Source organism: Sorex fumeus, unplaced genomic scaffold (assembly GCF_029834395.1).
Source record: "Sorex fumeus unplaced genomic scaffold, SorFum_2.1 ptg000183l, whole genome shotgun sequence".
In the NCBI taxonomy this organism is placed as follows: domain Eukaryota; kingdom Metazoa; phylum Chordata; class Mammalia; order Eulipotyphla; family Soricidae; genus Sorex; species Sorex fumeus.
Genome location: NW_026606240.1, coordinates 5,336,350 through 5,408,438, shown reverse-complemented (window position 1 = coordinate 5,408,438; position 72,089 = coordinate 5,336,350). Strand labels below are relative to the sequence as shown.

General features: G+C 41.3%; 1 protein-coding gene across 1 annotated transcript; it reads left to right on the top strand.

Annotated features, from left to right (window-relative positions):
• Positions 1–27,605: 27,605 nt before the first annotated feature.
• ZNF365 (zinc finger protein 365) lies at positions 27,606–56,068 on the top strand. Its single transcript, XM_056107946.1, has 5 exons — positions 27,606–27,693; positions 29,474–30,229; positions 43,184–43,364; positions 54,870–54,907; positions 55,652–56,068. The coding sequence occupies exons 2-5, from the start codon at positions 29,487–29,489 to the stop codon at positions 55,911–55,913; spliced, it is 1,224 nt and encodes a 407-aa protein (XP_055963921.1). The 5' UTR covers positions 27,606–27,693; positions 29,474–29,486; the 3' UTR covers positions 55,914–56,068.
• Positions 56,069–72,089: the final 16,021 nt, after the last annotated feature.

The following is a 72,089-nucleotide window of genomic DNA, read 5'->3' as shown; positions in this document are numbered from 1 at the left end:
AAAATAATTTGAAAACTATTAGAACTAATGAGTGTGTAATGATGCTGCATAGATCCTAAAATTATCGTTTGTATTTGTCATTCATAAAGAAATAGAAAATTATATATAATATATTTATAAGAGTAGGTAAATTTGTCACTGTCACTACCTTCCCATTGTTCATCAATTTGCTCTAGCGAGCCCAGTAACGTCTCCATTTTGAGACTTGTTGTTACTGTGTTTGGCATATTGAATATGTCATGGGTAGTTTGCCAGGCTTTGCCATGCAGGCAAGATACTCTCGGTTGTTTGCCGGGCTCCTAGGAGCAATTTAAAAAAAGATTTAGAATGCCTCAACATTAAAAATAGTCACTGAGAGAAAATATATATCTAAATAAATTAGAAATAATCTTTTGTTTTTTAAATTCTTATTAGTGAATCTCCGTGAGGTACAGTTACAGATGCACAAACTTTTGTGCTTGTGTTTCAGTCATACAATGCTCAAGTTCCCATCCCTCCACCAGTGCCCATTCTCCACCACCGATGATCCCAGTATCCCTCCCACCCCACCCCCCATCCTCCCCCACCCCACCCCGCCTCTGTGGCAGGGAATTATTTTTCGTTCTCTCTTTCCTTTGGATTCTTGTAGTTTGCAACGGAGGTATTGGGTGGCCATCTTGTTTGATCTATAGTCTTCTTTCAGCACTCATCTCCCCTCAGAGCAGGTCCTCCAACCACATTTTACTTGGTGCTCCCTTCTCTATCTGAGCTGCCTTTTCCCCTAGCATGTGAGGCCAGCTTCCAAGCCATAGAGCAAACCTCTTGGTACTTATCGGTACTATTCTTGGGTGTTAGTCTCCTATTCTGTAACATTATATTCCACAGATTATGGGAAGCTGACCTCCATGACCCTCCAACCCTGGCCAATGCATGTCCGGAACTGTAGCCATCTTGGCCCCTGTTATGCAAATCCGGAGCTACTTAAAGATATCTCCGGGAAACATCTGCTACTGCTTCTCCTTATGATTGAAGGTATTCAACAACGTAAGGCTCCTGTGACATCTTTAACCATACATGGACATGACCCTTTTGTGTAACTACCTCATACCTGGCATATGAAACGTATAGACTTTGTAACTTTCCTGCTTGCTTCCACCACCACAGCTGACAAAGGGATTCTAATCAGGAGCCCCACCCTACCCTGCCTTGTCTGCTTCCATCAACCACCCAGGGATCGAATTGCGCACAGGAGACCCACCCTACCCAGATAAATACCCCACTGGCAGACTTCCACTCTCGACACTACTTCCACTACCCAGCTGTCGCAACACTCCAGGATGCTTTCTGGACCCGTGCGGCCGCAAAGCGGCCACACGACACATCATAAGACACTAAATACCCATCTTCCGGAACTGTCGTACCATATTTGATAGGTTTCAAATATGGTAAAATCTACAAGGGTGATTAGAGGTCACCCCAAAAGCCTCTATCCCTCTCGGAAAGACTGGCAAGCTACTGAGAGTATTCCGCCCGCATGGAAGAGCCTGGCAAGCTATCCGTTGTGTATTCAATATGCCAAAATCAGTAACTACAACTGGTCTCATTCACCTGACCTTGAAGGCTTCACCGACATGGCAGCACTGAGAAGGATGAGAAAGGAGAGGCCGACAAAATCTCAAGGCCGAACTAGGCTGCCACAATGAAGGAAGACAAAAATGATTGTCTGTACTTTCAATGCACGTACGCTAGCATCAGATGCATCCATCGAGGACCTGATGGTACAAGCGCGAACGATCAAGTACGACATCATTGGTCTGACTGAGACAAGAAGGCACGGATCTCACCATGCTGTTTTCGAAACTGGAGAAGAATTGTTCCTCGGAACATGCAATAAAAGAGGTGTCGGAGGCCTCAGTGTCCATATCAACACAAACTTGGCCAAGAGCATTGATTCATTCAAATGCCTAACAACCCGAATCGGACGTTTACATTTGAATAGATGTGGCTCACTGCCTGCAGTTTCTATCTTCGTTGTCTACGCACCAACATCTCATTATGATGAAAGAGAAATCGAGAAGTTCTACATGGAGCTAGAGAAGTTCTATAAAGAAGACCACACCTTCTACAAGATCATTGTGGGTGATATTAATGCCAAGATAGGACCGAGAAGATCAGCTGAAGAACTCCACGACAGGACCCATGGCCTAGAATGAAACGAACAGGGTGAGAGACTGTCTGAGTTCATCATGTCGACCAAGACCATTCATGGTAACTCACAGTTCCAGAAGGCAGAATCTAAACGATGGACATGGGAGTCTCCCGGTGGACGATTCCACAACGAAATAGACCACATCATATTCAATCGACGGTTTTGTCTGACTGATGTCGCTGTTGTCCCAAAATTTCGAACGGGATCAGACCACCATCTCATTCGTGCAAAATTCTACTTCACAGAGCAGGGAGAAAGGGCTGCAAAGTTCAAAAAGAGAACTCCCAGAATGACCACCAACTGGGAACTCTTTGGTACTATTGCGGCAACATGGGAAGATGCCATTGTTGACAACATTGACGAGGAATACGATCCACTGGTTCAGCACCTCCATGAATGTGCGAGGAATGCCAAGAGAGAGATAGCCACAAAAAATCGCCTATCTTCGAAAACTCTTGAGCTAATTCGCCAGCGTGGTGTGGCACATGCCTCAGGCAACCGCAAGCTAACCTCCGAGCTCGCAAAGCAGTGCAGAGATGCGATCAAGGAAGACCTCAAAGAGAGAAGAGTAGAAGTACTGGTAGATGCAGCAGAAGCCGGGAAAAGTATTCCTAACGCCTGCCTGTCCTTCGCCAACTACAAGACCAAGATGACTGCCCTCCGACGTCCTGATGGATCCATCACATCCTCCAGAACGGCAAAGGAGAAGATTATCCATGACTTCTACTCAAATTTCTTCGAGAGCCATGTCCACTTGCCGACATACCAAATTCCACAGGATGGATATGTCGTTCCCAATGTTCTCCCTTCCGAAATCCGACACGCCATTTTGTTGGTAAAGAAATAAACAGCACCCAGCCCAGACAAGGTCAGACCTGAACACCTGAAGAACCTGCCATCAGTACTCATCAGTACACTGGCTCGGCTCTTCACTCGCTACCTGTCTGAATGCAATGTTCCGTCCCAATGGAATACCAGCAGGACCGTACTACTGTTCAAGAAGGGAGACATCCATGACATTGGCAACTATCGCCCGATCTGCCTATTGTCTGTCATCTATAAGTTGTTCACTCGAGTCGTCCTAAATAGGATTGGCAGAACATTAGATGAAGGACAACCATGCGAGCAAGCAGGCTTCCGCAAAGGATTCAGCACCATCGACCATATCCACACGATAACCAAGCTCATTGAGGTTTCTCGGGAGTTCAAGATGCCACTCTGTTTAACGTTCATTGATTTAAAGAAGGCCTTTGATTCTGTTGAGACGGAAGCGGTCATTGAAGCCAATCAGGGCATTCAAACTCAATACATCAGGATCCTCCATGAGCTGTATTACGGATTCACTACCAGGAATTCTACAAAGAAGTAATCATCGATGTCAAGAGAGGGGTTTGGCAGGGTGATACCGTTTCACCAAAACTCTTCAGTGCCACCCTCGAGAACATCAGACGATGACTGGAATAAGAAGGAATGGGAGTGAAGATAGATTGTTGGCAACTACACCACCTCTGCTTTGCTGATGACATTGTTCTAATATCACCAAACATTAGTCAAGCGGAACAAACGCTGGCCGACTTCGACCATGAGTGTGGAAAGGTCGGACTACAGCTGAATCTTACGAAGACAATGTTTATGAGAAACAGCCTCGTTCCTGATGCTCCATTCACTCTCAACGGAACGACCATCTCCCATCTCCGAATGCAACAGCTATGTGTACCTAGGTCGAGAAGTCAACATGACAAATGACCTGGCACCCGAGCTGCACAGGAGGAAGAGAGCGGCTTGGAACGCCTTCAAGAACGTTGAAGAAATAGCTAAGAGGACGAAGAACCTCTGACTTCGGGCACATCTCTTTGACTCCACTGTTCTTCCTGCATTAACATATGCCTCAGAGACCTGGGCCCTACGCAAACAAGATGAGAACACTATTCAGGTCTCCCAAAGAAGAATAGAAAGAGCTATGCTTGGAATATCACGTTTCACTCAAATGAGAGAAAGAATCCGGAGTTCTGACATCCGTCGACGATCAAGAATCAGGGACACTGTCTCATTTGCCAAGGTGTTGAAAATCATATGGCCTGGTCACGTAATGAGATTTAAAGATGACCGCTGGACTAGAGCTGTTACCGACTGGATTCCACGGGATGTCAAAAGACCACATGGCCGCCCACCTACCAGATGGTCAGACTTCTTTGTCAAGATCATGAACGATCGGTTTGAGGCCCTTCATGTTCCCGGAGCAAACAGATGCCATTGGGCTACACTAGCACGCGACAGGGACAAATGGAGACGTTACTGGCGCCCTCTCGAGCAAATCGACGACTAACGGGAAGTTAAGTGATTAAGTGATATGGACATGGCCTAGTGATGTAATTACCTTCTGTGATATATGCATAGTTTCCTGCATCGCAAGGTATATAATACCCCTACTGCCCTGAATAAAGCCTATCCTATCCTGTCCTGTCCTGTCTGCTGTCCTGTCTGCTCTGTCTTGTCCCTTTTTCTCTCTGTTTCTAAACCGCACTGTGTCTCTTGTGTCTTGTGTACATTCGGTCAGTCTGTCCTTGCACCTACGGACCCTAGGGCCACCTCCCCAGGCCAGAGGAGTGGTCTGGCGGTGCCCCCCGCAACAGATGAGTGTAATCTTTCCATGTCTGTCTCTCTTTCTGAGTCATTTCACTTAGCATGATACTTTCCATGTAGTATGTAAATGTACCACTTGTATGTAAATTTTATGACTTTGTCTTTTCTAACAGCTACATAGTACTCCATTGTGTAAGTGTACCAAAGTTTCTTTAACCATTCATCTGCTCTTGGTCACCCAGAATTTTTCCAAATTCTGGCTATTGTAAAATGTGCTGCAATGAACAAACAAGTGCAGATGTCACTTCGACTGTACTTTTTTGCCTCTCCGCAACATATTCCCAGGAGTGGTATTGCTGGGTCAAATGGGAGCCCAATTTCTAATTTTTTGAGAATCATCCACACTATTTTCCAAAAGGGCTGAACCAGTCAGCATTCCCGCCAGCAGTATAGGAGAGTCCCTTTCTCCCCACACCCATGCCAACACTGGTTGCTTTTATTCTTTTGGATGTGTGTCAGTCTCTGTGGTGTGAGATGATATCTCATTGTTGTTTTGATCTGCATCTCCCTGACGATTAGTGATAAGAGCATTTTCTCATGTGCCTTTTGGCCATTTGAATTTCTTTGAGAAAGTTTCTTTTCATTTCATCGCCCCATTTTTGAATGGGGTTGGATGTTTTCTTTTTGTAGCATTCAACCAGTGTCTTGTATATCCTTTATATTAGCCCTTTATTGGAGGGGTATTGGTTGAATATCCTTTCTCATTCTGTAGACTGTCTTTGTATTCTGGTCACTGTATCTTTTGTGGTGCAGAAGCTTCTTAGTTTTATTAAGCTAAGTCCCATATATAGTCCCATTTATTTATCTCTGTATCCACTTGGTTGGTCAGTGGCATGTCATCTTTGAAGATACCTTTAGCTTCAATATCATGGAGGGTTTTGCCGACCTTGTCTTCAATGTACCTTATGGATTCTGGTCTGATGTTGAGGTCTTTAATCCATTTGGATCTGACTTTTGTGCATGGTGATAGGTAGAGGTCTGAGCCCATTTTTTTGCATGGGACCATCCAGTTTTGCCAACACCATTTGTTAAAGAGGAGTTCCTTGCTCCACTTCACATTTCTTGCTCCCTTGTGAAAGATTAGATGATTATACATTTGGAGGTGTGTGTAGGGATATTGCACCCTATTCCATTGATTTGCAGCTCTGCCTTTGTTTCAGTACCATGCTGTTTTAATTGTTACTGATTTATAGTAGAGTTTGAGATTGGGGAGGGTGATGCCTCCCATTTTCTTTTTCCCAAGAATTGCTTTAGCTATTCATTGGCATTTGTTGTTCCATATAAATTTCAGGAGTGCTTGATCCATTTCTTTGAAGAACTTCTTGGGTATCCTTACAGGGATCGCATTGAATCTGTATAATGCTTTGGGGACTATTGCCATTTTAACAATATTGATTCTCCCTACCCATGATCAGGGGATATGTTTCCATTTCCTCGTGTCCTCTTTATTTCGTGGAGTAGCATTTTATAGTTTTCTTTGTAGAGGTTCTTCACCTCCTTAGTTAAGCTGATTCTGAGCTACTTGGTTGTCTGGGGCACAACTGTGAATGGCATTGCTTTTTTCATGTCACTTTCCTCTGTCTCATTATTTGTCTATAGGAAGGCCATGGACTTTTGGGTATTGATTTTATAGCCTGCAACTTTACTGTACAAGTCTATTGTTTTCAATAGAAACCAAGGACTTTCTTGGTAGAAGCTTTAGGATTCTATAGATACAGTATCGTATCATATAGTCTGATTCCACAGACCCTGAAAGAGCCACCAATATGGCAGCGTTGAGAAGGATGGGAAAGGAGAGGCTGATACAACCTCAGGGCCGAACTAGGCTGCCAAAACGAAGAAAGACAAAAATGACTGTCTGTACTTTCAATGCACATATGATGGCATCAGATGCATCCATCAAGGACACGATGGTACAAGCATAAAAGATCAAGTATGACATCATTGGTCTAAACAAGACAAGAAGGCATCAATCACATCATGCTGTTTTCAACACTGGAGAAGAACTGTTCCTCGGAACATGTGACAAAAGAGGCGTCAATGGTGTTGATGCCCTTGTCAACATGAACTTGGCCATAAACATTGATTCATTCAAATACCTAACAACCTGAATCACACGATTACACTTGAATAGATGTGGCTCACTGATGGCAGTTTCTATCTTCGTTGTCAGAGCACCAACATCCAATTATGATGAAGGAGAAATTGAGAAGTTCTACACGGAGCTGTAAAATTTCTATAAAGAAGACCACACCTTCTACAAGATCATTGTCGGTGATGTTAATGCCAAGATAGGACCGAGAAGATCAGCCGAAGAACTCCACATCAGAACCTAGGCCTAGAATGGAACGAACAGGGTGAGAGACTGTCTGAATTAATCATGTCAACCAAGACCATCCATGGTAACTCACAATTCCAGAAGGCTGAATCTCAATGTTGGACTTGGGAGTCTCCCGGTGGGCGGTTCCACAACAAAATTGACCTCATCATATTCAATCAACGGTTTTGCCTGGCCGATGTTGCTGTTGTCCCAAAGTTCCAAATGGGATCAGACCACCATCTCCTTCATGAAAATTCTACTTCACTAAGCGGGAAGAAAGGGCTGCAAAGTTTAAGCAGAGAACTCCCAGAATGACCACCAACTGGGAACTCTTTGGCACTATTGTGGCAACATGGGAAGGTGCCGTCTTTGACCACACTGACAAAGGATATGATCGACTGGTTCAGCACCTCCATGATTGTGCGAGGAACACCAAGAGAGAGATAGCCAAAAAAAAAAAATTACCTGTCTTCAAAACCTCTTGAGCTTATTTGCCAAAGTGGCTTGGCGCAAGCCTCAGGCAACCTCAAGCAAATGTCCGAGCTCAAAAGCTGTGCAGAGAAGTGATAAAGGAAGACCTCAAAGAGAGAAGAGCAGCAGTGCTGGCAGATGTGGCAGAATCCAGAAAAAGCATTCGCAATGCCTGCCTTCCTTTCCCAACTACAAGACCAAGAAGACTGCCCTCTGACATCCTGATGGAACTATCACATTCTCCAGAAGGGCAATGGAGAAAATTATCCATGACTTCTACTCGAATCTCTTTGATAGCCACGTCCACATGCCCATATACCAAATTCCACAGGATTGATATGTCATTCCCAATGTTCTCCCTTCTGAAATTCGACATGCCATTTTGTCAGTAAATAAGAGAACAGCACCAGGCCCAGACAATGTCAAACCTGAACACCTCAAGAACCTGCCATCAGTACTCATGAATACACTGGCTCGGCTCTTCACACACTACCTTTGTGAATGCAAGGTTCATTCCAATGGAAAAAACAGCAGGCTGTACTGCTGGACAAGAAGGGAGACATCCACGACATTGGCAACTATTGCCAAATCTGCTTATTGTCTGTCATTTACAAGTTGTTCACTTGAGTCATCCTGAATAGGATTTGCAGAACACTAGATAAAGGATAACCATGTGAGCAAGCCGGGTTCCAAAAAGGATTCAGCTCAATTTACCATATCCACCCAGCTCATTGAGGTTTCTTGGGAGTTCAAGATGCTGCTCTGTATAACATTCATTGATTTAAAGAAGGCCTTTGATTCTGTTGAGGTGGAAGCAGTGATCGAAGCCCTAGCCAAACAGGGCATTCAAACTCAGTATATCAAGATCCTTCATGAGCTGTATTACGCATTCACTACCAGGATCTGACATGGTGAGTCTTGATAAAGAAATCCGACCATCACTACAAGGAAGTGATCATCTATGTCAAGAGAGGGGTTTAGCAGGGTGATACCATTTCACCAAAACTCTTCAGTGCCAACCTCAAGAACATCATGTGACGACTGGAATGGGAAGGAATGGGAGCGAAGATAGATGATCGGCAACTACACCACCTCCGCTTTGCTGATGACATCGTTCAAATAACACCAAATATCAGCCAAGCGGCACAAATACTGGTGGACTTTGATCATGAGTGTGGAAAGGTCAAACTGCAGCTGAATCTCACAAAGACGATGTTTATCAGAAACAGTCTTGTTCCTGACATTCCATTCCCTCTCAACAGAACAAACATTTCCGAATGCAACAGTTATGTGTACCTAGGTCAAGAAGCCAACATGATGAATGACCTGGCACCTGAGTTACACAGGAGGAAGAGAGCGGCTTGGATCACTTTCAAGAGCATCGAAGAAATAGCCAAAAAGACTCCGGCTCCATGCACATCTCTTCGATTCTACTGTTTTTCCTGCATTAACTTACTCCTCAGAGACCTGGACCCTATGAAAATGGATGAGGACGCTATTCAGGTCTCCCAAAGAGGAATCGAAAGAGCTATGCTTGAAGCATCATGCTTCACTCAAATGAGAGAAAGAATTTGGAGTTCTAACCTCTGTCGATGATCAAGAATCTGGGACGCTGTCTCATTTGCCAAGGCATCGAAAATCAGATTTGGAGACGACCTCTGGACTAGAGCCATTACTCATTAGATTCCACGGGACTTCAAAAGATGGTGTGGCTGCCCACCTATGTGATGGTCAGACTTCTCATCAAGACCCTAAACAATTGGTTTGAGGCTATTCATATTCCTAGAACGAGCAGATGCCATTGGGTTACACTAGCACACGACAGGGATGAATGGAGATGTTGCTGATGCCCACTCGAGCAAGTCAATGAATAACAGGATGTCAAGTGATCAAGTGAACAAATAAAGAGCAGTAATCTATATAAAAAATTCTATATGCACATCTTACAAAGTACTCATATTTAGAAGGTACTAAGCACTGTCCTCCTGTTGTTCATCAGTTTGTTCGAGTGGGCCTAGTAATGTGTCCATTATGAGACTTGTTGTTACTATGTTTGGCATATCCAATACGTCATGGGTAGCTTGCCAGGCTTTGCCGTGCGGACAAGATACTCTCGGTAGCTTGCTGGGCTCTCCGAGAGGGGCGGAGGAATTTAACCTCGGCGACCAGGTCGGCCGCATGCAAGGCAAACACCCTACCCGCTGTGCTATCGCTCCAGCCCTTAGAAGGTACAATCTTTTACTAATCAGTAAGAATAAGACAAATAACTTAAAAAATTAACAAAAGACTTGTGCACTTCAGCAGCATATATTAATTTTTTTAAAGTTAAAAAGATGCTTTAATCTCATTTGTTACCAAAAATTTGTAAATTAAACCAGTGCGTTTAAATCAGACTCAGTAAATCACAAGGCTTGGAGAAGATCTGTGGTCTGGAATTCTTATATATTGAATAAGAAGGCACATTTGTTAGTTGAAATAACATTTTAAAAATACTACTTGTACAGTGCCTACCAAGACTAAGAAAATATGCATAATGCAGAGGTTAGCCTTATGCCTGCTAGTAGAAGTTGAGATGATGGTCATCCTAGGGGAGTAGACATAAATAATTAGTGGGAATGCACAATAATGTTTTAGAGGCATGGAATTGTTATTGATTGATCTGGATGCTTATCATATAGGTGTATCCCATTTTAAAAATTCACTAATAGGAGAAATTTTATATTATTATTGTTTTTTATTTTAATGAATCACCATGAGATAGTTACAGATTTACAAATTTTCATGATTTTCAACCAATGTTTGGTTACCCATCCCTCCACCAGTGCCCATTCTCCAACACCAATGTTCCTAGTGTTCCTCCCGCCACTCCTACTCCTTCCCACCCCCTACCTCTGTGGCAGGAACATTCCCTCTTTCTCTCTCCTTTTGGGTGTTATGGTTTGCACTATAAGCACAAAGCAGCCATCATGTTTGGTCCATAGTTTACTTTCAGCATGCATCTACATCCCAAGCGATCCCTACAACCATCATTTACTTAGGGGTTTCTTCTCCATCCCACCTGCCTTTTCCCCAGCACGTGAGATTAGCTTCCAAGCTGTGGGGTGATCCTCCTGACCCTTATCTCTACTATCCTTAGGTATTATTCTCCTATTATGATATTTTATACTCCACTCATTTTGCTTAGCATGATACTCTCCATGTTAATCCACTGATATGCAAATTTCATGGCTTTATCTTTTCTAACAGCTGCATAGTATTCCATTGTGTACATGTACCAAAGTTTCTTTAACCAGTCATCTATTCTTGGGCATTTGGATTTTTTCCAGATTCTAACTATTGTAAATAGAGTTGCAATAAAAATACAAGTGCAGATGTCATTTCCACTGTACTTTTTTGCATCTCCAGGATATATTCCCAGAAGTGGTATTGCTGGGTCAAATGGGAGCTCAATTTCTAATTTTTTAAGAAATGTCCATATTGTTTTCCCAAAAGGCTGGATCAGTTACCATTCCCATCAGCAGTGAAGGAGAGTCCCTTTTTCTCCACTTCCATGCCTAAATCAGTTGCCTTTGTTTTTTTGGATGTGTGCCAGTCTCTGTGGTGTGAGATAATATCTCATTGTTGTTTTGATCTGCATCTTCCTGATGACTAGTGATGAAGAGCATTTTCACATGTGCCTTTTGGCAATTTGTATTTCTTCTTTGAGAAAGTTTCTGTTTATTTCACCACCCCATTTTCTGATGGGATTGGATGTTTTCTTCTTGTAGCATTCAACAGTGCCTTGTATATCCTTGATATTAACCCCTTTTCGGAGGGGTATTGGGTGAGTATCCTTTATCATTCTGTAGACTCTCTTTGTATTTTGGTCACTGTTTCTCTTGAGGTGCAGAAGATTCTCAGTTTAAGATAGTCCCATTTGTTTATTGCTCTTTCCACTTGCTTGGTCAATGGTATTTCATCCTTGAAGATACCTTTAACTCCAATGTCATAGAGAGTTTGCTGATCTTTTCTTCAATATACCTTATGGATTCTCGTCCAATGTTGAGGCCTTTAATCCACTTTTATCTGACTTTTGTACATGGTATTAGGTAGAGATCTGAGCCCTTTTTTTTTTTTTTTTTTGGCATGTAGCTATCCAGTTTTGTCATCACTATTTGTTAAAGCGGCTTTCATTGCTCTACTTCTCATTTGTGGCTCTCTTAACAAAGATTATATGACCATATATTTGAAGGTGTATGTAAGGATATTCAACCCTGTTCCAATAGTCTCTGGATCTGCTTTTGTTCCAATACCATGCCATTTTAATTACAACCACTTTGTATTACAGTTTGAAATTAGGGAAGATGATGCCCCTCCATCTTGTTTTTGCCAAGAATTGGTTTAGCTATTTGTGGGGGCTTATTGTTCCATATGAATTGCAGGAGTGTTTGATTAATTTCTTTGAAGAAGAATATAAGGGTACCCTTATAGAGATTGAATTGAATCTGTATAATACTTTGGGGGAGTGTTGCCATTTTTACAATATTAATTCTCCCAATCCATGAGCAGGATGTGTTTCCATTTCCTCGTGTGCTCTTTTATTTCTTGAATTAGCATTTTGAAGTTTTCTTTTTGTGTAGGTCCTTTACCTCCTTAGTTAAGTTGAATCCGTTGTACTAGATTTTCTGAGGCATGGTTGTGAATGGGATTGCCTTTTTCATATCACTTTCTTCTCTCTGATTATTTGCGTATAGGAAATCCATGGATTTGGGGGTTTGAATTTTATATCCTGTGAGTTTGGTTTTGATTTTATAGCCTGTGAGTTTCTATGTGGCACATATCACCCTAATACTAACAATAAACAGATATACCACAAAAAAGAACATTAAAGGTCTATATCCCTGATGAACATAGATATGAAGATCCTCAACAAAATACTAGCAAATAGAATCCAACTACTTGTAAAAAAGATCATACACCATGACCTAGTGGGATTCATCCCAGGCAAGCAACGATGTTTCAACATTCACAAGTCAATCAATATAATCCATCATATCTATAAAAGAAAAGATAAAAAGATCATATCAATAGATTCAGAGAAAGCATTTGACAAGATTCAGCACCCGTTTATGATGAAAACTTTCAGCAAAATGGGAATTGAAGGAACTTTCTTCAATATAGTCAAAGCCATCTACCACAAACCTATGGCAAGCATCCTCAATGGGGAAAAACTAAGAGCCTTCCCTCTAAGATCAGGGACAAAACAAGAATGTCCACTCTCACCACTACTATTCAATATAGTACTGGAAGTACTTGCCATAGTAGTTAGGCAAAAAAAAAAAGGCATTAAGGACATCCAAACAGGAAAGGAAGAAATCAAGTTCTCACTATTTCCAGATGACATGATGCTATATTTAGAGAACCCTAAAGCCTCTACCAAGAAGCTCTAAAAACAAGATATTTTATATTATAAATTGAAATTATGATATACAAATTTTTATATAGTCATTTTAAATAGGAAGTTTAAAATTACCTTACAACTCATTTACAGAGATAAGCTAAAATGACACTAAAGAAAACTACTTATTTTTAGGTTATAATGATTTTATTTATAATAATTAGTAGCATATTATCTCCTTTTTTAAAATTAATCCTATTGATATACAAAGTACTGGTCGAACTCCACAAGAAGAAAACATCCAACCCCATCAAAAAAATGGGGTGATGAAATGAATAGAAACTTTCTCAAAGAAGAAATCCGAATGGCTAAAAGGCACGTGAGAAAATGCTCCACATCATTAATCATCAGAGATAGGCAGATCAAAACAACAATGAGATATCATTTCACACCACAGAGACTGGCCCACATCCACAAGAACAAAAGCAACCGGTGCTGACGTGGATGTGGCGAGAAAGGGACCCTCCTTCATTGCTGGTGGGAATGCCAACTGGTTTAGCCCTTTTGGAAAACAGTATGGATGATTCTCAAAAAATTAGAAATTGAGCTCCCATTTGACCCAGCAATACCACTCCTGGGAATATATCCCGGAGAGGCAAAAAAGTATAGTCGAAGTGACATCTGCACTTGTTTGTTCATTGCAGCACTCTTTACAATAGCTAGAATCTGGAAAAAAACTGAGTGCCTGAGAACAGATGACTGGTTAAAGAAACTTTGGTACATTTACACAATGGAGTACTATGTAGCTGTTAGAAAAGACAAGTCATGAAATTTACATACAAGTGGTATTACATGGAAAGTATCATGTTAAGCAAAACGACCCAGAAAGAAAGGGATAGACACAGAAAGATTGCATTCATCTGGGGAACATAAAGTAACAAAATAGGAGACTAACACCCAAGAATGACCAAGATTAGTACCAGAAATTTTACTCCATGGCTTGGAGGCCAGTCACACATGCCAGGGGAAAAGGCAGCTCAGATAGAGAAGGGAGCACCAAGTAAAGGGTGTTGGGAGGATCCTCCCAGGATGGGAGAAGCATGCTGAAAGTAGACTATAGACCAAACATGATTGCTACTCATTGCCTCTTTTGCAAACCACAACACCCAAAAGGAGAAAGAGAACAAAAGGGAATGCCCTGCCACAGAGGCAGGGGGGAATGGGGGGGGGATGGGGTTGTGGGATGGATACTGGGATCCGTGGTGGTGGGAAATGGGCACTGGTGGAGGGATGGGTATTTGATCATTTTATAATTGAAACCCAAGCACGAAAATCTGTAAGTCTACAACTGTACTTCATGGTGTCTCACTAATAAAAATTTTTAAAAAATAATAAAAAATTTAATCCTACGATCTTAACTATGAGTAGACTAGTTGTTAGGTACAGTGTTAATATAGGGATCTTGATAAATTGCAATGCTATATGCATTGACGTCATGACGCTAGCTAATGAAAAGGTACAAGTTAGTGAGATGGAGTGGCACTACGTTGATGCAAAGATGGGGGAAAGAGAGAGAGAAAGAGACAGAAAGAGAGAGAAGGAGACAGAAAGAGACAGAGATACAGAGAGAATTGTCAAAGCAGTCACTTGTTTACAAGAAACTCATAATCATTTGAGCAAACATGAAAATAGGGGTCAAAGAGATGTCCACCAGATAGGGTGTCAACCTAAGTTTGGGTACCATCACTCCTTATGGTCATCTGAACCCCATCAGAGGTCATTGCTGATATCAGAGTCAGGAGTAAACCCTGAGCATCACAAATTGTGCTCTCAAAACAAAAATGAAGGGAGGGAGGGAGGGACAGAGAGAAAGAGGGACAGGAGGAGAAGAGGCAGGAAGGCAGTAATAAGATGAAAACTGGTTATGTATGTGTGAAATACTACCTAAATTAAGTAAAAAGGTAGTTCCCTTAACATGCCTCTGAAACATGATATAAATAATAGTCCCTAAATAATGTTATATTTGGAATGCTTCCTAAACACCACACCAAGTTTGTCCAAGGCCTCCTTCTGTGAAAACACCAACGACTCCCCTTCACTCCTGAAGAAATAGCTCCTCTTCTTTATGGACTGAAATAACTTGGGTTTCCCTTGACTACAGGGAAGCTTCTAGTGAGCCAGTATCCAGAATCTTCAGGTGATTTGAACCTCTGCTTTCCACATTTACTGCTAAACTGAATTGTATGCCAATAGGTATAATGCGAACTGCCCCCACTAAAATCATGTTTAGATTATGTATACAACTGTTTTGAGTCTGAAGTGAAACCTGTTTTTGTAATAATGAAAATTAGCACTTTTGAGATATCAGTCTTATACTACATAAGAAAAATGTATTCTCTAAAATAACCTAGGAAATCATTCATACTGCTGGTGGGTGTGCCTAGGAAAATGGCATGGATAGTTCTTTCTTCCCAATAAGAATTATTTTCACAGATTCTATATTATTTCAAGTTCAGTTCTCTTCTACCTTGTTATAAGTGTTCTTTTCTCTCTGATTTTTTTCTCTCTGCTAAAAACAAATATAATTTTCACCTAAAATAGTAGAATAAAATTGCCTATGTATTCTAGCTCCTGGAAAATAGACTCTATTTTGACAGCACATTAGTTCCATGATTCATTTTCCACATAATTACATAATTCAAACTCATTATCTAACAATCCCCCTATTTTAACTGTATCTTTTTCTGTAAATTTTATTCCATAGCAACATGCTTTCTAACTCTCCCACAGCTATTTCTCTTAGGGAAGATGTCTCAATGGTTTCTCTTCATATTACTAATTACCAAGAAAGGAAAGGACTTGAAGCTCTGTGAATAAAAAGCATAGAGAATCTTCTAGTATAACAGTGATTCGTTGCACTTTCTTTCAATAGTTTCGGAGAGCCCTTGAGATCTCAGGCAACAAATGACAACAGGCTTTCAAGATACAATGGGATAGTGATCAAACATGTAGGTTCTAAGTAGGGGTTCAAAGCTTAGCAATATGAGTTAGTGCCTGAAAACAAACAGACAAAATTTATTTACTTACCTCCCCACAACTGAGTTTACTCACTTTACTACATAGTTAAATAAAAGGTGCCAGTAATTTCTTTGATCTCACCTTGTAAGGAAGTTTAAATGTTATATGCATGAAAATCACTAGAACCATCTTCACATATGCTAAGCATTCAAGACATATTGGCTCTTATCATCATAGAAGATGATACCTAATGACTTTTATCAAATCAACAATTGTCTATGAAATCATCACTATCATAATCATCTGCCATATCTCTCTAACAACACCATTCATGCTGGTAAATTGAATGACAAATGCAGTGACTGAAAAGTAGCTGAGATTCTAACACTGAAAAGTTCTTGGTCCACTCCAGTTCCCTCCTTCTACTAAAAAGACACTGAAGTTCAGAGACATCGCTCAACTTGAATAGGTCTTATTCAGCTAATTAAGGAGTGAGGATGATATCAAAACTTTGGTCTCTATTCTTAGTCCAGACATTGGGCTGGAGGGCTGGGGGAAGGGGTAGTGGAGGGAGGCGACGTCAAGGTGACTGGTTAACCTATACTCTCTTCCAGCTCATTCCAGCTCGTGTTTAACACCACCAAGGGAAGCAAGTAAGTCATACTCTTTCCAGTTGTGGTGGTGGGAAATCTTGCTCAAAAATTTCCATTTTGATGCTTTATTTGACTTACTCTTTGCAGATTCACTCTGGTTAACAGACTGCTATGAGACTGAAGGAACTCTCCAGGATGAAGATGGTTGATGGTTGCCATGCCAACAACATTCAATAAAAATAGAGATTTTTGACTAGATTATACTGGTGGAAACTTTAAAGTCAGATTAGAGTTCCAATTTTACAACTTAAATGATGCAAGTGATTAGTACTGGAACAGAGAAGGCATGTAGTAAAACTTGTTGAAAAACATAATGAGAATCTATGAAGGCAAGTAATTGTATTGGTGAGATGAAAATGTAGTAAAAGAGAGCAAGTCTGCTGCTAAATCTTAGAGTTAGTCTGGAACATATTTATTCATAACTTCCTTGGATTTTTATAATTATCTGACCTCCTATGAGTAAAATGATCTGTCTGATTCTGAAGGGCTGCCTCTGATATTCAGATCGTTTACTAGCTCTGAGAATGAAGAGGCACCACTTTATACACACATGCTTCATACAAGCATGGAAAAGGAATCTGAGTGGGGTTCCCCGCAAAGGCCTTTTATCTGGGGAGCTTTTTCACATGTGAGAGGGATTGTGTTCAATACTTATAAAGTCACCTTTTGCCAATGTAACCACAATACCAGGAATAAAACCCAGAAGCCCCACCCTACCCTACCCTGCCTACTTCCACCAATCTCCAGCAACCCAGGGACCCAGAAGCCCCACTCTACTGGTACCAGATAAATACCTCATCGGCAGACCTCCACTACCTCCACTACCCAGACTCTGCCACACTCCAGGCTGCTTTCTGGACAGCGTTGCTGCAAAGTGACACACCATAAGACACTTAATACTCATCTTCCAAGATTACCCCACCATATTTGATGGGGTTAAAATATGGTTTGAACCATGGGAACACCTACAAGGACGATTAGGAGCCCCTCTAGTAGCCTCTATCCCTCTCGGAGAACCTGGAAAGCTACGGAGAGTATCCCGCCCTTAAAGCTGAGCCTGGCAAGCTAACCGTGGCATATTCGATATGCCAAAACCAGTACATACAATGGTTCTCATTCCCCTGACCCTGAAAGAGCTACCAATACAGCAGCATTAAGAAGGATGAGGAAAGAGAGGCTGATAAAATCTCAAGGCCAAAGAAGGCTGCTAAAACAAAGAAGGACAAAAATGACTGTCTGTACTTTCAATGCACATACGCTGGCATTGGATACATCCATTAAGGACCTGATGGTGCAAGCACAAAAGACCAAGTACTACATCATTGGTCTGACTGAGATGAGAAGGCATCAACCAATCAGGCCATTTTCGAGACTGGAGAAGAACTCTTCCTTGGAACATGCAACAAAAGAGGCATTGGTGGTGTTAGTGTCCTTGTCAACACGAACTTGGCCATGAGCATTGATTCATTCGAATGTCTAACAACATGAATCAGATGATTACACTTGAATAGATGTGGCTCGCCGCCGGCAGTTTCTATCTTCATTGTCTATGTACAAACATCCAATTATAATGAAGAAGAAATTGAGACATTCTACATGGAGCTGGAGAAGTTCTATAAAGAAGACCACACCTTCTACAAGATCATTGTCGGTGATTTTAATGCCAAGATAGGACCAAGAAGATCAGCAGAAGAACTCCACAACAGGACCCATGGCCTAGAATGAAAAGAACAGGGTGAGAGACTGTCTGAGTTCATCATGTTGACCAAGACCATCCATGGTAACTCACAGTTCCAAAAGGCCGAATCTAAACGTTGGACATGGGAGTATCCTGGTGGACGGTTCCACAACGAAACTGACCACATCATAGTCAATCAATGGTTTTGCCTGACCTATGTCGCTGTTGTCCCAAAATTCCAAATGGGATCAGACGACCATCTGCTTCGTGCAAAATTCTACTTCACAGAGCCAGAGAAAGGGCTGCAAAGTTTAACCAGAGAACTCCCAGAACGACCACCAACTGGGAACTCTTTGGCACTATTGTGGCAACATGGGAAGATGCCATCTTTGACAACATTGACAAAGAATACGATCGACTGGTTCAAGACCTCCAATATTGTGCGAGGAACGCCGAGAAAGAGATATCCACAAAAAGACGCCTGTCTTTGAAAACTCTTGAGCTCATTCGCCAACGTGGCTTGGTGCGAGCCTTAGGCAACAGCAAGCGAACGTCCGAGCTCTCAAAGCAGTGCAGAGAAGCGATAAAGAAAGACCTCAAAGAGAGAAGAGTGTGCATGCACGAGAGAGAGAGAGAGAGAGAGAGAGAGAGAGAGAGGAGAAGAGCCGCAGTGCTGGACAATGCAACACAAGTCGGGAAAAGCATTCATAACACCCGCCTGTCCTTTGCCAACTACAAGACCAAGATGACTGCTCTCTGACGTCCTGATATCACATCTTCCAGAAGGGCAATGGAGAAGATTATCCATGGCTTCTACTCTGATCTCTTCAATAGCCAAGTCCACATGCACACATACCAAATTCCACAGGATGGATATGTCATTCCCAATGTTCTCCCTTCTGAAATCCGACATGCCACTTCATCAGTAAATAAGAGAACAGCACCGGGCCCAGACAAGGTCAAACCTGAACACCTCAAGAACCTGCTGTCAGTACTCATGAATACACTGGCTCGGCTCTTCACACGCTACCTGTCGGAATGCAAGGTTCCATCCCAATGGAAAACCAGCAGGACTGTTCTACTGTATAAGAAGGGAGACATCCACGACATTGGCAACTACTGCCCAATCTGCCTGTTGTCTGTCGTCTACAAACTGCTCACTCAAGTCATCCTGAATAGGACTGGCAGAACACTAGATAAAGGATAACCATGCAAGCAAGCTGGTTTCCAAAAAGGATTCAGCATGATAGAACATATTCACACAATAACCAAGTTCATTGAGGTTTCTCGGGAGTTCAAGATGCCGCACTATCTAATGTTCATTGATTTAAAGAAGGGCTTTGATTCTGTTGAGCCTGAAGTGGTCATCAAAACCCTAGCAAAACAGGCTATTTAAACTCAATACATCAGGATTCTCCGTGAGCTGTATTACGAATTCACTAGCAGGATCTCACCATTCTACAAGGAAGTGATCATCTACGTCAAGAGAGAGGTTCAGCAGGGTGATACCATTTCACCGAAACTCTTCAGTGCCACCCTTAAGAACGTTATGCGACAACTGGAATGGGAAGGAATGGGAATGAAGGTAGACGGTTGGCAACTACACCACCTCCGACTCTCTGATGACATCATTCTAATAACACCAAACATCAGCCAAGCGACACAAATGCTGGCCGACTTCGATCATGAGTGTGGAAAGGTTGGACTATAGCTGAATCTCACAAAGATAATGTTTATGAGAAACGAACTCGTTCCTGACATTCCATTCACTCTCAATGGAACAAACATCTCCGAATGCAACAGTTATGTGTACCTAAGTCGAGAAGTCAACCTGGCTAATGATGTGGCACCTGAGCTGCGCAGGAGGAAGAGAGCAGCTTAGAACGCCTTCATGAGCATTGAAGAAATAGCTAAGAGGACAAAGAACCTCTGGCTCCAGGTATTCTCTTCGATTCCACTGTTCTTCGTGCACTAACATACTCCTCAGAGACCTGGGCCCTACAAAAGCAGGATGAGAACTCTATTTGGGTTCCCCAAAGAGGAATCGAAAGAGCTATGCTTGGAGTATCATGCTTCACTCAATTGATAGAAAGAATCCGGAGTTCCAACCTCTGTTGAATATGGAAAATCAGGGACGCTGTCTCATTTCCCAAGGAGTCTAAAATCAGATGGGCTGGACATGTAATGCGATTTGGAGATGACCTCTGGAATAGAGCCATTACCAACTGGATTCTACAGGATATCAAAAGATAGTGTGGCTGCCCACCTATGAGATGGTCAGACTTCTTTGTCATGGCCCTGAATGATCGGTTGGAGGCTCTTCATGTTCCTGGAGCGTGCAGAGGTCATTGGGCTATACTAGCATGGGACAGGCATGAATGGAGACGTTACTGGCGCCCACTAGAGCAAATCGATGAGTAATGCGATGTCAAGTGATCAAGTGATCAACCACAATATTTAATAAAGTATACTTTTAATTCTAATGGTCTGATTCAAGAAGCATGTTTGACACCCAGAAGGAGAGAGAGTAAGAGGGAATGTTTCTGCCACAGAGGTGGGGGCGGGGAGGGGCTAGTGATGGTGGCGGGTGGGAAGGTGTCAGGAGGGATACTGGAAACCTTGGTGATGGAGAATGGGCACAGGTGGAGGGATGGATACTCGAATATGGTATGACCTTAATATAATCATGCAAGTTTTTAATTTTGTAACTGTATCTCATGGTGATTCTTTAAGATAAAAAAAATTAAAAAAAGAGAAATCTCTGACAATCCTACCAGAAGGAGTCTTCCCTTCTTAATTCTTTAGCCCTTTGTGTTTTTACCCTCATTCCCTTCCTTTTCCTTCATCTCATCCTCCTTCTCCTTCCCTTCCTCTTCCTCTTTCCTGCCCATTATTTTCTTCAATCCAACCTATTTCCTTTTCACTGCCCTATTCCTTTCCACAGTAGCAGTAAAAATAATATTACATACTATATATTATAAAATTATTTCTATGTTAGATAAAATATAATATTATTAGCTGTGATGTGGCCCACAGGACCTTTTATTACATTGAAAAAGCAATTCTTCTTCTACTCAAGAGGCTCCAGGTAGCGGCCTTGCATCAAATTGCTACACTGGAGTGTCCTGATGCTTTAGTAGTAATGACAGTCAGCTGATAATAATGGTGAAAATGTAGATTAAGCAAGACCCACCCAATAGGTTCCAATAAGTCAAAGTACAGGCATCTGCATCTTAATAAGCTTCCCAGGTGTCAGAGAAATACTTCTCAAGCAGTGTTTGGGAAATAATGGATCTGTGAGTAAATGCTTCATAGAGTGAATAACATTATAAATATTTTAAAGGTAAAGGATACTAAGCCCATAGTCACAAAGGTCTGGTTCCATGGCTGCTCGAGAGACGTGAAGTTTATTGACAGAAAGGTTGCTGGTTGGCCATGGCAGACACATGAAGCAACCACATTGCCTATATACAGAGTTTTGTTTTAATTTTGTAATTATTTTTTATAGACATCATGATTTACAATAATTGTTTGTGGCATTCAATGTCCCAACTCCAAGTCCATGATTTTTTGAATATTTTTTTATTAGTGAAATACCATGAGGTACAGTTATAGACTTACAAATTTTTGTGCTTGGGTTTCAGTTATACAATGATCAAGTACCCATCCCTCCACCAGTGCCCATCCTCCACCACCACGGATTCCAGCATTCCTCCCACCCCCCGTCCACCCATCCCACCCTGTCTCTGTGGCAGGGCATTTCCTTTTATTCTCTCTCTCTCCTTTTGGGTCCTGTGGTTTGCAAGAGAGGCATTGAGCAGCAATCATATTTGGTCTATAGTCTATTTTCAGCATGCTTCTTCTATCCTGGGAGGATCGTCCCAACACCCTTTATTTGGTGCTCCCTTCTCTATCTGAGCTTCCTTTTCCCCTAGCATGTGTGGCTGGCCTCCAAGTCATGGAGCAAACGTCCTGGTACTAATCTCAGCCAATCTTGGGTGTTAGTCTCCCATTTTGTTACTTTATGTTCCCCAGATGAATGCAATCTTTCTGTGTCTATCCCATTCTTTCTGACTCATTTCACTTAACATGATACTTTCCATGTAGTACCACTTATATGTAAATTTTATGACGTCATCTTTTCTAACAGCTACATAGTACTCCATTGTGTAAATATACCAGGGTTTCTTTAACCAGTCATCTGTTCTTGGGCACTCAGGTTTTTTCCAGATTCTGGCTATTGTAAAGAGTGCTGCAATGAACAAACAAGTGCAGATGTCACTTCGACTATACTTTTTTGCCTCTCTAGGATGTATTCTCAGGAGTGGTATTGCTGGGTCAAATGGGAGACCTGTACAAAGAAAACTACAAAATGCTACTTCAGGAAATGAAAGAGGATGCGAGGAAAAGGAAATATATCCCCTGCTCATGGATGGGGAGAATTAACATTGTCAAAATGGTAGTACTTCCCAAAGCACTGTACAAATTCAATGCGATCCCTATAAGGATACCCATGACATTCTTCAAAGAAATGGAGCAAACACTCCTGAAATTTATATGAAACAATAAACCCCCACGAATAGCTAAAGCAATTCTTGGGAAAAAGAAAATGGGAGGAATCAACCTCCCTAACTTCAAGCTCTACTACAAAGCAGTAATAATTAAAACAGCATGGTACTGGAACAAAGGCAGAACTGTAGACCAATGGAACAGAGTTGAATATACTGACATCTCCTCCCAAGCATATGATCATCTAATCTTTGATAAGGGGGCAAGAAAAGTGAAGTGGAGCAGGGAAATCCTCTTTAATAAATTGTGCTGGCAAAACTGGATGGCTACATGCAAAGAAGTGGGCTCAGATCTCTGCCTAATGCCATGCACAAAAGTAAGATCAAAATGGATTAATGACCTCAATATCAGATCAGAATCCATAAAGTTCATTGAAGACAAAGTTGGCAAAACCCTCCATCATATTGAAGCTAATGGTATCTTCAAAGATGTCACACCATTGGCCAAGCAAGTGAAAACAGAAATAGACAAATGGGACTATCTTAAACTAAGAAGCTTCTGCACCTCAAAAGAAACAGTGACCAAAATACAAAGACAGTCTACAGAATGGGAAAGGATATTCACCAAATACACATCCGACAAGGGGTTGATAACAAGGATATTATACAAGGTACTAGTTGAACTCCACAAGAAGAAAACACCTAACCCCATCAAAAAATGGGGCGAGGAAATGAACAGAAACTTTCGCAAAGAAGAAATCCGAATGGCAAAAAGGCACATGAGAAAATGCTCTACATCACTAATCATCAGGGAGATGCAGATCAAAACAACAATGAGATATCATTTCACACCACAGAGACTGGCCCACATCCAAAAGAACAAAAGCAACTGGTGCTGGTGCGGATGTGGCGAGAAAGGGACCCTCCTTTACTGCTGGTGGGAATGCTGACTGATATATTTTTTTAAAGAGAAAACAATAAAGGTTTTAGAAAGAATAAGTTGCAAACAGTTGGGAGGAACACTGAAGAATAAAATTTCCCGGTGAGGTGATTCTTTGAGGCACATTCTATTTTATTTGCAAACCTAAACAAAGTAAGGATTAAGTTTTCAGAAAGGACAAAATTTAGGAAGTCTGTGCTTATTTATTTATTTTTTTTTGCCCTACATGAATTTCTCACTAGTCATAAAATTCAACTCCTTATGTTATAGAACACAAATGTTAGAAGACTAATTCAAATACTGATTCTGTTACTTATTAAGAATAAGTGTCTATGATAACAGGTTATACATTTTTTGTTTGACAATAGGTTATACATTTTGTCCTCAATTTAATTTTCTTAAGAAAAAATTCCTTCATTTACATTGGAAAGTCAATGAGTGTAGTGGTTAAAAGAACTGGGAAACCTGGCCAAGGCTTTCTAGATGTGCCATCTCAGGAAAGTTAATTTGTATGAGCCTGAGATTTTTTTCTACGTAGAAGGAAGATTCATTTGTTTGACATTAATTCCATAATAAATTCTTTCATTCCTTCAGTGTTATTGAAAACTTTCTATATGGCCAACATTGTGCTGGGTATCAGGAATAGATTGGACTGTAAAACAAGAACCCTGACACTAAGAGCTTACAATTTAATAGTGGACATAGCAGATAGGTAACTGCACAAGTGACCAATTCCATTGTGATAAACTGTGTTGTGATGGTTTTACCTAGACAGTATCAGGGAAGACTTCCTGAGAAAGGGGCCATACTTATGCTGAGTCTGAAGCATGAGTGAGTAAGCACTATCTATTCCTCTGAAGATAAAAAGGGATGCCGATGTGGCTGAAACTGAGTATACATGGAGTCCCTATCTCATTGGTGCTGAAAAATTATACGAGATCATAAAGCAGTTTACTCAGTGCCCTGCAAAGAGAAACAAAGATGGCGAAGAAACACCTTCCGGTTGGTGGTAGACAACATATGAAGACACACCCTGCAATCCAATGGTTTTCAAATTAGCTTTCATCCAAATTAGCTGGAGGGCTTGGTAACTCATAGATTACACAGTTCCCATTCAGAAAGTGTGGTGTGAAGCAGATGATCAGATAATTAGTATATCTACCAATCAGCCAGGAGTTCCTGCTGCTGTAGGGATGGGGTGGAGGAGGATGGGTATGTGGCCAAGAGATAAGGAACCACGTCGGTTACAATTATTGTAAACTGTCCTAAATGTCTCTCAACCAAAAACGAACCTCTCATAATGTTCAGGTCTAGAGTTTACAAAGAACAACCTCTTCTTAATAATTTGATAAAATTCTTGGTAACTTTACTAAACTTTACTAAACACCATGAGGTACAGTTGTAGAATGAGAAAAGTCTCTCAAATAATCCCCACTTTTCATGTTCACAGAAGACAAGCACAAAGACTGGAAAAGGTGACAAAATTGGCTAAGAAATGGGATGAATGATTTGGAAACTAAGAGCTTTGCCCGTGCAGAGCTAGCTTTTGGTGTCTTCTGTATAAATGCAGCCGAAGGCAGCTTCTGGCAACTGTCTGTTTGCTTCTCACATAAGGCAGATGGCCAAGGGAAGTCTGTTTTTTGTTCAACTTAAAAAAAAAAAACTAAATGGATTGTTGGAATAAATATATATTTCAAGAATGAAAATAAATTCAATAAAATATATTTTTCAAAGAAATAGACACTAGCACAACTTTACCTCTTCTTAGCCATTCTCTTGTGGCAAAATTTAAAATACAAGTAAAAATAACCAAAGCAATAATTCGTTTTATTAGTTTATATTCAGGTTAGAGAAAAGGTCGTCCCCTCAATGGATCCTTACCATCTAATTAAGAAGTAGGTTCTAGTCGATTTTATTTCCTAGATTAAGAATCTAAGGCACAGAAAAGTCTCATAATTTGATTTAAATTAAAGCACCACATAAAGCAACAAAAAGGGAGAGTAACACCCAGGAATGGCTGAGATTAGTACCAGGAATTTTGCTCCATGAATGGAAGGCCAGTCACAGGCTCTAGGTGAAAAGGAAGCTCAGATAGAGAAGAGAGTACCAAATGAAGGGTGTTGTGAGGGCCCTCCCAGGGTGGGAGAAGCATGCTAAAAGTAGTCGATAGACCAAACATGATCGCCACTCAAAGCCTCTCTTGCAAAACACAGTACCCAAAAGAAGAGAGAGAGAACAAGGGGGAATACTCTGCCACAGAGGCAGGATGGGAGGGGGGGGGAGGGGGGATGCTGGGACCCATGGGGATGGATGACGGGCACTGGTGGAGGGATGGGCACTTGATCATTGTATAACTGAAACCCAAGCACAAAATTTGTAAGCCTATAACTGTACCTCATGGTTTTTCACTAATAAAAAAAGAAAAAATAAAAAATAAATTAATTAATTAAAGCACCAGGATTTGAACCCTAGAAGAAGGATTTGAATCAAATCTGACCCCAGGATCTTGGGCTCCCAATGACATTAACAATGAATAATTCAATCACTTCCAAACTAAATCTGAGGTAACTGTTAAGACATTTACAAGAAAAACAAAGTCATTATTGAAATGAGTACTTGCAAACTCTGAGAACAGAGATGCCCCAGGAAACTACCCAATGCACTTACTAACTCGCTGCAAATGAAGGAACCCCTCCTTTGACAAGAACACCCAACAGTAACTTTTTTTTTGTGATTACTTTTATTCAAGTAATATATATATATATATTTTGTTTCTTTTTTTTTTTTACAGTTGTAGATTTACAATTTTTTGTGCTTGGGTTTCGATTATACAATGATCAGATACCCATCCCTCCACCAGTGCCCATTTTCCACCACCATGGATAATATCCCCCCTCCCCCATCCCCCCAACAGTAACTTTTATCCCGAGTTGCTCTTTCAAGTTAGATGAGGAATATGCCAAGGCAGGTTTTCCAAAAATAAAAAGCAGCTGAGTCATCAAGGTCTTTCAGAGGAAACGAATATCTCTTGAGGGTCATAAACCTTGACTTCTGGCTGAAGGGGTGCAAGGACGGAATGAGAAAGGGGTGTGCCCACCAGAGAGGAGAGGAAGGCTGGGGAAGGCCAGGGATTGCTTCCTCACTCCCTCCTCGCAGAATAGGTTTAGTCATACTAGCTCCAGGGCAGGGAAGCCAGAAACTAGGACCCCTGGCTTCCAGGAGAGGGTGGGAGGCATGTTTGGGATGCGGATCTCTTAGGGGGAAAATCTGAAGCGCCTAGGGAAAGCTTTTCAAAGATGCCCAGTCACGATGCTTCATCTCCCCATCCAAACTCTCCCACACTCAAATAAACAGAAAGGGTGTGTGTGTGTGTGTGTGTGTGTGTGTGTGTGTGTGTGTGTGTGTGTGTGTGGCGGGGGTGGGTTGCGCGCCAGGGCCTGCAGAAAGCGACGTGCAAGTGGATGCGGTGCAAGTGGATGCAGGCTGGCACGCATCCCCCTTCCCTCCTGCGGAGCCTCCCCGCTGGCTGCCTCCCGCGGTGTCAGTGGCCCCCTGAGCCCTGCCCGCCCCAGACCGGGAGGGGCGCACGGGCAGCGGGGCCGGGCCAGGGCGGCCCTGCAGGACCCCCGCCGGGCGTCCGTCCCGGGGGCGCGGAGCCCCGCAGCTGGCAGCACCGCCCGCCGGCCCGCGCCACGCTCCGCCCCGGCGGCCGCTCGTCTGGGCGGGGGTGCGGGAGGCGGGCGGGCCCGGTTCGGCCTGATTCGCGGCGCTGCTGGAAACCGCTTCGCTCCCGCAGGAACCGGCGCAGCGGCAGCAGCAGCAGCAGCAGCAGCAGCAGCAGCAGCAGCAGCAGCAGCAGCAGCAGCAGCAGCAGCAGCTGCTGCAGCAACAAGTCGGGTGAGTGGCCGCCCGGGCTTCGGGGTCTGCGGCCCGGGGGCGCGGCGGGGGGCACCGGCCCTTGCGACTGGGGCCGCGCGTGGGGTCCTGTCCTGCGGCGCGGCGTGGTTCGGGCTTCTCGCCCCCCACCTGCAGGCACTCGCGTTCCCACTCTGGCAGCCCCGCGCCAGCACGCAGTGAAGTGGGGGCGGGGAGGGTCAGGACCCCACCAAGGCACGGTCCTGGACGTCCAGCCCCGGGCCGGAGTCCTTTCGGGACCCAGCGGCGGGGGTTTCCCCTGGGCCGGGGGGGGGCTTGCTTGCTCTGGGAATGCGTGAGCCTATTTCTACAGCCAGGCGTGCTAGTGCACCGTGACCTCGCCTCCCTTCGCCGCTCACCTGCTCCTGCAGGAGGGTTTACCTCCAATTCCCAGAAAACGGTGGCTAAATATTGGGCCGAGGCGCAAAGGAAGAGGTTCCTGGTAATAAGGGCCAGAGGCTGATTAACCTGGAAGCTTTCCCTGGTTGTCTGGAGACAATTTGCCTCTCTGCTTTTTGAAGAGGGTGTGCACTCAACGATTTTTTTTTTCTGTCTGTAAGCTTAACCGAGCTCCCTCTTTGGGGGGCCCAGTGCTCCTTACATTGAAGAAGAAAGCATTTCTGGAGGGACTACATATGTACTGCTTGCAGAATTGAGTTGTTAGCATTCATCTGTTGCCCGGATTAAGATAATAAATTCCTACAAGGAAACAAGAACTTCCTGTTATGGAGAGTTATGCTGCTGATACCTACCTGGTTCAAATGTTGTCCATCTCTAGAGGTTATCTTATTAAAGCAGGATCAGAGAAAATGTACTCCCACACGGAATACTCTTGGCCATGACTAAGGCCCCGCTATCAGATGATATACAGGTTTCCAAATTTTAGTAAATATGGAGCAAGCGGAGGTGGGAGATATAATTGTTATGATCACGCTTCAATTTTTGTGATCACAGCAGTAGTTTACAAAATTGAAGGCAAAATCTCAGGTTGAAAAATTTCTACTTGACACTTAGTGCCAACTGTGCCCAACTTGAGTTGTAATGTTTAAGTATATATTAAATACATATAAGTATATTAGTATATGTATATGATATTATATACATATACATTATAACTCAAGTTGGGTCATAACTTATATGTTATATATAAGATATGCACATATATGCACATATTGCTGTGTGTGTGACCAAATGCATGAACCTGCCCTTTTAGGACTTGATTTGACAGTTCCTGTGAGTACCTTCATTTTTTGTATTCATGCTTGACAAGATTGTGTCAGTGAAATAGGGAATTGTGTGTAGTTAGTGTACACAATTCAGGACTGCAGGAAACTTGAACTGCACTTCTGAGTTTGCCTCCTTCCATTTGGCCTTAGATGAATTACTTTATCTTTTTTGCTCCAATTTTCTCATCTGTGAAAAAAAGAGTGTGTTAATTCCCCCCCTCACATTTTTTCAATCCTAGACAGATATTGGCAGACTTTTATATAAAGGCCAAAGGGTAAGTTGTGTAGCTATCAAAGTCTCTCTCTTAACTACTTACTTTGGCTTCAATGCACAAGCAACAGTAGGCAATATAGAAATGAGTAGGTGAACCTGGGTTTTGCTCAGGAGTTACAGGTAATTAATTTTTATGTAATATGCAAAAGTCATTTGAAATAGCACAAGAGCCTTTGCATTCATGGAGATGAGCAACCAGAGCCATTTTAGTAGCACTGTTTAAGCACACATGTAAATCACCAGTTTTATTTCCGCTGCACAGGACTTTCAGAGTAATGCAACAGAAGGCTTTTGAGGAAAGCAGATACCCCTGGCAGGAATCCTTGGAGAATGTTGCTGTGTGCCTGCCATTCCGCTGCCCAAGGTGTGGCGACCATACCAGATTTCGAAGCCTGTCATCATTGAGAGCCCACCTAGAGTTCAGTCACAGCTACCAGGAAAGGACACTCTTGACAAAATGCAGCCTCTTTCCATCCCTCCAAGACACAGACCTTGTCACTTGTTCGGAACCCCTGAAACAAGGAAAATTGCAATGCAGTGGCAATGTGGTGAAGCAGAAACCCAGCTATGTCAACTTGTATAGTATTGCACACGAGCACTCCCAGGACAGGAAGCCTTTCGAGGTGGTGGCAGAGAGACCTGTGTCCTACGTGCAGACCTATACTGCAGTGGACCTGCACACAGACTCACTGGATGGACTGCGGTCAAGTCCTGGACTTCCCACCTCAGACACCAAAGCTTCTTTCGAGGCCCACGTCAGAGAAAAATTTAATCGAATGGTGGAAGCTGTGGATCGGACCATTGAGAAGAGAATTGATAAGCTCACCAAAGAGTTAGCCCAGAAAACTGCTGAGCTGTTGGAAGTCCGGGCGGCTTTTGTACAGCTGACTCAGAAAAAGCAGGAAGTTCAAAGAAGGGAGCGAGCCCTGAACAGACAGGTGGATGTGGCTGTGGAGATGATTGCTGTGCTCAAGCAACGCCTGACGGAGTCTGAGGAGGAGCTTCTCAGGAAAGAGGAGTAAGTGGTGCTCAAACAGGATGCCAACCCCATGATCTTAGGCAGTCCCTGCCCCCAAGCTGCAAGCAAATGTTAAGCAAGGTTTGGTTGTTATTACTTGTAGGTGCCTTGGCTGTATTTCTGGTTGGTACAACTGAACCGAGGAGGCACGGTTTTTTGTTTTGTTTTTTTGTTTTTTAGAATGTGTTCTCTCTGTGGTCTGCAACTCATCAACCTGAAAGTCAAAATAGCCGATTCTTATCACCTTGGGAACTCCAAATACAACTTTGGGAGACAGGAGTGGCACTCTTTGTGAGGGTTCCATTCCCCATGAGAAGCAAGGTTGAGTTGACTGGGAAGGCAATGCAGAAAGCACCTGTTGGGTCAGGTTACAGCATGAGGACAAGGATGAGAACACAAGATGCTTATATTCAAGTACCAAATTAGGGTCTGTGCAACCATTTGAGCTTCTTTTCCATTTCATTTCATATTCTTATGTTAATTAAATGTCAATAACTGAGTGTTCATTCAATTATGATTTTATTTGAAAGAAGCAGACTGAGGAATCCCAAAGGGAGCTTTCTGATATTACCATACTCCTGTAATTTAAGTTGTGGAAGTTTCTTTTTGTCAAATGCCGTGTGGCACTAGAGTAAATCTCTTCTGCTCGCAAAGTATAGATACTGGTCTTTGCAAGTTTGAGATGATCATAGAAACCATCCCTTTAAAAATGATCCTATTTGGAAAAGCATTTTGTTATCAATTCGCATGGATTCAACACAAACTAGAAATATATGTGTACAGGGTATTTCCCAAATGTAGAATGTTGGGTTTAGTTTGATTTTAAATGAGAATTAGAACTCATAGACTCAACAAACTTAAAAATGTACTAATGCATCCCAGAGGAAAGTTTCCAAATAATTTGAGTTTGATTACTGAGATTGAGTTAATTTCATACTTCCTTTGCCCTCTGGTATTTTTCTTACCTGTGTTGAGTGTAGAGTAATTAAAACTTCTCCTATTTCATAAATGACTGAGAACACATATTTTCCACATTTTCCATCTGTGAGACCCTGGGTTTGATCCCCAACACCACATGCTCACATACACAGTTCGCAATCCACCATATCCCACACCAGACCACACTAACCTCCGGAGATAGCCACCATTTACTTAAATTAGTGAATGTCCTTCCTGAACTTTTTATGCTATGCATTCAATATATGTGTTTTGTGTTTGCATGTAGAGTTATTCTGTTTTCCCAAATGGAGCCATGACATAATACCCTGCCATTTGTGTGTAGAATTTGCTTTTGTTTTCATACACTAGCTTGAGGGCTTCTTTAATTTGTTTTAGTATAAAATTGTGTCACTCCTTTTGGCCATTGCATGGTAGTCTATGATGTGTCATGACTGGTTTTAATCAGTTTATTTATAAATAGATATCTTTGTTTAATTTTTCTAGTGTTAGTAATAGTGCCTCAGTTAGTATCCTTAAACAGTTGTGTTCATATTATTTTTCAAAGAATATCTGAGCATAAATTTTGAGATGGTTTTCGGTAAGACATTTTCTGGTACTAGAGAAACAGAGAAATGACTTTTTAAAAAATGACACCAATTAAAAAGACAGTACTGTGGCATGGTCTTAAACTTTCTAATGTAAAAAAATAAAAAAAAACAGAGTCTTTATTTTTCTGTCATCACTTAGCTTTCTTTTTGGCCCATTCCATCAGCTTTTCTATTCAAGCCTCAAATAATCCCTCTTTCTGTATATAAAACAGGACTGAAAGAGTCCTATTTACAGCAAAAAACACTAGAGTTCTTGGTCTGAGAGAGCAGTTGTGTCCAGAGTCTTCGGGTCCTATACTGTTGTCTTGTCACCTTCCCTCCCCCATGGGGAATAGAAAAGGGCAGGCAACCCATCTGTCAAACTACTGATATCTGATTGATTGGTCTAAATCTCACTGCCAGGGCCAAGCCCTTCCCTCCTGCCACACTTCCACAGAGATGCACCATCAAAACAAGTGGCAGGCTTTTGGTTGGGTCTTGAGGGAAGAACCTGTATGGCTAAGGAATTCACCAGGAACTACTAGACCCATCCAGATGAGCTCTCAAGGCCTATTTGTGAAAGAAAGTAGGTTCTTACAGTTCCATTTCAGATTGACTTAAACTCTGGGGACACAGATGGCAGAGTTGATTTTTTAAAATAAAACAATTGGTATTTAACATTCAAACAAGGCTCTCTTGCTTATGGATTTTCCCTCCTCAAGTTTAAAAATTCTTTCTTTCAAATGGAAATAAAAGATTCTAGAGTCAATTCTGCCCTGAGGCCATCTATTCATGGAACTAGCTTGAATTGTTGAAGTCATATTTAAACTGTATTACAGAATAGATAGTTTAAATTGGCAGTCTCATTGTACCTCTGTAGTGAGGAATTCATATATTTCTGGCATGAAAAGCCAAAAAACGAAGTTATTTATTGTCTGCCTGAAGTCTGTGCAACTCTGAAAGTCCTATTAAAATAGGTATTTACTCATTCAAGAATACTCAGAGCTGTAGGGTAGCACTACCCGTAATCATGTAAATCAATCCTATAAACCTTGGGGTAAGGTATCAAGGAATGATGAATGTAGTGGTAGTGGTAGCTGGAATTTGGCTGAGTTTGCCACCTAGACTTTGAAGAACAACAGTATAAATAACACTAATCCACATTTGACTGCATATTCTGTTGCTTGTAAGATGGGGAGGTCTTAATGGGCAGTAGGGAAAAGACTGTAAAAAATAACCCCTAAAGGGACTTTGTAATTTTAGAGCTGGTAACCTCTAAAACTTTAGAGAAAGTAACCTCTCCTTCAGTATAACTATCTCATCTTGGACTGGAAAGATAGTTCAACAGACTGAATGCATGTTTTGCCTGCGGAAGGCTTGGGTTCAATCTCTAGCACCAATGGGTATAACCCAAAAATCACAAAAGAAAACACTGCAAACAAACTAGTGCTCCCCCCACCCAAGTGAGAAAGTACCATTATTCTATAAGTCTGAGAATTTTTTTTTCTTTTTGGGTCACACCCGGTGATGCTCAGGGGTTACTCCTGGCTCATGCAGTCAGGAATTACTCCTGGCGGTGCTCGGGGGACCATATGGGATGCTGGTATTCGAACCCGGGTCAGCCAAGTTGGCTGCGTGCAAGGTAAACGCCCTACCTGCTGTGCTATCACTCCAGCCCCTAAGTCTGAGAAATTTAAGGTGCAAAACTCTGGGATGACTTGTCCAAAGATGAAATTTATTGACAGCACTGAGATTGGAACCCAATTTCCCTGTCTTCTCTGCGGAGTACGTTTCCCATTACTTTATTATGCCTTCACCAGACTTTTGAAAATGTGATATTTGACTAAAGCACCAAGACTTATGTAACACTGAATCTGGCCCGTTTTGCTGCTTTGCTATTTTGAGAGGGCTGCCATGGTGACATCATTTTTATTTCTGATGAGACTAAAGACAATGTCAGCTGACATCAAAGGTGCTGGGAGACGGGGATATGAAGGTGTCATAAGTGTGGCTGTGATCTTCAGCTTCCGGAACACCAGCCTGGAGCTCTCAACTCCCCAGAGAGACTTTTAAGTTTACTCTCTGATCATCCATGCCTGGTCAGGGTGGAGCAGGTGTGGCTGCCAGCTCTGACTGCGGTGAGGGCCTCTTTATAATTCCACCTGTAGTTTTCATCCTGCTCCTTTGCTGCCTAGGATAGATAAAATCTTCCCCTTCTTTCCTCATCATTTACACTGCATCTAATCCAGAGCCATCCAGAAGACGAATCTTCATTAAGTGCCTCGTGAATAATTCCAGATTCTGTTCTAGGTTCTGGTAGATAACCTGATGAACCCAGTTCTTGCTTTCATGACAAGAATTGATCAGAAGGTAAAACTGACATTAAGCAGATCCCTAGGTGCATGATATAAAAGACATGTGGGGTTGTTGCCAGAGCAGGTAATGTTCATGTGGGCTTCCTATTGTTGTCATCTGGTCTTTAAAATTCAAGTTTTACCTCATAACATGCTTTGCATGGCTAAATCCTTTTGCTGGTTCCTTCCCTCTTTCCCTGGTTGAGTTACCAAAGCCCTAGAGACAACTTGGTTTCCAGAATAAACCCATAGCTAGAAAGAACATCAAGAAAAAAAAGTCATACGTAGAATTCAGTGGGACAGGGTGGGGGGTCTGTTCTGCATTTTAATATATTTTTATAAATAGGATATTCTCTTTCCTGTGCTCCATGCATTTTAATATATTTATGTAAGTAGGGTATTACCTTTCTGGGCTGTGCTTCTTGCAGCTTTAAAAGCTAAATTCACAATACTGGATTTTAAACAAGCCCTCTTAGAGATGACACTGGTTAAATGAGGAGACCCAGGAACATTTTGGAACATTTAGAGCGTGTCTTGTCTCCTGGCTCTTGTGTCAGTAACTTCTGCCTTTTACCTCTTTCTGTCACTCTGAACTGAAGGTCTTAGGTTATAATTGTGATCAAGTATACCTAGAGCAATTAGGAATGATGCGACCTTCCCAGTAACAGTACTTTCTTTTTTATAGTTCTTAGAATGATACCCTTTTCAGTTTATTCAGAGAACTCCCCTCAAACGCCAGATAAGGCACAGTGCTAATGAGAGCAGAGGTATAACATAGCTCCAAGTGTGAGGCAAGATTCTGTCCTGCGGGACCCTATGTGCTACATAGGAGTTGAACAGGACTCAGAGTTTGCAGTGAAAAGTCCCCATCCTCCACCTCCCCGCTCCTGTACACACACAGGGCTGGGGTGCTGGAAGCTAGTTGACTCCAGTTTGGGGATTTGCCTAGTGGCTGTCTTGAGGTTTTCTGTGATCAATAGCTAGACTATATTTAACCAGAGCTATTTTTACCATTTCACACACCTTTGAAGGGTTTCATAAATCAGTAATGTAAAATGAAATTTAAATTACTCGGTAGAGCTTTGCCTTTGGGAGGAAAACCCGAGGTTAAAGTGTTCTGTAAGAATAGAGGAGAAGCATCAATTTAATGCTCACCCCCACTCCCGTTGGAGGTACCTGTCCTCTTTCCTGTAGGTTACTGAACTGGATTTTGCTGTCGTATTTGCAGAAGGATGAAAAGAAACCTAAACACCAGTTTTTTTCAGCTTAAGATTTTCAGCTAGAGATGTTGGTGCACATTTCACACACGTGGCCGAAAGTAAACCCCTCTCATGTGCTGGGCTTCTGCTAGAAACTGAGAGTGTTTTGTGAAGGATCAGGGATCTGCTGGTGTCCTACCATCACTCTATCGCAGGGTTCACAGTTCTGCAGGAGAGTACAGAAGATCACCTTCTCCCAACCCCTGAAGGGTGTGTGTATGTGTGTGTCGGGGGAGTGGGTGGGGAATTGTGAGGCAAAAAACTTCCTAGCAGGAAAGCCCTTGAGGATGCAGGAATCATTGAAAGTGGTGCCTAGGCAGGGGAAATAGCATCTGCTTTGTATGCAGGATGGTAGGAGACTCTGGTTTGATCCCCAGCACTGCATGGTTCCTGAGGTACCACCAGGATGACGGCCCCTTCCCCCCCCCCCGCCCACACACACATTAAATCAGAAAATCAGACACTCAGCAGGGAACAGACCTCTGAGAACTGCTGCATATGACTCTCAAAAACAAAGAAAAACTACTAATATAATTTAAAATGAGAGTGGAGACTAGAGAAGGGGAGGGGAGGAAGGAACAGGGCCTGGTAAATCAGTAAGTGCTAAACTAAGGGTCTGGCCGAATAGAGGGAGAGCACTGATGCAGGAGCACAGAGGGCAGTGATGCGCGTTAATGAGTACCAAGGGGAGAGTGAGACTACCGGATATGAGCTGAAGAGATAGTTTAGGGGTTAAGGCTTTTTCTTGCGTCCTCTGGCTCAGGTTCTATCGTTGGCTCCACATAAAGACACCCAAGCACATGCAAGGGTTATTCCTAACTTTGCTGGCTGTGGCCTATCCTCCCCCTCACCCCACCCCAACAATGAATTTTTTTAAGGCTACAGAATACAAGCAGACAAACAAAAGCAGGCCTGGAGCCATAGTACAGTCAATAGGGCACTTGCCTTGCATGAGGTCAAACGGTTTATCCCTGGCATCACATCTGGTCCCCTGAGACATTAAAAGTGCTTTATACAAGAAAATAAAAAATGCTCAGAGGCAACAGAAGCTGATAACACCACTTTTTTAAGTGGTGGGGGTGGGGGTGGGGGTGGGGGTGGGGGTGGGGAAAGGATGGGAGTGTTGACCATGGGACAATGGTAGCGGGAAATGAACACTAGTAAAGGGTATGGTGCTATGTTTTATGCATGAAACTATCTTTAACAGCATTGAAAGCCATGGCGCCTAAAATAAAGTCATGTGTAACATGTTATAAAAAATAATAATAAAAAAAATTAAAGTGCTTTTTACCTAGTGCCTCTTTCTGCCAAACAAGATCAGGGTGGGTGTGGTAGTATGATGGAATGGTGGAACGGTGATATTATGGAATGGTGGTATAGTGGTATGGTAATATGTGGTAGACTTTCTGTATTTCAGAGACTGATAGGTACCTAGGACTGCAAATGATCTGAAACAGTAATGAACATTAGCTAGTGCCTTAGACTCTAAATTTTTATTTAACATCAAATAACTTTTTTAAATGAACTTTTTTTTTTTTGCTTTTTGGGTCACACCCGGTGATGCTCAGGTGTTACTTCTGCCTCTGCACTCAGGAAATACTCCTGACAGTGCTCAGGGAACCATATGTGATGCTAGGAATGGAACCTGGGTCGGTCACGTGCAAGGCAAACGCCCTCCCCTCCGTGCTATTGCTCCAGTCCCAAATGAACATTTTTATCCTGAAACTCAAAACTTGAATTCAGAGTCAGAGATGCTCTGGAAGAAGCTTAGATCAGCTCCATGCTCCAGAACTGGTATGTCTCCACATCAGATTATGTGTCCCTCTTGTTCACCCTTATCTTCTCATCTGCCTCTCCAGCTTTCACATTATATTCTGAGTCACAGGGTTGAGAACCTAAAATAAAACCACAGAAGGCATATACCCTTTTCTCAGATAGCATCATATTATTTTTTTCTTAGTCACAGTCACCCCAGCTTCTTAATTATATATTTGAGTTTTTGTTGCTTTTAACATCAACTTCTCCTGCCACGTGAGGGATCACTGCATCATTCAAGAAGTGTTTGTGGAGTTACTGAAGAATGGAGCAAATAAGTATGTACACCTAGCTACATCTTACTTGTGTCCAGTATACACTGTCCACTGGAGTTTTTCTTTTTTTTTTTTTTTAGTTTTTGGGCCATACCCAGCAATGCTCAGGGGTCACTCCTGGCTCTGTGCTCAGGAATCACTCCTAGTGATGTCTGGGGGACCATATGGGATGCTGGGGATCAAATACTGGTCAGCTGCGTGCAAGGCAAACACCCTCACTGCTGTGCTAGCTGTCTGACCCACACCTTGGAAGTTCTAAGGTCTCTGGTTATTTCTGAGCACAGCATGGCAGCAGTTCTCCAATGTATTGGTCTGGGTCTGGGAGGCTGCTCAATGGGCTGGGGCTCATGCTTGGCACATGGGAAGCCTGGATTCAGTCCCCAGTACTAGATGCTGCTTCCATCTGCTCTAGTGGAAGTGAAGTCTGAACAAGCCATAGGTGTGATACCCACCCTGCCATTTCTTCCCTTTAATTCTTTCCCCCATCTTTTTACTTCACCTAAAGAAATCTGAGGACCCCTAAAAGGTTGGTTGGGTGTGTCTTATTGTTAGCTGGAGCGATAGCACAGTGGGTAGGGCATTGCCTTGCACCCGACCCGGGTTCGATTCTTCCATCCCTCTCGGAGAGCCCAGCAAGCTACCGAGAGTATCCCGCCCACATGGTAGAGGCTGGCAAGCTCTCCGTGGGATATTCAATATGCCAAAAACAGTAACAACAAGTCTCACGATGGAGACATTACTGATGCCCGCTCCAGCAAATCGATGAACAACGGAGGACAGTGCTACAGTGATATATTAGGTAAATACAAAGAATACATTGCTTCTTTTTCAAAATTCTATTTTCAAAGAGTTGTTCACAGTAATTGTTCCACTCAATAGCTCTATACCAATCCCACCACTATTGCATCTTCCTATCACCATTATTTCAAAATTTCCCACCACCACCCAAGCCTTCCCCAAAGGCTGATGCTAAATAATTAATTTTGCATTGCTTGTTATGAATAATTGACTAAAAATTGTCCAAAAAGGTTTCCTTAGAGGAAAGTGTGTAAAAATTGTTGTATCTCATCTTGGAACCATTAAGCCCCTGTATTACAGATCATTAACATGTTGTTAGAGTATATATAAAAACATATATGTATTAGTATTTTTTAATCAAGATTGATTGTCTTCTACCTTCCACCCCATCAAATGGATTATGCTACTCTTGGTATATCTATCCACTGCTTCTTAATGTGAAATATTTCTGTGAGAAAGAACCATTTTTCCAAAAGGAATATAGTGAAAGTTGGTATTATTTATTATATGAGTTCGACAATTTTAATCTTAAATTTAATTGAAAGCAGCTGAACCTTGTTATTTCGCCTGCCTTAAATCTGCTGCAAATTTACTGTTTTAGTTGAAGCAGCATGAAGGAAATCCGTTCTCACAAAGTCACATGTAATAGGAAAACAGGAGGATTTTATAGCCTTTTCAGAGAATAGTGAACATTCTACTTTGATATTATGCCAAGAATGGACAGTTGTGTTTCTTAAAGTTTAATTACAATCTGAATGTGAAGCCACATCATTGGTCTGTTTTACACTTTGCATGGATAAGTTACTGATTGGGATATAATTTGAAAGAGGTTACAGTTGCAAAACAGTTAAGCCTCTTTCCATTCAATAATTCACCAATATTCCTTGGGAAAATGTGTTTCTGGATATTGTTACTCCTGACTGAACAGGATGGAAAGGAGGAGCAGAAGTTGTACACCTATGCTAGTCCAAGTTCGTCATTAGGAATTTTTAATTTTTTTAAATCTAATACAGAAACACAGTCTCAGTACGATTAATATTTCCAACTCTGTGTCTTACATAATTTATCTCTTAAAATTAAATCATCAAGCTTGTTTTAACTGGCTATAAAAAAAAGTTGATATGAAGCATCCATAAACTGAAATTAGGTTAGCGTTGTTGCCAGGTTGGTTAGATATACAAGGGTATTAACTTCTCAGTTTCAGGGCACCAGATAATTGGATAAAGAGCCTAGAGAGAAAGATGCTTCTCTTCTATCACATGACATAACACTTCAAGATCAGCTAGGAACGTTCCCATTAATTTAAAAAAGTTTTATCTAGAACCAGTAGCAAGGCATGACATGATTTAAAAATACAGCCACAGTCATAAATTGTTGAGTTCAGATGTTTTCCTGCTTTTGTAATGTTAATTCTATGGGATTAAGCTGTCAAATACTGTTGTTTTGTATTCTAAAAGCATGCACCCAGAGAGCCTAAGAATAGTAAATATGCATAGAGAAGAGAGGCTGGAAAAAATATAATAGTATGTTGACAATATAATCTGTGGGAGGTGGGATTATAGATCATTTTTTCTTTCTTCCATGTCCTTTAAACTTTTTATTATAAGGGCCACACTCAGCACTGTTTGGAGGCAAAGGACCAATCTCAGATGAGCTCAGCCCTAGTGGTAACTGCAGTTTAATTGGTGCTTGGGGACCACCAGGACCACCTCTGGCATTGCTGGAATAGAGGGACTGAGAAGCCTCTGCCTGTAGTGTGGGAGATTGAACAGTGTACATCTTCTATTCAGGGCACAGCCGGAAACATCTGGAAATAAACTTGAAACTGGAGGATAAAAAAGAACTCTTTCCCAGGGAACTTTTTTTCTCTTATGTGAATACTTCTTAGCTACTAAGAGATAATGGAATTATTATGAGCTCGGGGTTTATGATTATCTTAGATGAAAAACTAGCAAAAAAGGGAGGGGTCTTGGTATAATGAGAAATTCTTTAAGTGGCTTATTATTGGAACTAATACTTTTTTTCTCTTTTTATAAATATATCTTTCCCTAGGTTTTGTAGAGACTTTTAACTCAGTACAAAGAATCAGAAAAGTTTCAGTGTGGCCAAATGTCACGTAATAAATTTCTGAGGGAAAAAAATCTCAACTAATTATAAAGCATTCTCAATGACTAGTCATAATATAGAGGAACCTGCAACTCCCTCAACCATGTTTCCCTTGAGTTGTGCACTCAAGAAAGCAGGAGTCTTCGGGGCTGGAGTGGGTAGGGCCTTGCACGCGGCCAACCCAGGTTCGATTCCCAGCATCCCATATGGTCCCCTGAGCACTGCCAGGAGTAATTCCTGAGTGCACAGCCAGGAGTAACCCCTGTGTATTGACGGGTGTGACTCAAAAAGAAAAAAGAAAAGATATAAAACAGGAGTCTTATGGGAAAACAAGGATCAGTAGGGAAGGTGCAGGGACATTTAAATAATGATCTAGAACAACTGATATTAGACTTTTAAAAGTTCGGTCCATTCATTATTCTAAAATGAGAAAGGGAATCAGTGGTATAGATACTCAAAGGGGTACATGGGTACATATCTTGCGTGTGGGAATCCCTGAGTTTAGGTTCTGGTCATGCAGGACCCCCAGTACCCACCCACCCGCAATTGGTGGTTGTGGCCCTAGTTGCTTCAACCCCACAGGGTATGAACAACATCATATTGTGGAGTCCTAGTATTGAACCACCAAGCTTGTACCAACAGGCCCAGTTTCTGTAAGAGTGACCCCTTGACCCTTGAGCATCACTGGGGAGTCCTCCCCCTCTACAATTGAAATGAGACAGGCAGTGCCAAAGAGGTTGTTCAAGTGGTCGAGCACATACCTGGAATGTGCAGGGCTCTGATTTAATTCCCAGCCCTGAATTCTCCTCCACCCAGCATTGCCAGCTGTGCAACCTGTCACTGTCACTGTCACTGTACTCCCGTTGTTCATCGATTTGCTCGAGCAGGCCCAGTAACATCTCCTTTGGAGACTTTGTTGTTACTGTGTTTGGCTTATCGAATACATCATGGGTAGCTTGCCAGGCTCTGCCATGCGGGCTAGATACTCTCGGTAGCTTGCAGGGCTCTCCGAGAGGGGCCAAGGAATCAAACTCGGGTCAACCATGTTGGCTGTGTGCAAGGCAAACGCCCTGCTGCTTTGCTATCGCTCCAGCCCGTGCAACCTATAAATATAAATATATATATATATATATATACACGTGTGTGTATAGATAGATATACAATTAATTTGAAAAGCTATTTACGGTAAAGGGTGAATATGATCCTAGTCTTCATAATTTTCAGTCTTCCTATGTTTAGTGTATATGGGAAAATGAGTGGATAGTCTTTTGATACTTGAAAGATGTTTTGAAGACAGACAAAAAATAACCCTTCTGCATCTAGCAGGTAATAAAATTAGGAATTCATTGGCCCCAGTGTATATAGTTGAACATACAAAGGAGATGGCTGAAAGGTTGTTCATGAATTTTAAGTGAGGCAAATTGAATGAAGAAAATTGTGAAATTGTGATAGTATTCAGTACTGGTGGTATTGATTACCTGGTACTTGGCCTGAAAATAGGCTAAGTACTGTGTGTGAGTGTGTGTGTGTGTGTGTGTGTGTGTGTGTGTGTAGAGGTGCTTATGAGGATGGCTACCAAAATTTTAATCAAGTTTCATGTCATATTTTATATTTGTTTATAATATATTTGAATATTTTTATGAAGAACTTATGAATTAGAAAAGTTTTATATTAGAAATAAAATAAAGAAGATGTAAAATTACAGTTTCGAGGTTTGTGAATCACAGTGGATTATGGAATTAAAACAAGAATTGTTGACGTATTTGTTTCTGTCCTTAGACTATACAATGCTTCGATGTCGGCTGGAATAGTTTGTCTAGGATATACCTCAGTATATACCTCAAGGGGCATTTCAAAGGCTGCTCCATTTTTAGTTTAAAAATATACTGTTGGGGGTTAGAAAGTTACAGCTTAATGAACTGCATGCCTGCTTGGTATGTCAAAGACGTGGGTTTGATCCCAAGCGGGGATGGCCCCCAAGCAACACCAGGAACGATCCCTAAGCATAGAGCCAATAGTAGCTCTTGAGCATTACTGGGTATGGTCTCCAAACAATGTGTGTGAAGTGTGTGTGTGAGTGTGTGCGTGCATGCATGTGTGTGCGTGTGCATGTGTGTGTGTGCATGCATTTGTGTGTGTGTGTGTGTGTGTGTGTGTGTAGGAAAGGGTAACGCATTGTATTAACTTAGATGTTCTTATGGCCTTTTGCTTCCTTACCAGGAGACTTATCCCCCCGTAATTGCTGACTTGTAAAATGAATTCAGAACTTATTCGGAAAGTGTATGATTTTCTACCATCCCATTTATAATAAAATCTGACATGGACTCAGTGGGCTCTGACCGGTGAACTGCTCTATGTAGTTCTCCATTCCTGTCTTCTCCTTGGCCTCACAGACCCCACTGCAATCCTTCAAACCCATGGCTACTTCCGCCTCACTCCTCCAAGGCCCTTGCTTGCTCTTGCCAGCTCTCTGCAGAGCTCGTCTCCCATCAAGGGTGTGCTCAAATGTGACCCCATTCAGAAAGTCATAGTCAACTTTGCTTTCTGAAATCACATTTGTTCCCTCTCTCTCTGCCTCCTTGCACTCAGTTTGTTTTCTTCTTAGCACTCATCACACTATACATTTATCTGTGTATTTTGTAGCGATTGTCTCCTGTTAAAATCCAATCTCAATGTCATCATGATAATGTACTTTCCTCTCTTCTCCTTGCTGTGACCAGACTGTCTAGGGCAAAACCCAAACACACTAAGCCCCGATAAAGGGGTTTCATGAGTGAACGCCTGTCTCCTATCTCCACTTTGTGACACTTTTGCCTTGCAGAGAAGTTGTGACTTTCAACCATTTCCTGGAAGCAGCTGCTGAGAAGGAAGTTCAAGGGAAAGCTCGCCTGCAGGATTTCATTGAGAATCTGTTGCAGCGGGTGGAGCTGGCAGAACAGCAGTTAGAGTTCTACCAGAGCCAGCAAGCCTCAGGCCTCTGCCGTGACATCAGCGAGCATGTGGTGAGTCTTACAGATCTGCGAATATATGGGAGGTCTTGGGTGGGGATCTTGGATCTAGGTCAGAGAAAAAGGAACTGAGAAGGGATTCTCAGGGACTCTGCGGATATCATTTGAAATCACTGCTCAGACTCTGAACTGGGTATGGAAGGGATATACAGAGCGAGCAGATTCCTGCCCACACAATCTCTACTTCTTCCTCTCCCCGCTTTTCACCCAAGCCGAATTCATAGTTGAAATAATTTTATATTCTGAAACATAACAGAATCTGAATTCACCAAGTAATTCATCTGTTCCAGTATTGGTATCAAGAAGATGAGAAGGTGTTGTGTAAGACCTGGAGAGATAGTATAAAGGTTACTTGCCTTACACCCCATCTCTCTTGTTTGAAACCTGGCACCATATAATGGTCACAAGCACTGCCAGGGGCCCCTCCTGAACATAGAACCACAGTAGCCCCTGCCTGCTTCTGGGTATGACCCAGATCCCACCCCAAAGAAAGCTTAGCTGTCTTCTTTTAGAGTCCCTCAAGAAAATCTGAAATGCTGACTGTTCTCAGTACCTCAAGATTTAACCATTTATCTTTTACTCCTTAATATGAAGATACTGTATGAAGGACACTATAGATTAGTCATTCTTTGAGTAGATTTTCAACAAAACTTAGAAAAAAAGCCAGCAATATTTTTTAGTGATAGATCACCTGCCTGAAATGTGTGAGGCCCTGGGATTTAATCCCTGATATTGAAAAAAATAATTAGAAAACTTATTCTGTTTTAGAGTATATTTTTTTAATATAATTTCACACAGAGTTTCAGGGACTTAAGAATCCCTCACAGTTCATATCAGAACTTTAGATATGGATGTAGGTCCAGGCTCACATATATGGCTTAATCAAGATTTCCCAGTGTTTTTGGAAGGGAAATAGTGAAATATTTTCCCTCTATATCATTTCCTTGGTGGAATAGAGAGAAAAGATTTTTGAAACCCCCAGATGTTTACTATAATATTTTCATTATTCATTGAACTTTATATGTTTCCTTCTCAAAAGATGAAAATGATTCTTAGACTCTCCCTCCCTTCTGAATGAAATATATCTATGGAAGAGAAAAATGGAAAATGTGTTATCAAGAAGATCATTAGGGTTAAAAATGGAAAATGTGTTATCAAGAATATCAGTAGGGTTAAATGTGTTCAGTTTCAGTTTTCTGGAAGCAAGAGTTAAGCTCAAGATTTAATTTGAATATTAAATGAAAAAAGATGGAATGAATGAAAAGCAGATTGAAGAAAGAGGAAGAAAGATGGGAGCATGAGAGGAAAGAGTCAGGAGGAGTGAAATGAAGACATTCTCTATCATTTCACAGTAATAGTGCGCCCAGCCTTAGAGAACTGCAATAATGCAACCGAGAGAACTTTCCAATCAAGAACAAAAGAAGACTGAGAAAAAAGCAAATTTGCTGCATCTGTGAGATTTTGGTAAATAATCAAAACAGCTTCAAGCTGCCACTGCAATCAAAACTACTTGACATTTTTTAAAATTGTCTTAGTGTCTGTGATCTTCCACTAGTAACTTTTGAGAGTTACTCCTGGGAATATGTCCCAGAGAGGCAAAAAATATATAGTCGAAGTGACATCTGCAATTGTTTATTCATTACAGCACTCTTTACAATAGCCAGAATCTGGATAACACCTGAGTGCCCGAGAACAGATGACTGGTTAAAGAAGCTTTGGTACATTACACAATGGAGTACTATGTAGCTGTTAGAAAAGATGAAGTCATGAAATTTACATACAAGTGGTACTACATGGGAAGTATTGTGTTAAGCGAAATGAGTCAGAAAGAGTGGGATAGACACAGAAAGACTGCATTCATCTGGGGAACATAAAGCAACAAAATGGGAGACTAACACCCAGGAGTGGCTGAGATTAGTACCAGGAATTTTGTTCCATGACTTGGAGGCCAGCCACACGTGCTAGGGGAAAAGGAAGTGCAGATAGAGAAGAGAGCACCAAATAAAGGGTATTGGAAGGATATATATAAAGAGAGAGAGAGCGAGAGAGAGATTTACTTAAGAACCAGGATCCATTTTGATGAAGTAATGCAAATTCCCCGCCTGGCCTCCCCAGGGTCTGTGGTGGCTCTGGAAACACAGGAAAGTGTGGATGTTTTGGAGAAGAAAGACATTGAGTCATTCTCACAAACCAACTGGCCCAGCTTAGTGAACGCACAGCACCGAGGCAGCCAGGTGCCTGTGTCCTTAGCACGCTTCCTTCTCCATGGTTGGAAACAAACATTCTCCTCTCCCCAGCCCTTAGCTTCCTCCTCCAGAAGAATCTGCAGTGCCACAGCTCATCTGGACTTGCCCCATTTCCATGACAGAACTGTCCCTTGCATCCCCCTTCTCTCACCTGTCCCTGGTTCCCTCTAGCTCCTCTTTGCTTGTTTTCTTATTACTACCTCCAATACCAGTGAAATTTTCTAGATTGATGTGTAAATTAGTTATTTTTAAGGTGCTTTCTAACTTTAAATTTTTTTAAGCTCTAGAAAAAAAATTCTCCATTAGTGCCTTTTCTGAAAGAAGGTTTCAACATCTGTGTCTTTTAATTAATCCCCTCGTGCATGTATTTTTTTCCTCCCCACCTGGCTGATCTCTAAAAATGTAATGTGCTTACCCAGATATTTTGTTTTCATGCTCTGAAAAATTCCGTTGAATTAGATACCAAGTGACCTAATATCCCATCTGCCAAAATCACTCACAGAACTGCTTAAATGGAAAGCCATGAAAAAGCTTGAGTAATATTATTTTAAGAATTGCATTTATTATTTTCTGCAGGTTGCTCAATTAAGGCTAGAAGCAATTCATTTAACACATCCTTGTTGGAGGCCACAGCACCTACTGGGTGCTAAGGACACTTCTATGATTTAGATAGGCAGGGTCCTGGCTCTCAGTGAAGTGGGTGAGCATGATAAATAACAAAGGTAGTTTCATATAGCAACAATTACTGTATTTATTTTAAAATAAACTTTAATAAAATTTATTTATATGGGCTGGAGTGATAGCACATGGTAGGGAGTTTGCCTTGCATGCAGCCAGCCCAGCTGAGCCAGGGTTTGATTCCTCCGCCCCTCTCAGAGAGCCTGGCAAGCTACCGAGAGTATCTCGCCCACACGGCAAAGCCTGGCAAGCTACCGGTGACGTATTCGATATGCCAAACACAGTAACAACAAAGTCTCAAAATGGAGACGTTACTGGACCCGCTCGAGAAAATCGATGAACAACGGGAGGACAGTACTACAGTGCTATTAGTGAAACACCATGAGGTACTACAGATGTAGACTTACAAACTTTCGTGCTTGGATTTCAATTATATAATGATCGAGTACCCATTCCTCCACCAGTTCCCATTCTCTACCACCAATGATCCTAGTAGCCCTCCCACCCCCCCACTCCCCATTCCCCCACCCCACCCTGCCTCTGTGGCAAGGCATTCCCTTTTGCTCACTCTTTCCTCACTCTTTCCTTCAGGATCTTGTAGTTTTCAATAGAGGTATTGAGTGGCCATAATGTTCTATCTATGCGTACTTTCAGCACGCATCTCAAATCCCGAGCGAGTCCTCCAAACATCCTTCACTTAGTGTTCCCTTCTCTATCTGAGCTGCCTTTCCCCCAGCATGTGCTGCTGGCTTCCAAGCCCTGGAGCAGACCTCCTAGTATATATCTCAACTATTCTTGGGTGTTTGACTCACATTCTATTACTTTATATTCCCCAGATGAGTGCAGTCTTTCTATGTTTGTCCCTCTCTTTCTGGCTCATTTCACTTAGCATGATACTTTCCATGTAGTACCACTTGTATGTAAATTTCATGACGTCATCTTTTCTAACAGTCGCATTGTATTTCATTGTGTAGATGTACCAAAGTTTCTTTAACCAGACATCTGTTCTCGGGCACTTGGATTTTTTTCCAGTTTTTGGCTATTGTGAACAGTGCAGCAATAAACATAGAAGTGCAGATGTCATTTTGACTGTACTTTTTTGCCTCTCTGCGATATATTCCCATGAGTGGTATTGCTGGGTCAAATGGGAGCTCAATTTCCAATTTTTTGAGAATCATCCATACTGTTTTCCATAAGGGCTGAACCAGTCAGCATTCGCACCAGCAGTGAAGGGGAAGGGTCCCTTTCTTGCCACATCTGCGCCAACACCAGTTGCTTTTGTTCTTTTGGATGTGGGCCAGTCTCTGTGGTGTGAGATGATATCTCATTGTTGTTTTGATCTGCATCTCCCTGATGATTAGTGATGTAGAGCATTTTCTCATGTTCCTTTTTGCCGTTCGGATTTCTTCTTTGAGAAAGTTTCTTTCCATTTTGTCACCCCATTTTTGATGGGGTTGGATGTTTTCTTCTTGTGGAGTTCAACCAGTGCTTTGTATATCCTTGTTATCAACCCCTTATCGGATGGGTATTGGGTAAATATCCTTTCCCATTCTATAGACTGGCTTTGTATTTTGGTCACTGTTTCTTTTGAGGTGCAGAAACTTCTTAGTTTAAGATAGTCTCATTTATCTATCTCTGTTTTCACTTATTTGGCCAGTGGCATGTCATCTCTGAAGATACCGTTAGCTTCAATGTTGTGGAGGGTTTTGCCAATCTTGTCTTCAATGTACCTTATGGATTCTGGTATGATGTTGAGGTCTTAATCCTATTTGATCTTACTTTTGTACATGGTGTTAGGTAGAGATCTGAGCCCATTATTTTTTCATATAGTCGTCCAGTTTTGCCAGCACAAAGCCTCTCGTTAAAGAGGCTTTCTTTGCTCCACTTCACATTTCTTGCTCTCTTATCAAAGATTAGATGATCATTATTTGGGGGGAGATGTCATTATATTCAACTCTGTTCCATTGGTCTGTGGCGCTGCCTTTGTTCTAGTACCATGCTGTTTTAATTATTACTGCTTTGTAGTAGAGTTTTAGGTTGGGAAGGTTGATTCGTTCCATTTTCTTTTTCCCAAGAATTGCTTTAGATATTCGTGGGTGCTTATTGTTCCATATGAATTTCAGGAGTGTTTTCTCCATTTCTTTGAATAATGTCATGGGTATCATTATAGGGATCACACTGAATTTGTACAATGCTTTGGGGAGTATTGCCATTTTGACAATGTTAATTCTCCCAATCCATAAGCAGGAGATATCTTTCCATTTCCTTGTGTCCTCTTTTATTTCCTGAAGTAGCATTTTGTAGTTTTCTTTGTACAGATCTTTTACATCCTTAGTTAAGTTGATTCCTAGGTACTTGATTTTCTGGGGCACAATCGTGAACAGCATTATTTTTTCATGTCACTTTCTTCTCTCTCATTATTTGCATATAGGAAAGCCATGGTAAGCAACAATTACTGTAAAGAAAAAGAGGATATATTTCAAATATCTATGTTATAGGGGCTGGAGTGATAGCAGTGGTAGTGTGCTTGCCTTGCATGCAACTCACCCGGGTCCAATCCCTCACTCCAACATATGACTCCCAGACCCGTTACTCCACTAGGATTGGTTTTTTTCCCTTGACTACAAAAACAAGAGTAAACCTTGAGCAAATATCTATGTTAGCCACAAAAATGTCTTACTTGAAGAGGCAAGCTTGGTATTTTGATCTGAATAACAAAACAGGCCTCTCTGAGAATTCAGGAATGGAAAGTTCTAGACAAAAAGAGAAAAAGAGGAAAAATCAAAGTGCCTTAAGGAAACACATTTCACACAGCTGATGGTGGAAGAGAAATTTAGTCAGATGAAAGGGGAAGGGTCAAGATCATCTGTATCTTCTCAACCACATAAGGTGTTTGGAATGTCCAGAGCACATAAGGAAGCTATTAGAAGGGCAGTGAGCAAGAAGTCACCTGTCTTTTAGCAAACTGTTATTCTGGCTGCTCTGTGGAGAATTGACTAGTGGGTACAAGAATGAAAGTAGAGCTAGAAGCCATTTGTGGTATGGCAGTTAAAAGGGCAGAGATGGTAGCATGGATAGAAAGGCTGGTGAATGAGGATATATTCTAGGAATAGAACTGGCAAGACTAAAAAGAAATAAATTAAAATGAAAAAATAAAGGGAAAAAATAGAATTGACAAGATTAGTTGTCCTTAACGAAGAATTAACAAGTAAGAGAGAAAAGAATCAAGAACAAACGTAAGGAGGCTAGAGCCATAGTACAGTGGGTAGGTCGTTTGCCTTGTACACAGCTGACTGGGGTTCTATCCCCAGCATCCCTTGTGGTCTCCCCAGCACCACCAGGAGTGATTCCTGAGTTTAGAGCCAGGAGTAACCCCTGAGCATTGCTGGGTGTAGCCCAAAAAGAAAAAAAAAGAATAAACGTAAGCCTTGGGTGTGATAATTTGACAATATAGTGCTGCTGTTTACATAGAAGAGGCATTGGAAGAGGACTTGGTGTCCAGTTTACTCAATTCAACCTGTAACATTCTGAAATTCTGTGTTGGATAGACTCTCAGTACAACGTTATTTCTATTTTCCAGCTGAAACTTTCATCAAGGGCTTAATTGAGCCTCATCTTCATACCCACCTCTTTGTAAATTGAAACAAGATAATGTAGTTCTACTAGGAGGAAACAGATAGATAGATGAGTAAATAAAAATACTTTCATCTAAGAATAAGGGGCCAGAAGGAACAGTGACCTCTAGTGTTCATAGGGAGAAGAGCACATGAGCAGTCAAGGTGACTGCCCTCATCTTGCTTGAAATCACTGGAGAAACCCTGACCCAGCCATGAATTCTACTTCACTTTTCATCTACATACTTTTATTTATTATTACATAAAATATCATGTAAATATATTATATATTAAATATACTATACTGTAATATGTAATAAATAAATATAATATAATATCCGGGGCCGAGACCTCCAAGCCTACTCGAATTGGAGTCAAGCATCTTCCACACAGATCCTCCAAATTCCAGTAGGCGGGGGTCACACTCACCACCTGGCCCCCTGGCGCCGTGTAATCCCATCAGCGGCCAAGACTCAGAGACTATAAAATGCAGATCCCGGACGAGAACAGTGCAGTCTTTTGCCCCCGCGCCTGGGTGTCCCTCGCCGGGACCCCTTGGAGGGGAGCGGGTCGAGCTTTCCTCCCTGCCCCGACCGGGGCTCCGGCAGCCGAAGACCTCCAGGACCAGCCACCACCATGCTGAGACCACTCTCCGCACACATGAAGGTACTGGCAGAGGGACAAAGCCACGCGGGTTCCGGGGCTGAGACCTCCAAGCCTACTCGAATTGGAGTCGAGCATCTTCCACCCAGATCCTCCAAATTCCAGTAGGCGGGAGTCACACCCACCACCTGGCCCCCTGGCGCCGTGTAATCCTATCAGCGGCCAAGACTCAGAGACTATAAAATCCAGATCCCAGAACCGCGTGGCCGCGAATGCTGCCGCGCAACATCTTATCAAAACTTTTCTTTATGACATCTTATTGTCTCATTCCTACTTTGGACAAACTTGCAGGCTATCAAATGTAGCCTGCCCACAGGGCAGAGTCTGGCAAACTCCCCGTGGCGTACCAAATATGCCAAATACCAGTAACAATGATGGGTCTCATTCTCCTAAAGAGCCGTGAATATAATCTCAGGGCTAGGATGAAAGAGACGTTACTGGGGCCTGCTCGAGACAATCGACGATTAACAGGATGATGAAATGAAATGAAATATAATATAATATATAATAGCAACACTGGCCTCCGTTGTTCATCAATTTGCTCGAGCGGGCCCAGTAATGTCTCCATTTTGAGACTTGTTGTTACTGTGTTTGGCATATCGAATACATCACGGGGAGCTTTCCAGGCTTTGGCGTGCAGGCAAGATACTCTCGGTAGCTTGCCGGGCTCTCCGAGAGGGGCGGAGGAATTGAACCCGCGTTGGCCAGGTCAGTCTCGGCTGGGCTGGCTGTGCACAAGGCAAACGCCCTACCACTGTGCTATTGCTCCAGCCCATATGATAATATATATAATATTTTAATATAATTATATTTTAATATATATAATATAATATATATATTTTGAGCCATGTACCCAGACCTGGAAAAGTATTTATTATAAATATACTTTATATGGGCTGGAGCAATAGCACAGCGGTAGGGCGTTTGCCTTGCACGCAGCCAACATGGCCGACCCGAGTTCGATTCCTCCACCCCTCTCGGAGAGCCCGGCAAGCTACCGAGAGTATCTCGCCCGCACGGCAGAGCCTGGCAAGCTCCCCGTGACGTATTCGATATGCCAGACACAGTAACAACAAAGTCTCCAATGGAGACGTTACTGGGCCCGCTCGAGCAAATCGATGAACAATGGGAGGGCCTTTACCTTTTTATACTTAATATATATATATATATATTCATATGTATATGTACCCAGACCTTTCACAGCCAAGCAAGCACTGAAGCTTTTTGAGCCATGTACCCAGATCTTCTGCTCCACGGGAGGTTTCTGTCCTCCCTGAGCTCCCCTTAGGATACCTGAGTTACCGTTTGACAGATGAACAGCCCCAGTCAAACTCCCCATCTGGCACTGTCCCCAGAGCGGGTCATGCCCAACCGGACTGGAGTGATAGCACAGAGTAGGGTGTTTGCCTTGCATGCAGCCAGCCTGGGGTTGATTCCTCTGCCCCTCTCAGAGAGCCTGGCAAGCTACGGAGAGAATCATGCCCGCAAGGAGAGCCTGGCAAGCTACCATGGCATATTCAATATGCCAAAAACAGTAACAAGTCTCACAATGGAGACATTACGGGTGCCCGCTGGAGCAAATTGATGAACAATGGGAGAAAAGTACTACAGTGCTACAGTACCCAGACCTTGAAAAGTATATATTATGTATACTTTATATATGTACTCATAAAATATACATAATATATACTTTTTTAAGTCTGGGTACATGGCTCAAAAAGGTAGAGTGCTTGCTTGGCTGTGGAGGGCCTGGATTCGATCTCTGGCACCTCATAATACACCCCAAGTACCTCTAGGAGTAGCGCAAACTAAACAAGCAAACCGTAGTTTTGGCAGGGAGGCAGTACAAAGACTTTCTCTGGATGTGTGTTTATTTATTTTTGGAACCCAGTCCTAACACTTGTAAATCACTGAGGCTTGAACCAGCTACTGGAGTTTTCATATCTGTGAAAAGATGAATTGTAAAACTCTCCTCACGTGAATGTTTTGAGAGTTAGTTGAGGTGGTTGTGCGGGTATTTTATCTAGTGGGTTACATATAGATATACAATTGGTGCTAGCTATAGGAAGGCCTATAGGTGCAGCTTAACCTACCTTCGTGCATTTCCCTTTCCATAAGACTTAGTAACTTAGTATTTCCTAGGCCCCAGAACATTCCGTTCACCAGTTTGTGACCTCTTTGAATATTGGCTAACATGGCTGGCCTTTTCCCCAGGGAGGTAGCTTAAAATATAAATAATCTATATTGCATATACAGATCCATATATACACAAGTACATAATATATGTAAATACATGCACCTATCTATATCTTTATACTTAATTACATAAAATTCTAAAGGGTAATATATATACACTTAAGCAGCTAATGACCAGCTTATATATCTTCATGCTTATATACACATATATGGGAAACACTGCATTGTCCTCCTGTTGTTCATCGATTTGCTCAAGTGGGCACCAGCAACGTCTCCATTGTGAGACTTGTTATTACTGTTTTTGGCATATTGAATACGCCACGGGGAGCTTGCCATGTTCTGCAGTGCGGGCGGGATACTCTCGGTAGCTTGCCGGCTCTCCAAGAGGGACAGAGGAATCGAACCTGGGTTGGCCGCCTGCAAGGCAAACACCTTACCCACTGTGCTGTGGTAAAGTAAAAAAATACAAGAAGAGGGGGGAGGTTAAAGGAAAAGAATCCCTGTACATTTTCCACAGTTACCTTCTACACTGAAAGTTGTTCAAGAAACCCTAGCTGAGAAATCTTATAATATGGCAAGGCAGAGTCAAGAGAGTGGAATTGCTGATGATTCAAGGTTCCCAATAGCTGCCAGTGTGGTTTTGCTCAAACATTCAGTCCCATCTGCTCTATATATTGTATAATTCACAGTGCTCAAGCTAGGAAGGTGACTGTTTTTGTTCAAGTTTACTAATGTCATGCCAAACCCAGCCAAACAGGGTGGTTGACAACTTCTAAATAGTGATAAATAGCGGAAGACAAGTATTTCATCTTACCTTCTTTTTGGTGGGGGGGGGGGGGGTGGGGGTCACACCTGGCAATGCACAAGGGTTACTCCTGTCTTAGCACTTAGGAATTACAACTGGCGGTGCTTGGGGGACCATACGGGATTCTGGGAATCGAACCTGGGTTGGCCACATGCAAGGCAAATGCCCTTCCTACTGTACTATTGCTCCAGCCACACACCTTATCTTCTTTAAATGTTTGTTCTCCCCTCAGGCACCATGGTTTGCAGTATTGTTAATGATAAAGTTTAGGGCATCCAGTGTTCCAATGCCAGACCTAACTGGAGAATGTCTGTTCCTCCACCAATGCCTCAAATTCCCCTCCCACTCCCTTGACACACTCAGTTCTGTAGGCAGACTGTGGCATTTGTAACTACTCCATTGCTGTTTCTTTACTATGTTTTATCTTCCCTTCTTGAGAGATGTGACCCAGAAAAGTCTGCTAAAGAAAGCTTTTTATGATTGCTTCTGAGTGTACCAGCCACACACAGAAGAATCAGAAACTTGAGTCTATTTTGCTGAATTTGTCTTTTTGGACTACTACTTACCAGGGCATGTGTCTGAGCCCCAACGCCAGGATGGATGGACCTCACTCCATATTTCAGTTGTCATTGTTTGCAATAGTCAGTCTTCTTACTGATGTGACATCACTTCTTTGAATGAATGCCACATGAGAGAAGGTGGGGAATACATTGGCTTTCCCATAAGAGATGGTGACCTCTGGATTACAAAAAGATCACGCTCAGTACATTCTGCAAATGAGATTCTGAGTCACAAATGTACACGCATATATTTTATTGGGAGTGGTAGATAAGTCAATGACAGAAAGTCCTAAGGATAGTACTAGATTTGGTCTTCCTATGCTCTCATTTTAGAAATTGTGTTTTGTAGGAAATAAATATTTATGACAATGTTTCTATTAGTTGGGACCAGCCACCACTTTCATTAGTTAGTTGTAATGCAGATTGAATCAGTCAAGGATTAATAGTACATCATTTTTTGGCATTTAAAGGCATGTTTCTTCAACAGATACTATTTGGGAGGACTTCTTGAATTTTTTTTAATTCTTGAGATATGTTGGTTTCTTGTAAATTATAGCACAAGGAAACACAGACGTTTCCCCAATAAGCAAAGGTTCTTGCTTGCTGCTGTCCATGGCAATACTGGATGAGTCACTGATTCCTTTGTGTAAATGCTGTTTCTTAAAAATAGAAGCAAGAAAGATTTTTCAAAATCAAATTCAAATTTAATTGATGTAATTCTTTTTATTTTCCTTCAGCTTACAGATATCTCTTCAAATAGGAAACCCAAATGCTTGTATGTATTTCTCTTTACAATTGCACTATTTTTGATTTGCATGTTTCCTTATTGCAGTTTATATAAAATCTGTAATAATAATAGGTTTCAGTGTCTCCAAATGAAAATTTATCTGATTGTATACTTTATTTTATAAAATATTTTTGTGTGTGACTTTCAGTTATACCAATAGTCTATTAATATATGGCCTTATGATAGTATTATAGGAATACTTTTGTAGTACTAAATAACTTCCTATCATTGAAGCATAGCATTGTCATACACTATACTATATAAATATAATTGTGTAATACAATTAATATATCCATATATTTGTATTCTGTCATCTTGCGTACTAGTCATCTTAAATTTCATAATAGCTACAGTATTATGTATAGGATTATAGTATAGCTGTACTTGTCTGAGTACATAGTAGTCTCTTAAAGAATCAGAGGAATGAGCACTGATCCCATCTTCTCTGTAGACCAACTGTGTTATCATGAGTATCCACTTCAATTTTCTATACTTCAATTTTACCACTGGGGTTAAAAATATTTCCTGGCAAGTTCAATACCATGAGATCATTTCACAAAGGTCAAAATAAATTTAGGAAGAAAAATATATATACATATGTGATTTGTTTTATGAGTAACATTCTCAGTACTCTCTCAGAGGTGATTGTATCAGGGATAGTTTTTGTCTTTTTAGGGTTTTTGAAGAATTATTTTTCTGCTCATCTCCCTCCTTCCATTTGACCCTCTGTAGAAGCCGAGGACATCCCCATTCTGGATGTAATCACCTGGATCTCAAGACCCATTTTCATCTGAAAGGAAGGAGCTACCTGAAGAAAGCCAAGGACGACAGAGCCAGCATGCAGCCTGCAAAGGCCATTCACGAGCAGCCTGAGTCCCCAAGAGAACTCTGCAGACCACCAAAGAAAGGGGAGCCTTTGGGGTTCAGCCGGAAAGGCAATATCAGACCCAAAATGGCCAAAAAGAAGCCAGCCGCAATTGTGCACATCATTTGAAAGGGCGGGTGGGTCTGGGCAGCTATCACTGAGCTTTGGGAAATGTTTTAGAGTCTGAGCGTAGTGTCCTTTTGGACACATCATTGTAAGAAAGCAAAGGGCATTGCATATTTATTTTGCATCTACACAAACACCTAGATTAACCAGATTTTAACAGACGTATTACAGGCCCACTTGCAACTAAGAGGCAAATTACAAAATAAAGTGGGGACAAAAATAAAAGCAGTCTTATGTCCGTTTTTTAGTAAAATGAAGCTCCTGTTCCTGAAGTAGCCCTGTATCCCATAATTTCCATGTATGAGATTCTATACAATGGTCCTTAAACCTCAGTCCAAAGGTCAACCAAGATTTCAGGTCGTAGAAAGAAATTTTTCTGTGCCCACTGCTGTCTGAATTGAGAATTAAAATCCTAAATAAAGGTAATTTTGTTTGCTTTAGCATTCCCCTCAATTACTTAAAGTGCCCACAAATAAGGGTTCCTTTTGTGTCAGGTATTCTGGTTAATCAAGATTGTAGTGTTTGGATTACGTCAGGGACTCATCCAGTCAGACTCCAGTTCTCCTTTCAGTGGGCTCTTTTCCAGCTTGTGTGATTCCAGTATTTTGTTTTCCGGGATGCCTGTTTATTCTGATTTTGGTGCACCTCAGCTCTCTTCTTTGGATGAACAATCTGCCTTTTGAGACTGCTCCATTTTACCAGCTCTTTCTCTTGCTGTGGATGGAACGCTAACTCACCATCAGCCCCAGTGTTAGTTCGGGAGCACGTGGCTGAATGCCAGTGGAGTGAGTGCACCTTCTGAGCCATCTTAAGGACATGTGAATGTTTGAAGCTGAGTTCTCTCACAGCCTGCTTCCCTGGTGGTGTTGTCAGCAGCCTCTCTGTCCCTTGCAGCGTGACTTTCTCCTTACTGACCCAGCTGTCCCACTCACTGCCTTTCCTGTGGCTCTTTTATGAGTCCAGGACGCATTCTTACCTTTCAAACGAGTTGCTGAGGAGTTCATTGGCCACTGCTTTCTAAAGTGGTTTCTGAAATGAACAGCACATGTGGGATCCAGAATCTGAGCCTGTCCTTTGCTTCCCTCCCCAAACTGACCTTTGTTTTCCACAAAAACCATATGTTAAGAATCTTCTGCTTTATGGTTTTCTTCATGAATGAATTTCTGTGCTACTCTTTGTTGTTGCTTTTTAAATTTAGCAATTTTAGCAGATTCATAGTTTTCACGTGCTGACACCCTTCTGGAAACAAGAATAATGAAGTCCACAAATATATACATATATACATATAGAACATATAAAATATATGTCAAGTATATTAATAATTTATTTTTAAATACTCCAAACTGTGTATGTTTGTGGTGGGTGGGTTTAATTCTGTGTGTTAGTTCATGTAAATTGAAATCTCCTGTTTTAAAAATTAAAACTGTAACCTAATTAAAATTAGTAGAATTATAATTGTTACTGCAATAAGCATCAACTTAGTAGTTAATTAAAAATAGGCAATAAAGCAATTACTTAAAATGCCAGTACACTTAAAAATTCACTTATCGTTATACAAACATGTTGAACCTATTACAGTGGCCATGTTGATTTTCGAATATTCACTCTTGACTTTTGGCTCATGGGTGGGTCATACATGGCGGTGTTTAGGTAACTATCAAATGAAAAACATTGCTGTGAATATCATCACTGTTTAGGCTAACGTTGTAAAATTGTAATGATTATAATTTGTGGAATTAACCTCCTCCAAAGTTATTTATTGTTGATATTTAAACCTGATTGCACTTTAGCTTTTTAAATACTAAAAAATTGACTGTATTGCATGCTTTTGTCTTGTAATGTGTGTGTGCAGAGATGAAAACTTGCTTTGAAAACTGGTATAGCCAGGGTTTATTTTTATGTATTTAATGTAACCTACATATTCAATTTTTATTTAATAAGCCTAGAGAGCTTAAGTGTTTTCGCTGACAGTGGTACCCAGTGATCTTCAGAAAGCGGCATAAAGTCATCACTCTTACCTACATTACACAAGGCAAATTATTTTTAAGATTTATTGTACTAAAAACAATGCATTAAGTTTCTACTAAATTCATACCTTCACACAAGGAAGTATATTTTGTATATTGTACTTCCTTAGAGATACAAGTTTGCTGTTGAAACATGGGAGCTGGCTCACTCCATGGAAAACTCCATTTACTTGCCAGGGCCTAAGCCGTGTGCCACGTTCCACCGGTTTTTTGCTTTGTTTTGTTTTGGGGGGTCATGCCCAGCAAATCTTAGGGCTTACTCCTGGCTCTGCACTCAGGGATCACTCCTGGCAGGCTCGGGGGACCATATGGGATGCTGGGAATCAAACCCGGGTAGGCTCTACCCACTATACTAAGCTCTGGCCCCTTGGGTCTTATTTTTTAATATTTTCTTTGTCCGTGAGGACAGTCAATCTTAGAAATTTTAGTTTTGTTTTGTTTTCAACAAATCACTAAAGTTTCTCAGAAAACATGTTCAGGGTTAAACTGAAGAATGGATCTAATTTTATTTTTTTGTTTTGTAAGAAAAAACTGTTCTTTCTTTTTTCCTCCAAATAGGTTACAGATTCTTAACTGTGAAGTTCAGATTGTTTAGACACTGGCTTCCAGTATTATGCAGGGTCAGTTAATGTATAGAAGTTGGAATATTGTTCCCAGAATTTTAAAAGATTTTTAGATTATAAAATATTATAACAATAAAACTATATTTCTGACTAATGTGTTGGTATGTTTGTCTCATTTAAATGTTATTGGGAGCAAAGTATGTTGGTCCATTAATAGTGAACCGAACAGCCCTCCAGGAATAACTATTAATTGTACATATAATCACTATGATCTCATACTTGTAAGCTTTCTTGAGAGCTTTGTTTTTGTTTATCATAATGTCGATGTCTGAAAGTTCTTTTTATATATTTTCACACTAAACATCTTCATTAAAAGCCCATTGGCACTTACTATCTATCTTCCTCCAAAACTAACTATGAGTAATTTTCCTGCAGCATATCGGTGGGGCATTTGCCTTGCATGTGGCTGACCTGGCTGACCCAGGTTCAATTCCTCCACCCCTCTCAGAGAGCCCAGCAAGCTACCGAGAGTATCTTGCCCACACAGCAAAGCCTGGCAAGCTACCCATGACGTATTTGATATACCAAACACAGTAACAACAAGTCTCACGATGGAGACTTTACTGGGCCCGCTTGAGCAACTCAATGAATAATGGGAGGACAGTGCTATAGAGTGCTATAGAGCTACAATTGACGCTGAACTAAATCCATGAACAAATTTCAAACTGTGCATTATAATCTCATCTACATATGCAAACCCAGAAGTTGATCAGGACAGATATCAGGTACTGAACATACTACAGACTTATATTATGGGTAGAATTGCTTAGTCATCAACTCTAAAGAACCTGGGAGCAGGAAAATTTAGAAGACGTCATTTGCTCAGGATGTATTAGAGCTTTTAGAAAGATTGACTTCAGTCTGTTCTTATGTTTACACATGCACATTAAAGCTAATGGGTTTCCCAGGTCCTACTGTTCTTGAGAAATAACTAGCATTATCATTATCTCAGGGAATCCAGAAAATATAAATCAGCCTTGGTATCTCAATTCTGCTCATTCTGATCCTTGAAATATAAGAATGCCAGAGATAGTGTATGTCCAGAATCCCAAATTATTTCAAGTATTTAATTGATGAGGCAATTTTAGGTGCAGTTATTTTATGAGGTGTTAACATGGTGGCATATTCTTCCTCTTTTTTCTTTTGGTCCTTGTCCTTTATCAATAACATTTATGCATCTGAAATTTTCATTTAAGAAAAGGATCATTAACCTGCAGTCCTACATTGTGTTTACTCTGCATTTGCAACCATTATTACAGGACAGAAATGAGGTTTTCCATTAGAAAAACCTCATGCAGAACAGACACAACTCTCCTGCCAACACTAATTGAGACACTGGTAAATGCTATCTCTGTGGAGGCAGATGCTGGGATGGTGCATGAGGACTCATACACATGTCCTGTGATAAGAGATATGATTGCTGTCTTCAAATATCTGGTGTTGTCCCATGCGAGAATATTTATTTTGTATGACTGCCATTACTAATAAGATGTAGGTACCAAGTTATTGAGCAAAAATGTCTAAGTGCAACACAGTGTAGCTCACCTTGTTATTACATGAGCACCTGCACACATTTGTGATGCAGATTCTTCACTACTCCTCCCTTTGTGGTAGGTGGAATTCTCAACTGGTAAGGAGATGGCACTTTTGAATACCCAAAACTCTAAAATTCTATTATATGTACCAATATGAAATTATTGTAAATGTTGATCACTTAAAAGTGTTGACCTGAGGGATTTATTTTGGAAATTTTATTTCACTAACTTGGACTTTGTAAAATTGTTTATAAGATGTATCTTACTGGAATACTTTTGAGGCAGATAGCAATGAGGAGATATCTTCTCTTAGCATGTGCAGAAGCACATTTGGAGAATAAGTCAGGCACCATTGAATCAAACCCAGGTCAGCTGCATGCAAGGCCTATGCCTGACCTGTTGTACCATTTTATTTTTATTTCTTTTTACTTTCCATTTTGTGTGTGTGTGTTGCATTGTCACTGTTACTGTCCTCCTATTGTTCATCGATTTGCTCGAGCGGGCCCAGTAACGTCTCCATTGGAGACCTTGTTGTTACTGTGTTTGGCATATCGAATACGTCACGGGGAGCTTGCCAGGCTCTGCTGTGCGGGCGAGATACTCTCGGTAGCTTGCCGGGCTCTCCGAGAGGGGCGGAGGAATCGAACTCGGGTTGGCCATGTTGGCTGCGTGCAAGGCAAACGCCCTACCACTGTGCTATCGCTTGCATTGTGGTGGCAGGAATCAAACCAAGGAATCCACACGTACAAGGAAGACTCTGCGTTTGTGCAATATCCCTCACTTGTATCTTATTTTCCATAACTTTCCTCTATATTTTCCATAACTTTGTGAAATTTTTTTGTTAATAGAAAAGGGTAACTGTGCTTACTGAAGATTCACAAACTGATATGCTGTCACTTAATAGAATGGAATCTAGGTTTAGTTCTCATTTTGTACTTCCAATAAGTTTTACAATGATTTTCAATTCAAGATATGTAGTTGTTATCGTGCACTATCTTAAATACACCACGTTTACTCATCACTGTACAGACCATTGTTAACGTAAAGATGTTTATAACATGAAGTTGGAAATAATATGCCATTTGTAACCAGACTATCAAAACAAAACAATCAAATGGAACTAGCAACCAGTTATTTTCTCTTTTACAGAAAATTGCCTTCCAGTCGATTGGTTAGGAGAAAATGCTGGTGGCAAAGAACTCACAGAAAATCTACCTAGAACCTCACTGACAAATCAGAAAATGTCATGGTACAGTCTCTCTGCCCTGCTTTAGAAGATCTGTTATTTAGACTCTACTCAATCTTTTTTTCAGGAAGAATTAGATGGAAGAATAGTACTCAATTCCACCTAGTGATGGGAGATACTGGAATTCGAAGCTTCATCAAGCTTTAAATTTCATGCAATGAGGGTGTTCACACACAAGAGAGCATTTAACTTGGCAGAGATAAACTGTGATGTTTGTGTTCACTCGTATTAACGCTGGTGTTTCCAGTGGACTAGGTTAGTGCTACAACCTCAGCATTGGTCCAGGCGAAGGAGACCCCCTCCCTTGCTTCTCTATGCATATCAAAGATAACGGGATCCAAAAATATAATTTTATAAACACTTTTTGATGAATGAGGTAGACTCAGTTTCTTTTTCGTGCCACTAAGAACCCTGAGGACAATAGTTCACCTGTTTTAAGTAGCATGAGAAGGGAAACTACTTCGTCGTAAACAGTTTAGAGTGGATTCCAACTAGGCTGTCATAAAGTGGCTATTTGCATTGCAGCACAAAGGAGTTTTGTGTACTCTTATGTGTACACTAATATGAATACTCGTTCTTTGTGAATACTTGGCCCATATCCTTTTTAAGCTTCAGCCTCTATTAAGCTCATAAGATATAATATTTTATTTCTAAAATTTCCATTGCTATTTTTAGATGTTATATCTCACCATTTACCTTATTATTTAGGGGAAATTTACCAAAGTGAATGCTTAGTTTAATTAGATAGCATTTAAGATATCATCAGAAGGTCTCAAAAAACCTAGAATTAGCCGTATATCGAATCATTCATTTGTCCATCCGCATTACATACATGCATGCATAGCACATCCATTATCCACTGATGCATATTCATTGGAAGGACTGTATGAGCCAGTCACTGAAGTCAGTACAAAGGGTATAGGATACTTAATGACCAGATACTTTTAGGGTAACTGGTCAAGTTTTCTGAATGATGAAGGCAAGTCTCTACTAGTGTTAGCCTCTCTGGAATGTTACTGACATTATTGTGATTGCCTAAGGCTTTGCAGTTTTCCAGAACCACAGTCTCTTAAGAGGAATCCCCGAATCAGTCGTTCTATTTCATGACAGTATTTTCTGCATGACATTGATTAGTATCTGAAATGACCTTATTTATTGAACTGTTAAGAGCTGGAGAAATGAATTACCAGATGAAATAGGTTTCTTTTCTGCAGAGATTCAGAATCATTCTAATGAAATTGTGCATTGTAGATTTCCCAGAGGAGGGAAAAGTATAAACGCTTATTTGATCAAGAAACTTTTCTTTGAAGGAATAGACAGTAACTTCATTTTTTGCAACCACGGTAGTGACTGTTTCAGAATAAGTTTTGGTAAAAATTTCAAAACTGAAATCACTGGGAGGCCCCAACCCCCACCTTTTATCATTGTTGTTGTTGGGGGTTGTGAGGTTGACAGGTACTTGGAGGCAGTGCTGCTGGGGTTGCACTTGTGTGCTAGGAATCATAATAACAGAATGAAGATTTGTGGTCAGTGTGTAGGGCTGCTCCAGGAATCAAAATCACGGTCTCTAGAGAACAGGACTAGGACGTTTGCGTCACGGTTGGAAACCTGCCTCATGAGGTGGACGAGAAGGCAGCTTTGATAAAGAAGGGATCACTAAGTCAATGATGGTTGCAGGGATTGCTCGGGATGGGAGATGAGTGCTGACAGTAGAAAAAGGACCAAACATGAGGCCTCTCAGTATCTGTTTACAAATCATAAAACCCATAAGTAGAGAGAGAGAGTAAGAGGGAAATTGTCTGCCATAGAGGCAGGGGGAGGGGTGGAATGAGTGTGTGTGTGTGGAGAGCGGGATACTGGGGACATTGGTGCTGGAAAATGTGCACTGATGGAGGCCTGGGTGTTCTATCCTTGTATGACTGACACTCAAACATGAAAGCTTTGTAACTGTATCTTACAGTGTTTCATTTAAAAAAAAACTCATGGCCTCACACTTGCTCCAGCACTATCCACAACCTTGTGCCTTCCTCACTCTTCTTAGAAAAGTTTAAGGCTTCATATTTAAAGACAATTCAAATATAGTCTGTAGGCCAGCAGTATCTAGCATCAACTGGGAGTTATCCTACCTTCTATGTCTGGCCTCTATTAAACTCATAAGATATAATATTTTATTTCTAAAATTTTCATTTGATATTTTTAGATGTTATAACCCACGACCCTGAGATTAAGAGTCTCGTGCTCTACTGACTGAGCTAGTTGGGCTGGAGCGATAGCACAGTGGGTAGGGCATTTGCCTTGCCCGAAGCCGACCCAGGTTCGATTCCTTCATCCCTCTCGGAGAGCCCAGCAAGCTACCGAGAGTATCCTGCATGCACAGCAGAGCCTGGCAAGCTCCCCATGGCTTATTTGATATGCCAAAAACAGTAACAGCAAGTCTCACAATGGAGACATTACTGGTGCCCGCTCAAGCAAATCGATGAACAATGGGAGGACAGTGCTACAGTGCAGATATTATAAACATCTTCGATATTGCCTGTTTGAAACTGATCTCTTTGGAGCCAGGGAGCTAGTTCAAAGAGGTTTTACATGTGTGAGGCTCTGAGTTCAGTCCTTGGCGCTGCATTACCATGTGAGCACTGTAAGGTGAGAACCTGAACAGCACTATATTGTTCAGAGCCTGAGCAATGAATCATCAGGCTCAAACACTCCTTGGGAGAATCCTATACAAACAAAACAAATCTTAACTTGCATTTCTGTATTGTCTTTGACATAAGATTATAATTATCTTGAAGTAATTGATTCATAATTACATTGAAGCCCTTATTTTCTAACTCCAAGATCCATGGCCCCCACATTTTCATTTCTATTAAATTCTTTTCCTTAGAGTTTTCAGTGATAAGGTCCTCTTCATAGCATGTCCAGAAATTTTTTATTTTTGAATCTGGTTTATTGTATATAAAAATTATATTGTCTTCAAATAAATTTTTCTCTCTTCATAGGAGAGTTGTCTTTTGCTAGCCAGATAACATTGGGACTGACCGTCAAAAGATAATCAGAACTGAGCTCAGGCTGACTTTTGTTTTTGATCAGCTTCAATTTACTCCTAATTTCATTATGTTACTAAGGTCTTTTAGGGTTTTTAATTAAATGTGCAGGTGTTTACTAGGTTTTCTCCTCCTGGCAGGATCTAATATTTGTTTCTCCATAATTATAAAACAGAGAGAACTGTTTTCTGATTTTCAGGATGCATTGGCTTAGTTTGAAGTACATTATTAGTTTCTCCTGTATTACAAGTCTATACAAATGCTTGTTTGTATATGAAAGGTTTTCTACTCAGTTATTCAATCACCTGCCCTTACAATGCTAGAAGTTGGCCATCGTCTTGAGAATTTATATATACATGAGGTGCCTAGAAGCCTTTAATTGCATTGATACACACTATAAATCCATTAAAATAACTCAGCACTTTTCTTTTTCAGAGCAGCTTAGGAAACTGTCGAAATACTAATCTCTTAGAATCTCCATAGGCTACAAAGGGGAAAGTTTTGCAGATTTGCCACAATTCCCAAATTCTCTGTAAAAACCTATCCATATTTCTCTTTCTGAGGATCAAATTCAGTGAGCCACATCACTATACCATTAAGTCAGACAATTAAGTCTGGTGTCTTCAAGAGAGAGGTGAGCCTTACTTCATCCACTGTTTATAATTGTAGCACTGGTCAGCTTCAGAATATTCTACATATATCTGGATTTTTGTTTCTACTTTTGGGCTACACCCACTGTGCTCAGGGCTTACTTCTTTCTCTGTACTCAGGAATCAGTAGTGACACGTTCAGGAGACCATATGGGCACATGGGCTACTGAGGATGGAACTCAGGTCAGTTGTGTGCAAGACAAATACCCTACCCACTCACTGTACTACTAACTCACCAGCTCTTAACTGATTATTTTTATCTTGGCTTTCTGATTGATATTATGATCATAAAATATTTTCAGTTATTCGCTTTAACTCAACACATCTAAATTCTACTTTTTTAATCACCCTCTGCTCTGAGCTGGCAAATTCCTCCCTCGACACAGTCTTCAACACATGTCAAGTCTCTTAGACTTCCAGGATCAGATGGAAGATTACGAGAAAAAAAACCTGCTATAAAATTAAAACCGTATAAACTCTAAATACAGAGAGACCCAAGTGGAGAAAAAGACGTTTAGAGGAAAAATGATTACATGTAAGTAATGTTAACTTAATGTTTTTCTAAGAAAGGAAAGATGTTCTCTCTTGGTATTCATTCTCTAAAGCAGGGTTTCTTAAATTATTTCACTTGTGACCCATTTTTACTCAATAAAAATATGTTTGGGGGGTTGGGGCAATACCAGGCATTGCTCAGAACTTACTCCTGGTTCTGCACTCAGGGACTACCCCTGGTGGGGTTTGAAAGACCATATGGGATGCTGGGAATTGGACTTAGGTCAGCAGTGTGTAAGGCAAAAGCTCTATCCACTGGACCATGACTCTGGCCCCTACCCAAGAAAATTTAAGTGACACATATGAATAGCACTGTAGCACTGTCATTCCATTGTTCATCGATTTGCTCAAGCAGGCACCAGTAATGTCTCCATTGTGAGACTTGTTACTGTTTTTGGCATATCGAATATGACATGGGTAGCTTGCCAGGCTCTTCCATGACACATATGAATATGCATATAAAATAGGTATACAAAAAAGTCTACTGAAATAAAATATAAAGTAATTTTTAAAAATAATTCTCACTTCCATTTACATGACTCCAAATGGGGTTGCTACCCACAGTTTCAATAACTAGGGTCTAAGAACCTTTTCATTTTAAACAACCCTTGATTTCCCAATACTGATTATAAAAAAATACACACACTTGTTATCTTGATGTGAAAGTCTATCACTGTTAGGAACAACAAATGACCAAAGGCAACATAACCTGAGAACTTTTCTACAGAATTGATCTTACCTAGGTTGGAGAAGGAGATTCGTGATTTGGGGGAGCTACATTGAGACCAGTGGAAGAGGGAAGCAGAGACTGGTAAAAGATATGGTGTTGGAACATAGTATGCATGGAACCCTACCATTTACAGTATTGTAGTTCATGGCTTATAAAGCAACGAATAAGTAACTATGTATTGCAGCAGGATATCAGACTGGGATCACGATCAGGATCACGACCATCCTGTTATTCATCGATTGCCTCGAGCAGGCACCAGTAATGTTTCCTTCGTCCTAGCCCTGAGATTTTTTAAAAAGTGCCATATTCAAGGCTCTTTCAGAGTTAGGAGAATGAGACCCATCACTGTTACTGGTATTTGGCATATTGGGTACACCACGGGGAGTTAGCCAGACTCTGCCGTGTGGGCAGGTTACATTCGGTAGCCTGCCAGTTTGTCCAAAGTAGGAATGAGATGATAAGATGTCGCTTCCGGGAGCTGGGTTTTATAGTCTCTGAGTCTTGGCCGTTGATGGGATTACACGGCGCCAGGGGGCCAGTTGGTGGGTGTGACCCCTGCCTACTGGAAGAGGGAGGATCTGGGTGGAGGACGCTCAGCCCCGATCCGAGCAGGCTTGGAGATCTCAGCCCTGGGACCCGCATACCTGTGTTCCTCTGCCGGTACCTTCATGCGTGTGGAGAGTGGTCTCAGCATGGTGGTGGCTGGTTCTGGAGGTCTTCGGCTGCTGGAACCCTGGTCGGGGTGGTGAGGGAAACTCAGTCCGCTCCCTCCAAGGGGCCCCGGTGTGGATAGCCAGGCGCGGGTGCAGGAGACTCTGCCCTGTTCTCTTCCCAGAGCTAGGTTTTATGGTCTCTGAGTTTTGGCCGGGAAGACCACAGAAATAAAGACGAACCAGCACAAATTTCTTTTCTGATGTGGGAAGTTTCCCTACTAGTCCCATAAAGTGGGTGTCAGGCCAGACTCTCATCCCCTTGATTGTTTTTAGCCTTAGAATGAATCCCTGCCACACTGAGTCTCAAGAGACCCAAGGAACCGCAGCTGGGATGAGCTTTAATTTTAGATCTTCAGGTTCAAGTTGAGATGAATGGTCATCATCTCAGTGTTACTTTCTTATCTGTCACAAGAATGAATCTGAGAATCAAGAGTGTAGCCCAAAGCAGACAGGTCAATTAACATGACAGTGCACATATGAGACTTGGGTGTAGGCTCTCTCAAAGGAGAGTTTTCCACTAAGTTTGGGGGAAAGTTTCTTCAGGAGCAAGCTACTAATTGTGAGAAATATGCATAAGAGGCTAGATATTTAGTGACATGATATACGTGGTGCTGAAGTTTTGTGGTTATGTAGGGACAACCAAAAATGCTTATATCATTAACATTTCATTATGCAGCTAGTGGGTCTGTGAATTAATATTTTTGGCTTAATGTGAAAATAGGTCACAGGATTGTACATGGGCGATGGTGGGAGTGACCACACTTAGTTTGATCCTGGAGCATCATCTGGTGGAGGACCCTGATCACCACTGGGATTGGTCTGTGTAACCTCTGGCCCTCACCTGAATTTTCTGTCTGATTGGCTGATAATTGCCGGGAAAGGTCCCTAGACCCCCACCCCTCCAGCACTGCTTTGGAGGAAGTCCCCACATAAAAATTAATATAATAGGGTCAGGATTATGTAGTGTGAGTTAATCTAGTAACAAGATGAAACTGGTTTTTCAAAGGCCTCGGGGACTGGAGCGATAGTACAGTGGGTACGGTGTTTGCCTTGCACGCGGCCAACCCAGGTTCAATTCCCAGCATCCCATATAGTCCCCCGAGCACTGCCAGGTGTAATTCCTGAGTGCAGAGCCAGGAGTAACCCCTGTGCATCACCACGTGTGACCTAAAAAGAAAAAAAGACCCTGTCTGAAACACAGTCTTAAAGACTTTCTTTCTTCAGCCTTGTGATACAGTTTTTTTGTGTCTTACAGCAGTGTTTCATATTGTCTTTCCTACTTCATTTCTTCCAAGTTCTTGAAGTCAGAAAATAGAAAAAAAAAACCAATGGATTAAAAAATTTTAAGATCCTGAAATATTGAATGGCAATTTGCTGCTCAAAATAACCTCAAAATAAACCACACTGAAATCTTATGATAAAAAGAGAAAAGAGAAAGGAAGTTCAGCAGACACAAGTCTATTACTATAATTTAAAATGCTTTCTCAGGCAGGAACTCTTGAAGGCAAAAATCTCTCTGTAGCACGGAAACCCAGAAAAGTTCAGATTATTTGAGATCTAATAGGCCTACTTTGTTAGCATAAGAGCTATTGGAAAAAAACATTAAAATATATATTTATACTCAAGAGACTCAACCTCATAAGCATTATTTACTAAATAATCACTTATGTTGTTTCTAAAAATTCCAACATTGCTCATCAACTCCTTGAATCTACTTAAGCTAAATATCTATTCTTTCTCCTTAGTTTAAGACATTGAAATGTTTATTCATGCATCAGCATAATGCTGATTATTACTGTGCATCCTGTTTGAAGTGCTTGGAGTAGATTATTTTTGTACTTTGTTCCATGACAGTCATTTTAAAAATACCAATAATGAGCCCAGTAGATAAAATATGAGTCTTTTGAAAAAAAGAACATTACTCTAAGCATGAACAAATTGTTCATTCTCATTTCTTCGTTCATGTCATGTTTGATTCAACTGAAGTTCTTTCCTGCAGTCTTTACCTCTACAAGGTTGGTATGGAATGTGAAAGTCAGCTCCTTTTAATAAGACCTTAGAACATTGTTAATATTCCACAGATGTATTTAACTCAAGCTAGATTTGCTTCCACACTGACAACTTATAATCTACTGCAGCACTTTTGCCCTGGAGATAGACAGATATTTAGATATCTTTATTCTTCAATACCTTCATTGGATAACAGGTATTTATTGTTAGTTTGACATCTCAGGTGTCATCTAGAGAAGAGAAAAAAATAGCTTTAATATCTTAAACTCTTTGAGAATAGGTAATAAATTTGCTTTGCTTTTGGAAACAATTTTCTCATGCAATGCAATTTTCTCAATGCAATATTTGAAAAATATGCAAATCAGAATAAAATTAATTGTATGCTCCCTTTTCTATGAAAAAGTAAAGGAAAGAATAAGAAACTTACAGTTGTAAAAGGAGGGAAGGGACTGGAGAGATAGAACATCGGGTAGAGAGCTTGCCTTGCATGCGGCCTACCTGAGTTCTGTCACAGTATTCCCACCGGTCCCCCCTGTGAATGCAAATCCAGGAGTAAGCTCTGAGCAGGGTGTGACACGCTCTCGCCCCAATTCCCCGCCCCTCTCCCAAAGACAGTTGTTAAAGGAGATTCCCCTGCCCCCCTAAAGAAAGAGTAAATCAGAATAAAACAAAATTGATTTTTCAGGGAGAGGGGTCACAACCAGCAGTGCTCAGGGCATACTCCTGGCTCTGTGCTTAAGGATCACTGAAGGAAGACTCGGAGGACAATACAGGATGCTGGCAATGGAACGTGGCTTGTCACGTGTAAGGCTAGCACTTGGTGCGCTCTGCTGTGGCTCTGGCGTCTTCAAGCCAGCTTTCTTTCATGACTTTAGAGCTGCTGCAATTTGTTTTGGTTGATTTGTACCTGATTCTCTTCTTGTCCTGCAGAGGCCCTTTTTCTTCTGTTTTGAATATATACTTGTAAATAGTTTATAACTGAATAGTTTTTGTTTAATAACTTTTCTGAAATAAATGTAATGATTTGCAAATTTAGGCTTAGTATTAGCATCTTACAAATGTTTTATTTATATTTCTTTAAAACATTGCGTTTGGTCCCAAAAGGAAAGGGAGAACAAAAGGGAATGCCCTGTCTCTCTTCTGAGGCAGGAGTGGGGTGGGAGGAGATGGAGTGGGGGTGGTAGGAGGGCTCTGGGATGTTGGTGACTGGAGAACGGGTACAGGGATGGGTCGTTGTATGATCATTGTATGACTGAAATGCAGGCACGAAAGTTTGTAAGTCTATTACTGTACCCCACGGTGATTGACTATTAATAAAAAAAAGTTAAAAGACCATAATGAAAAAGAATTGCTGTTGGGGTTGGAGAAATAGTAGGTAGGCATTTGCCTTGCACTCAACTGAGCTGGATTCGAGTTCTGGCATTCCCTATGGTTACCCCAAGCACCACCAGGAGTAGTTCCTGAATGCAGAGCCAGGAGTAAATCCTGCGCATTGCTGAATGTACCTAAAATAATTCAAATAAATAAATATAGAGTAAAAAAATACATATTCATTTATTTTTTATATATCCACGGCAATTCATGAATATGTCACGGCAAGCTACCCATGATGTATTTGATATGCCAAAAACAGTAAAACAAGTCTCACAATGGAGACATTACTGGTGCCTGCTCGAGCAAATCGATGGACAACAGTGCTACAGAGTAAAAAATTAAATAAAATAAAATTTGCCCTCTTTTTGTCTTCCAGTTGAATTGGTTTTCTTTCTTGCTTTTATATGATTATTTGTTTAAGAGTTATACATTCTATTTCTTTTCCTTAGTAATGTCAGTTTTCTTTAAGCCTATCTTTATCATTTCTGAAAGATGGTTCCATTGCATATAAACACTAACTTTGCATATAAACACTAACTTTACATCTATTTTCTCTCTGTATGTTAAATATCATATTCTGTGTTTTTGTTTTACTTTGTCACTATAGAGAAATCAGTCTTTTTCTCTCTGTTTTTAAGATCTATAAATAGATTCTGAGGAAACAGCTCCAGGATTGGGGGCTTATGCCTCACATGCACAAGGTCTTGAGTCAATCCCTGCATTGCTAGACCTTCTTGAGGATCACGGGGTGTAGTTCCGCTGCCCACCAAACTGTGAGGGTGTCCCTCCTGTTCTCCAGCACTGTTAAACCTGAATAACAACTCATTCCTGGGTTCCAGTATTGGTCGTCTGGCCTGGTTGGCAAAGTATAATCAGGAGTCAGACCCGGATTCTCAAGCAGGAACTGGAAGAACTTCCTACACTCTCTCTCTCTGTCTCACTCTCTCTCTTTCTCTTTCTCTCTCTCCTCTCTCTCTCTCTCTCTCTCTCTCTCTCTCTCTCTCTCTCTCTCTCTCTCTAAGAGCTTAGACATTGTTCAGAAATTTCACCCCCAAGGACTAGTTATGGATTTCTTTATAAGTTTGATGGTTTTTAGACTTTTTGAATTTGATGACTAAATTCTTTCAACAATTCTGGAAATGACAACCAGCCTTATTTTTAGGGTTCACTTTATTTGTTACATGAATCATCTATTTCTTGAAACTTAAGTAAACAAATTATCATTCTATTCTTAACTAATCCTCCATACAGTCTATCTCTTTGTCTCTCTGAATTTCACTTTTTACGTCTTCAGTACTATTGTCCCATTCAATGAAAATTTATTTAACTGTATATAATATACTATATAATCTATAAGACATATTTAATTATTAACTTTGAAAATTCCTCACTTTCACATTTTCCCTTCCTTCCTTCCTTCCTTCCTTCCTTCCTTCCTTCCTTCCTTCCTTCCTTCCTTCCTTCCTTCCTTCCTTCCCTCCTTACTTCCTAAATATTTAGAGCCTGTTTTACAGTTGTATCATTGAGCTTTTGGGTTTTTTGTTTGTTTGTTTGTTTGCTTAGTATTCTTTCAGATTTTCTCTAACAGTAAGACAACAACTTCTTCACTATGTTTCCCTAGAGATCAGGAGCTAGAAATTATGAAACGATGTTTTTCAGAATTCCTTGCCCAGCA

Bases quoted from the DNA above. Each gene is read 5' to 3' on its own strand.
- ZNF365 (XM_056107946.1), top strand. From the start codon at position 29,487: ATGCAACAGAAGGCTTTTGAGGAAAGCAGATACCCCTGGCAGGAATCC. The intron at 43,365-54,869 runs GTGAGTCTTACA...ATTTTCCTTCAG, and splicing joins GTGACATCAGCGAGCATGTG to CTTACAGATATCTCTTCAAA. The intron at 54,908-55,651 runs GTATGTATTTCT...GACCCTCTGTAG, and splicing joins AATAGGAAACCCAAATGCTT to AAGCCGAGGACATCCCCATT.